This window comes from Sturnus vulgaris, chromosome 30, assembly GCF_052056855.1.
Source record: "Sturnus vulgaris isolate bStuVul1 chromosome 30, bStuVul1.hap1, whole genome shotgun sequence".
NCBI lineage: Eukaryota > Metazoa > Chordata > Aves > Passeriformes > Sturnidae > Sturnus > Sturnus vulgaris.
The window spans coordinates 130122-193462 of record NC_142272.1 but is presented as its reverse complement, the minus strand read 5'-3'; the positions used below and the strand labels follow the sequence as shown (position 1 = coordinate 193462).

The following is a 63341-nucleotide window of genomic DNA, read 5'->3' as shown; positions in this document are numbered from 1 at the left end:
AGGCCAAACGCAGCCGCTGGGGAGGGACCAGAACGCCCCCAGCCCCCCCGGCGGGATCAGACCCCCCAGGGCAGGACCAAACCCCTCCTGTCCTGCCCCAAAATCCCCCCAGGGCAGGACCAAACCCCTCCTGTCCTGCCCCAAAATCCCCCCAGGGCAGGACCAAACCCCTCCGTCCTACCCCAAAATCCCCCCAGGGCAGGACCAAACCCCTCCGTCCTGCCCCAAAATTCCCCTGGGAAGGGGCAGGACCAAGCCGCTCCATCCTCCCCCATCCCCTTCTGCCCCTCCACGCCCCCGGGGCAGGCTCAAACCGCAGCCCCCGTTTCCCCCTCCCCAATTCCCCGGTCCCGGGGGTCTCACCCTGCACCAGAGCGTGGCTGCGGTTCCAGATGCCGACGCAGCATTGCCCGGGGGGGCAGCGAACGGCGGCGGCCGCCGCGCCCCCCGCGACCCCCAGCGCGCCCCGCACGCTCGGGTGCTTGTAGGACACGCAGGTCAGGTTCTGGGGGCCTGGGGGGACACACGCGCACCTGGGGGTGGCTTCTAAGCCTCCAAAAAGCCCCCCCCAGCCTCGTCCGTGCCCCCCCAGCACCCACCTGGGTGCCCCATGGGAGCCTCCGCGGGGCCGGTGGGGAGCGGAGCCGAGCAGGAGGAGGAGGAGGAGGAAGAGAAGGAGATGGAGGAGGAGAAGAAGGAGGAGGAGGAAGGTGCTGCCCCCGCATCAGGGAGGAGAGAGCCGGGGTGTCTGGGGGGCAGCCAGGCCTGGCCCCCGCCCTGAGCACCCAAATGGAGCTCAGTGTCTCCTGTCCCTGCTGGTGCCACTCTGGGACCGACTGTACCCCCAAAAACCGGCCCGTGACCCCCCAAACCCGGCCTGTGCCACCCCAAATGGAGCTCAGTGTTCCCTGTCCCCACTGGTGTCATTCAGGACTGACTGCATCCCTGCCACCCAAACCCCCCCAAAATCCAGCCGTGCCCCCCCAAAGGGACCCCCGCAGACTTCCAGACAACGCCAGCGACTCGTGTTTATTACAAAAAGAACTCGTCGTTCCCCATTTACAAAGGAGCCCCCCAAAACTAACAGTTTCATCTAAGTCTTTTTGTACAAAAAAATAGCACTTTGGGACCCAAAGAAAAAAAAAAATCATCCACCACCCCCCCCAAATAGAATCGCCTTTGGGGGAGGGGAAGGTTCATGACATCAGCCACCGGATTTGTAAAAACCAACCCCCCTCCCCTCCCCTTCCCCAAATTAAAACAGAACAGAGACGGGACGAGATCAAACAGGGAGAGAATTATTGCCAGTTTGGGGGGGCTGGACCCCCCAGGACCCCCCTGCTGCATAGAGAACCGGCCCCGGCCCCCCCGGAATGAAGGGGTGACAGTGGATTAAAGCTGGGAGATGGGGGCAGCCCCCAGAGCCCCCCCAAACCCTCTGAGGGGTGTGGGGGGCGGGAGGGGAGCAGAGGGGGCTCACCCCAGCCTGTCACCCCCTTGTCAAGGCACGTTTGTGTTTTGTGTCCCGGGAATGGCTGGGGGGGGATTTGGGGGCTGCTGGGGGGGTGGGGGGTGCCAGGAGCAGGGTGGGGACCCCGGTGCCGACAGAGCCAAAATGGGGGTGGTGGATCCAGCTGCCCCCCCCGGCACCGGGAGCAGTGCTGGTGGTGTGAACTCCCAAAAACGCTCTGATTTCACCCCAAAATTCTCTGATTTCACCCCAAAATGCTTTGATCCCCCCCCCAAAATAACCACAGGGGAGCAGCCCAGGCTCTGAGCAGAGCCCCATCCCCGGGGACCCCCTCCCCGCCGGCTGCGTTTCCATAGGAAAGCCAGGCTCCTCTGGGGACAGTCCGCGGGGAAGGGACACCGGGGACATCACCGGGGACATCCCAACACCGGATCCAGGATCGGGTTTGGCACTTGATCCCCGCTGGGAACGGAGTTGGGCTTGAGCGGGGGGCAAAAATCATCAAATTGACCATTAAATTAATAAACCTCCTGTTTTTTGTCCCAATCCTTTGTGGGTTTTGGGCTGGGGGGGCTGGGGGGGCTCATAGTGCTTCACAGGGTTATTAAAATACAAATGCTTAAAGTTTCCTATATAAAAATATACAAATGCAAAAATAGATATCGAGAGAGAGAGCCGGGGGGGGCTGGGGGGGCCGGGCCCTGCGCCCCCTCCCCGGGGAGCTTCTGCTGCCTTTCCTTTTTTTTTGTGTGTGTGTTTTTTTCTTACAAAAAAAACCAAAATCAGAACAAGATTCCTGCTTCCCGCAGGCTCCCGGCGCTCGGGGCAGCAGCTCCAGTTCCTCTCCAGAGCCCTCCCGAGGGATTCCAGCGGCTCCCCTGCTCCTGGCTCTGCTGGAGCTTCTCCCGGGAAAGGGGAGCAGGAGAGGGGTGGGAAGCACTGCGAGGTGTGGGGGGGCCGCTCCCCACCGCCCTGGCAGGGAAAATGCCCAACTTCTCTGTGGGAATGGCCCGGGGCAGGTGGGATCCCGGGGTCCTCCCCTCTGCGCCCCCCGAGAGAGGGGGGATCACGCCCTGACCCCAAAACGGGAGCAGGGAAGTTCTTGGTCAGCTCCATCCCCTCGAGCTCAGCTCCTCCTCGTCCCGGGGTTGTTCCAGGGCCCCCACCCTGCTCAGGCCCTGCTGGGCTCGCCCCAAATCCCGGATTTCCCCTGGGGGGGGATCCACACCCTGCACCCCACAGCCCCGACCTGGGATGGGACCCGGGCAGGGCGCCCGGGATGTGCGTGGGGCAGGAAGAGGAGGGTGTGGGAGGAAGAACGGAAAGGACCCGGCCCTCCCACGGCGGGAAGAGCAGGATCCTGGAAAACCCTTTTTTGGGTATTTTTTTCCAAGCTGTCCCTATTTCCAACACCCCTTTTTTTTTTTTTTTTTTTTTTTTTTTGCCGGGAGCCACCTCCAGCAGTGCCACAACAGAACCCCGAGGGTCCCTCGTGTCCCTGCGGCGCTTCCCCCTCGCTCCAGACCGGCTGAGCTCCAAAGATTCTCCTTTTTCCCCATTATTACTATTATTATTAATTCCAACGCTGGCTGTAATAATAAAAAAAATCAACTTTTCCCCCCCGAGGAGGCTGCAATCGTCCCCCAGGGCTGCGTCCCAGCCCCTCTGTCCACGACCTTCCCATGGAGCAGCTCCACTCCCACGGGACAGGGAGCCTTGCCAAGAAACAACCAAGATCCAAGGAAAAACATAAAAACAACACCTGCCGAGGCAGGGGAGGGCAGTGGGAGTCCAAGGGTGAAAACTCCAGTGGGATCTCCCCCCGAGCATGCCAAAGGAATTACAGAACCACCTCAAAGCAAAGCCAAAGACAGCCCGGGGAGGGGGGGATTCAGGGGATCTGATGGGAAATGGGGTCTGGGAAGGGGAGGAGAGCTCGGGCATCGTCCACGCGCCCCAGAGGGGCCAACCTGCTCCAGGATAAGGCATCAAAGGGACCACGCCATGGTCACAGCAACATCTCTCCTCTCTCAAACGAACACATTTTATATTTTTATATATATAATAATAATATAGAATCTTTTCTCTTCTTTTTTTTTTTTTGCTTTTTTGGTTTTTTTTTGCTTTTTTGTTTTTTTTTGTTTAGGTTTTTTTTTTTTTTTTTTGGTTTTTTTTTTGTGGTGTTGTTTTGTTGGTATTTCTGTCGTTGGGGTATTTTTTTTGTTTTTTTTTTTTTGCTAAAAGGACCAAGGCATGATGACGCCGAGGGACCTGGGGCGGGAGAGGCGGGAGGGACAGGGGGAGGAAAAAAAGGGACAAAAAAAGGGAACAAAACAAAACAAAGGAAAAAAAAAAAAAAAGAATCAAGCCGAAATTAAAAAATATATATATATATAGCTCTGGCCTTTGAGTGGAGGTGGCAGCGGGGCTGGGTTAGTGCTGCGGGTGGCCCCGGGCTCAGAAGCCGTTGCCGCTGATGTTGATGGACTGCAGGTCGGCCACCTGCATGACGTTGATGCCGCTGCTGGCCAGGCGGGCGATGCCCTCGGGGCAGATGGCCTCCATGGCCACCATGTTGGTGGCGATGAGCGCCGAGGGCGTGGCGCCGCCGTTGCCCTCGGCCGAGGCCGCCGTGTCCAAGGAGACGGCCGAGACGTTCATGGCCACGTTGGTGGCGCCTCCCTTCTTGTTCTGGTGGGTCTTGATGTGCTTGGAGAGGTGGTCGCTGCGCATGAAGCGTTTGGGGCACTCGGGGCAGGCGAATTTCTTCTCTCCTGGGGGACACGGAGAGGGGGGTGAGGGGTGGGGAGGCGGGGCGGGGCGGGGGGGAAAGGGTGGGATTTGGGGAGAGGCTGGGATTTGGGAAGAGGTTCCCGCCCTTGAGAGGGGTCAAGCCCCGGAATGAAGACAATCAAGGCTTGGAATTTTGGGAAAAGTTGGGATTTGGGAGAAGGCTCCTCCCCCTGAGAAAATTCAGGCTCTGGAGAGGCTCTGAGCCCCAAGAGCTCCAAGCCAACGCTCCAGGATGTTGGAATTTCAGGCTGGGAGATCCCTGAGGCTGCCCCGTGCAGCTCCAGGATTCAGGGCAGCCATCCCAAGGAATTCCCAGGGTGTCCTGGGAGTCAGGAGCACCAGGATTCAGGGCAGCCATCCCAAGGAATTCCCAGTTTCCTGGAGCCCCGGCCGTACCTGTGTGCGTGCGCTTGTGCCGCTGCAGCTCGTCGGAGCGGGTGAAGCGCTTCCCGCACAGCACCCAGGTGCAGATGAAGGGTCTCTCCCCCGTGTGCCACCGCAGGTGTGCCCGCAGGTGCGAGGTCTTCCCGTACACCTTCCCGCAGCCCGGCACGTGGCAGATGTGCTGCTTTTTTTTCCCTGGATCCCCAGAGCTCCTGCGAGAAGGGAAAGGGTTAAAACCCAAGGGACTCGGCCCGGGGGTGGGCATCGGGATGGGATTGGTGAGTTTGGGGTGAGGTTCAGCCAGACCCAGAGCCAGGTCCTGTCCTCGGGTCACAACAGCCCCACGGGACGCTGCGGGCACGGGGAATTGGGGCTGGAAAGCCGGGAAAGGACCTGGGGGTGCCCAGGTGGCCACGTGGACGTGGCACTCGGGGACACGGGTGGCCTTACCAGAGCTGGGGGAACCTGATGATCCCAGGGACCCTTTCCAACCCAAATAATTCCATAGAATGAGGCACCCCGGGGGAGCCGTGGGCAGCAGCCTCACCTGCCCTCTCCCTCCTTGCAGTAGGGACAGGTGCAGGCTTCCCTCCGCGTTTTCCGGCCCTGCTGGGGCTGGGGGTCGGGGCTGGTCTCCCCCTCCTCCACGGTCGCGCTCTCGTCGCCCAGCCCGTCCCCGCTGCCGCCGTGCAGCCCCAGCTGGGCCCCGTGCTCACCTGCAAGAGAACGCGGCAGGTCAGGGCAGGTTCCTCACCTGCAAGGGAGGGTCTCCTCTGCTGGATGCAGCTGGGAATTAATCCCACCCTTTCCTCCCGGCTTTCCTGGCATTCCCCATTTCCTGGGGCTTTCCCTGGTGCTGTTTCCAGCAGCTCCAGTGAGGATGAGGAAGGTCAGTGGGGGCTGCTGGTCACTCACTGCATCCCCTCTGCCCAGTGCTTTGGAAGCTGCACTTTCCAAAGCTGGCATTCCCAAACCCCAACCCACAATCCTTCTGGGAAACCCTGCTGAGTCCAGCACCTCGGCCAAGCAGGGAAATTTCCTTTACAATCCTGGTTTTCCACGTAGGAGCTCCGAGTCAGGAGCCAGGGGGGGTTGGGGAAGGATAAATTTCAAATCCCCCGTGAGGAGCAGGCTGGGTGCTCTGGAGGTGCCAGGAGGGAGTTTCACAACCCGGAGACAGCGCTGGGAATGAGGAGGAATTCCTGGCAGGAACAACTTCCCCAGTCCCTGGTGGCGCCGGTGCCAGCAGGCGTCAGTGGTGCCTGGGCAAAGCTCCATGGAGGAGCCAGGAGGGACAGGAGCCACCAGAACGGGTCCGTGGGGCCCAGGGAAGGACAAAAGCCACCAGGAAAGCGAGGAAATCTTCCCTAAAATCCAAGTTAAACTTCCCAGCAGAGCCTGTTTGCCCTGTCCTGTCAGCTGGGAGAAGAGGCAGGAGCAGCCAAGATGTCACTGGGGGCTGTCACCCCACATAAACTCCAGATATCCCGAGGACAGTCCCTTCATCCAGCCTGGGACCAACCCCTGGGAGCACAGGAATGCTGCCCCAGCCAGGCCTGCAGGAGGAAACTGTCCCCTCCAAAGGTGACACCATTTGAAGCCCGGCCCTCGGTGCCACATTCCCGAGCTCCCTGCGGAACTGAGGATTTCAGGAGCTCCCCAGTCCCTCCCTGCAGCTCCCGTGACGCGTCTGCAGCCACAGCCCCGCACTGAGGGAGCTGGGAGGGGTTTCTAAGCTCCCTAAGCCAGTGCCGACAGCTTTGTGCTCCAGCCACGGATTAGAGATTTCCCCGGATGGGAAGCGCTGCAGGACAAAAAACAAAACAAAACAAAACAAAAACCCCAAACCAGGAGAACGTTCTCTCCCCAAAAATACACCAGGGAGAGGGAGAATCCAGCCAGGATGCCTTGGAATGGCTTCAATCCTCCGAGAGGCAAAAGCCCACGCAGCGTTTTCGCGGGGGGAGCAAACCCAAATCTGCTGCTGGAGAGCTGTGGCTGCCTCTGAGTGAGGTATAAATCCAGGGCAGCAGATCCTGGACCTGCTGGGATCATCCCACCCCAAGCAGGAGCTCTGGAATCTCTGGGATATGACAGGTTCAGGGGGAAGTGGGCAGAGAGGATAATTCACGTTTATTATCCCCGCTAATACACGTCCCTGCTAAGACTAAAGCTTCCCTGGAGGCTCCACACTCGGGTCAGCAAAGCCCTGGAAAAAATATTATTAATAGAGCAAGAGAAGGTTTAATCCTTGGAAAAAGCCTGGGAAGAAAGAGGGATTTTGGGAAGGCAGGAGAGGGGAGCTGCCCCTGGCCCAGCTCCACCAGCGACCTCTGAGACCCCCCAGGAATGGGGCAGGTTCTGGTGTCCCACCAAAAAACCCCAAACCCCGGAATGTTGGCTTAGGAATTCTCTGCAGACAAGGTGCTCCTTGTGCAGGAAAAAGCTGGGGTTTGTTTGCTTTATTTAGCAAACTACCAGGAGGTGAGAAATGCCCGGCGGGGAGCAGAGAGGAGCTCTCACACCCACCCTGGCTCACCTCAGGCAGGGGAACAGACCCCGTGTTCATTTTTAGGGGAAGAGCTGGAAATAAAACCCAAAACCAACAAACCGGGGCTGATTGTGCAAACTCTGGCAGCTGTGCCTGGCAGAGGAGCAGAGGGTGAGGGGGGAGGCCTGGCACCAGGCACGACGTGGCTTCAGGCACGAGGAAGTTTTCAGGTGAAAAGAAAGAAAAGCAAAACCTGGGGACACGCAGTCCCAACCTCTGAAAAGATCTCCAAAATCCACATTTTCTAGCTCACAACTCCAGTTCTCCCCATTTCCTGCCCAGTTTTTGGGGTCACTGCTCTGCCCAGAACAAACCCAGCTGCTCCAGACACACCAAAGAGCTGCACAAAGGGACAAAGTGGCTTTGGAACGATTTTTCCCCCATCTGATTCCCTCCCTGATTTGCAAAATGAATTAATCTGCACCAGGAGCTCATCATGGCAAATGAGCCAAGCTCTGGCTCAGCAATTCCTTGGAGATCGGGGTGGTGGAGAGGGAACCAGGGGATGGGGCAGGCTGCAAGTCTGCAGCCCGGTGAATAATCGGGCTCTAATTCGGACTCTGATGACTCCAGAAGCCACTCCTTGGGCAGCTCCTGTAATTGCTGGAGGTTTCTGTGCGTCAGGATGAGCGACACTTCCTTTGGGAAGGGGATAAGCCAGGATGGAGCCGATGGAATGAGTGAGGGGGGCTGTAAAAGAGCAAGGCAGGGAATCGCCTCATCATCCACTCTGCCAGATCCCTGAACCCCCCACGATTTGCCAAATGCCTCTGTCATGCTGCAGACTGACAGACAGAGCCCCTTTGCCCTTTAAATTCCTGAATTGTCACAAAACCGGGATGAAGCCCCCGGTCCTGCCCTGCCTTTGCTGGCGTGGAAGCAGCCAGAGCGCCTCACCCTGCAGCACGGGCAGGTCCCACCAGAGCAGCCCCGAGAGCCAGGCAGAAATCCCTGGGTGAGGGCTGTGGAAGGAGGAGAATGCCTGGATGAGACAGGGAAGGGCAATTCCCGAGGTGGGGAACCCCAGCAGGCATCTCCCACCTCTGCCCAACCTGTGTGCGCCTCTCCTCACCGCAGTCAAGGGTGGATGCTTTCCTGAGCCACAAATCCCAAGTTTTCAATCCCAAGGAGGAAGCGATGCCTGTATCAATCCCAGGATCTGACCCAGGCGTCCTGGCACGGGTGGGAGGGGACGAGGAGCCGTCTGGACGCCGTGGGCCAGGCTGAGGTGGGAGTGGATGCTCTGGAGAGGAGCCACGGGAAACTCCCCCAGAGCCGGCAGCCAGGACGCATCTCCTGCATGGGCTGATAAGGACGGGGCTCCAGCAGGGCTGGGGCTGGCCCAGATAAAAGGGAGACACAGATCAGGGCCTGGCAGACGGGTCTGGAGCCGGGACCTCTCCCGGGAGGAGTCACGGGGTGGGTGCTGCACGCCCGACCCGTCCGACCGGCGCGGCCGCCAACCCTTCCCAGCTGAGCCTGGCCTGGAGCAGCAGCAGCCAGAGGAAAAGCAGGAGGAGCAGGGCTGCCCCATGGAGCCCAGGACACACAGGGTGGACCCCACGGGGGTGTGTGGGGCACAGCCTCCCCCAGACAAAGCTGTGACAACACAGGCTCTGCTGGGATCGCTGCCCTTCTTCCCCAGCGACCCCTGGGATTCGTGTGAGTCCCCGGGGAACGACACGCACCGAGGCCAGCCAGGAATCCAGAGGGGATGCAAAGTCCAGGCTGGCCAGGATTTAGAGCAGGAAGTTTCACAACACGCTGGTTTGTGCCGTGATGTCACGGGGGCGGCGAGACAAACAAGGGCTGCAGTCCCGCGGGGCTGGGGCTCCGCTCCTGTTCCCATTCCCGTTCCTGTCCCCCCTCCCCGCCACCCTCCAGGCCATGCCAGGGCCTCATCCAGCCCCTGCTACAAAGCTGCCCTTAAAAACCAGCAAACAGGACACAATCGGGGCTTTGTGCCACTGGCCCGACGCTGGGAAGGGCCCTGGAAGGGAGCAGGGAGCCGGGAGGGGTTTGCTGCACAAGGTTCCTGCACCCACCGGGGGTTTTTCCTTTCAGGACTGTCCTGATGTCCCACGGCTTGATTCCCCCATAATCTCCCCACCAAGGAGCTGCAGGGAGTTCGTGCTGCCCAGAAAATCCCAATCCCAGCCAAGAGCTCCATCCAGCCCTGGAATCAAACATCCTAAAATGAGGACTATCTATCCCTAGAGTGTCTCCAAAAGAAGGGGGTTTAATTCCAGTTAAAATTAAACGTGGTGGTCACTGTTTACCCAGCACATTCCTGAGCCAGGTAGGGCTGGGACAGGAACAGGGACATGGGGACAGAGCCACCATAAGGACACGGAGCCCAGAACAGTCCCTCTCCCCCTCCCTATGGCAAAAGAGGAAGAGAAACCCCGATGACACAAAATGCCCGCCTTCATCCCCCTCACACAGGATGTCCCCTCCCCATGGGCTGGTGGCTCTCAGACGCCACTGAGGTGTCACAGCCCCCACCTGAGCCCCAGACCCCGTCCCTCACCTCACAGGTGCCCGCCTGTGTGGGCAGTGCTGGCAGCGGCCCCGGGAAGGTTTTGGGGTGCTGCCAGCTGAGGCAATCCCCCCTCCCTGGCTCTGGGGGTGCCCTCCCCAGGGGCACAGCTGGCAGCAGGGCCTGTTTGCCCACATGCCACCCCTGGTGGTCACAGACCTGCCCCAGCCTCTGCTCCTTGCCAGCCCAGCCAGGGAGGAGGGCGAACACAGACACTGAGTCAGAGCTGCACAGAGAACTGGGCTCTGCATCACACCCGGGAAAAAAAAGAAATCTGAGTTTTAGAGACCTTTTCAGGTGTTGTTTTCTCCCTGAGGGATTTTTCCCCTGCCAAAAAAGAGGAGAAAACCTCATTGGCAACAGAGCACAGGGGCTGGGGGCCACAGCCCCCCATCCATGGGGCACAGGAGGAGACACAGAACCCCCCAGCTGAGCTCTGCAAGGGGCAGGACACGCAGTGCTGCCAGCCCAGGTGGCAGCTGGGCCACCACACCCCTGGCTGGGCACCTCCTCCTTCCCCACCAGCCCGGAACACGCAGCAGGATCCAAGGAAAACCAGCAAGGTTCATTTTCCATCTGCCTCCCCTCGGAAGCAGAGCAGCTTTTCCTGCTCCAAAAATCCCTCCCAACTCCTTGCCTGGAGCAGAAAGTTCCAGCACACGTGGAGGCTTGGAATCCACTCAGGGGTTTGGGAAGTGTTGGGAACAAACCCCTCCCTCAAATTCCCATCGGAGAGCTCGGATCCGGAGGGACGTGGGTCCGGGGGGAGCTCAGCACCCCCTGGAGAGGGGCTGGGGGGGACAAAGGGACCCTTTGCCACGTCTGAGGGACACGGCCAGAAAAAAACTCCTCCAGCCTGGAGCCAAATCCTGCACTGGATGGGTGCCAGGTGCTGTCCTGGCCACAGCTGGCCATTCATCCTGGCCATTTCATCCCAGGAGCCTCCCGGACCATCCCACCGAGCTGGGGGCTCCCCAAAAACCACTCTGAACCCTGCTCTGGCTTTTCTTGTCAAATGTCCCCGTGTCACAGCGCCAGAGCCAGCGTCACGTCCTCGGGGCTGGCGACAGGGCCAGGAGGCCCCAGCGCTGCTGCCGCCACCGCTGGCGGGGAATTCTTCACCGCCGATCAAGGACTGAAAGGGCTGAGCTAAAAAAAAGAGAGGAGGAGGAGGAGGAGAAAGAGGAGGAGGCGGCTGCGTTGGATGGGTGGTCTCTAGAACGTTCCTCCCTGTTCCACCCCCGAGGGCAGAGCCAGGCACGAATACAGGAACTGGGGCTCGCCCATGCCTTCCTCCAGCGCCTTCAAAACAAGGGACGAGCCCGGGAGCGCGCCAGGAGCGAGCCCCGGCCCCGGCAGAGCCGGCCCAGGCGCGGGGGTGGCACTGAGGGGACCCTGCACACCCCGCGGGTCACAGGGGCTACCTGTGTCCCCCCGGTGCCAGCCCCGGCCAAGGGAGCCCCCCGCGGGTCCCTGCGCTCCGGGAAATCCAAGGATCAGGCTAATCCCGAGGCTACAGTGACCCGTGGCTTGCCTGCGAGCCAAGCTGCTGTAGCAACAGCCCAAAATAATGCTGCAAAACAAGGCCGGGGCAGCAGCCGCTGCCTCTCGCGAGAGGGAAGCACGGGCTGGATTGAGCAACATTTTCTGCTGCCTCTCAACTGTGACTAAATCCAGCAACAGCCCCTTTTAGCCAGAGCCAGAACACACACACACACACAAAAAAAAACAACAAGGAAAACAGTGGAAAAGCAAGCGGAGAGCGTTCCCAGAACCGATCCCTTCCGCGGCGGAAGCTGAGCAGGCTCCAGCTCGGTTCCCACACGCACGTATCCCGCTTTTCCCAGCCTGTGGGAGACGCCGGGATGGATCCCTGGGATCTGAGCAGGGTGCCCCGTGCCCACGGGCCCGTCTGGGCCACGCTGAGGTCACGCAGCCAGCACCCAGACACTCAATGAGCCCTTGGGTCCGCCCTGTGAGGAAATTCCCCGCGGCTCCGTGACTGGGTTTGTTTTCATGGAGTTTTCACTTAATCCCTGTGTTTTAGGGCCATGACTCTTCACAGGCTCAGCCAAGGAGCCGAGCTGGACTCGAGTCCTCACCCCAGCCCTGACCCGACACTCCTGGGTGGCCACCAGGGCAGGACAGTGGCACAAAACCAGCTGTCCTCCTTCTTCTCTGCTTTCCCCCCACAGTCACCTCCTCCCTTTCCTTCCAAGCCTTCAACTCCCCGAAAAAGACCTTTAGTGTCTTCTGGTGATCAACACGCTCGGTCCCCAGGGCCAGCACAAGCCAACACCATTTGACACCAACCACGCCCAGCCCAGCCCCGCAGCGTCCCGCGTTCCTCCCTCCCCGCCGCGCCCCCAGCACTCACCGGGCGCGTTGGCGATGGCCAGGGGCAGCCCCTGCAGCTGGTGCACCTGGATCCCGGACGCTCCCAAGGCACTGAGGTTAATAGTCTGGAGGCCCGGCACGGAGGAGAGCTGGGCGGCGTTGACGGTGACGGTGCCGCTGGGCAGGGAGGCGATGGGGGTCAGCGTGGTGCTGGTGCTGCCCGTCTGGCCCAGCGACACCCCCTGCATGGGGGCCAGCGTGATTGTCTGCGCCTGGGGGTTCTGCACCTGCAGGTTCTGCAGCTGGATCGTTTGCCAGCTCACCTGCCCGTTGGGACCCACCGTGGGCGTGCGGATGATGATGGGGCCCGAGTTGGGCACGGCTTGGAGCTGCAGGTTCTGCAAGGTGTCTTGGGAGATGGCTTGAGTGGCAAAGGTCTGGCCAGACAGCGGGGTGGTCTGCAGGGCTTGGATTGTCTGCCCTCCCTGGACCAGCTGTGGCTGGATCAGGATCTGCTGCTGCTGCTGCTGGGACTGCTGACTCTGATCCCCCTCCTTCTGCTGCCCCGGCTGCAGGGCCACCCCGGACACCGGGCTCTGCAGAGAGTCCGAGCTGGGGACGCTGCTGGCCCTCTGGGGGGTGGTCTGTGCCTGCACGTTGGTGCCCACCGTGGCACTGGTGGAGAAATTCATGACGCCCACGTTACTGGTGGTGGTGGTGGTGGAGTAGCTGTTGGCGTTGGTGAAGAAGGCGCCCGAGCTGGCCTGGGACGTGGCCGTGCTGCCCGAGCTGCTGGCAGCCCCCGAGGTGGCCGGCTGGGAGCTGCTGTCCGGCGAGCCCGAGCTGCTCAGGGTGCCCGTCTGGGACGTGGGGGCCAGGCTGGCGGCCACGCTGTTGACCGGCAGCAGGGTGATGTTGCCATTCAGGGCCACGGGCACGTTGGCCACGTACTGGGTCTGCCCAGAGAGGCTGTTGTTGGCCAGCCCCACGCCCTGGATGGGCACGGCCTGCTGCAGCAGGTTGGGCATGGCGATGAGGTTGCTGCCGCCCGCACGGCTCGTGATGATCTGCTGGTTGGAGCCCGGGATGATCTGCAGCTGCCCCGAGGCATCCTGCTGCACGTTCACCTGCGCTGGGGTGGTGGCAAACTGCAGCTGCTGCCCGTCGATGGTCTGGAACTGGGGGATCACCTGGTACTGGATGTTGGGGATGACGCCCGGCAGGCCCGTGAGCACCTGCTGGTTCTGCAGGCCGGACGCCGAGGTGACCACGTAGGGCCCGGTGCTGACCGGGCGGCTCTTGGAGGCCTCGCTGCCATTGCTGCCGTTGCTGCCCGGCTCCTTGGAGCCCGTAGGGGTGCTGGAGCCCGCCGAGATGATCTGCCAGCCGTTGGCCGACTGGGTGAGCTGGGCGGCGGCCGCGTTCAGGTCCAGCTCGCCGCTCCCGCCCTGCTGGCCCTGGGAGCTGTTGGAATTCTCATTGGGAGACTCGATGCGGCTGCAGGTGGCAGCCAGCAGGGCCAGCGGGGACGGCTGGGACTCCTGGGGACGAGAGGAGGAGTTAAGGAGATGGGAAATGGCCCGAGGGGCAGGCCCGGAGTGGAAAAAAAACCCCGGGGAAACAACAACAAAAAAAACAACAAAAAACAAAACTCAAAAAACTTCAATAGAGAAAACAGGGAGGAGCATACTCAGAAAAGATAAACACTCCTTCCTGAACAAACCCACCCACAGCCGGAAAAATACAACTGCCAGGCACAGGGCTGTCAGGCCGGGACAGCCTGAACCACAGGGAAAAGCCTTTTGGGAGGGAGGAAAGGGGCGGGAGCCTGCCTAGGAAAGCCAAGAGAGAAGAGGGCTCCTCCACCGCGAAGCTGGGGAATCCCCCTCAGGCACAACAAACCCCAGGAAGGAGGGTCATAGGGTCATTCCTGGGCTCCCCGAGCTGGAGAAGAGCCAGCGGGGGCCGCGGTGTCACTGGGAGCAGGGGGACTGCGTTTTTCCAAGGAGAGCCGGCAACGAGGGGAGGCCACGGGTACTGCTTGGCAGCTCTCAGCCTCCTCTTCCTGCCCGCGCTGAAACGCTCGCCTGGGCCCAGCAAACAGCTCGGCCCGGCCCTGGACTTTGCCACGAGTTCCCGGGGCCAGCGGAGCCCAATCCTTCCCCCACTCACCTGGGCCTCCCCACCGCCGGCACTGCTCGTGCTGCTGGCATCGCCTTCGCCCTTGTCGGGCTTCACAGCCGACATCTCCTCGGTGCTCTCTTGGTCTGCGCAGGAGGGAAGCGACAGCCCCGGTTAGGGACATTTTGGGGCAGGGCAGCGGCACGAGGCTCGGCAGGGGCAGGCAGGGCCCGGAGGGGACACGGCGGGCTGGCTCTGGGGGCACCGTGAGCTCCTGGCACAGCCGGGAAGGGGCTGCGAAGAGCCGGGAGCTGCCAAAGGGGAGCTGGCAGCGGGACAGGGGGGGAGGACCCGGCCCCGCTCCAGGGCCCAGCTCCTCCCCAGCCGCCCGGGACACTCCCTGGCCCCCGCCGAGGTCCTCCCCGGGCCTCCCCCTGGCCTTACCCGCCGACCGGGGCACACACCTCCCACCCCGGGATTCCCCGGCGCGGGTCCGGCCCGCGGGATGCCCCGCCCGGGGCTGCCCCACCCGCGACCCCTCCGGCGCGGGGTCCCCGCTCCCACCGGATCCTTCCTCTCCCGGCGCTCGGGGGCCTCCTCATCCTCCGCCGGGCTCGGGGCTGCGCCCCCCGGTCCTGCCCTCACCTCCAGCACCCCTCATCGAGGTCTGCACTGGGGAGGGGACGCTGAACGCCCCCGGCCGCTCACCCCTTCCCACGGCCCCCCCCCCGCCCTCGGCTCCCGCATCCGCCCCCGCAGGGCGCCTTGCCCGAGAACGGGGGAAAGCCCCCCGGTGCCTGCGCTCGCAGCCGCACACCCCCACGGCCTCCCCCGCCATCTCCGCGCCCGATCCCCCGGGATCTCGCCCCCCCCCCCCCCCGCCCCCAGCCCCGATTCCCGGGGCGTCCCCATCACTCTCCGCCGCCCCCTCCTCCGCTACAGCCCTGCCCGGCGCGGCCGCCGGTCCCTCCCCCGAGGCCTTCCCCCCTCCCCCGGGTCCCTCCCCCGGCAGGTCCCCCCGGCGCGGCGCGGCAAGGCCCGGCCCGGCGGGGCCCGGCCCGGCGGGGCGGGGCCGCCTCTGGCCCCTCCGAGCGGGCGGGCGCCGCCGCCTCTGCGTGTGCCCGGGGCCCCGCGCGGCACTCGGCGCCGGCCCCGTCCTTACCGCTCATGGTGCCGGGGCCGGGCCGGGCGCGCGGGGCGGGGCGGGGGCGCGGGCGGGCGAGCGGCCGAACCCGCCGGTGCCGCCGAGGGGCTGCCGAGGGAGGGGCCGCGCGCCGCGGCCGCAGCCCCGCGCCCCGCCCCCGCCGCCCCCGCAGCCAATGGGGACCGCGCGGGCTGCGGAGCGACGGGCGGCGCGGCCAATGGGAAGCGAGGGCGGCGCGGCGCGGGGGGAGCGGAGGGCGGGAGGGCACCGCCCCCGCCGCCCCGCCCCGTGGGGGAGGGGGAGCGCGGCGGGGCGGCGGCCAATGGGGGCGCCGGGGGGAGGGGGCGGGCGGCGGCACAGCCAATCAGCGCCCGCGCGGGTTCGCAGGGAGACCCCGTATGGGCGCGGCCGCGGCGGCGCGAGCCGCGGCGTGATGAGCGTGCGGCGCGGCCAATGGGGAGCGGCAGGCGGGGCGCGGCCGTGCCTGGCAGCCCGAAGCCCCAACCGGCCGCGAGGGCCGCGCCGCGGGGCGGGAGAGGCGCGGATGTTGACGGGACAACCGACTAATCCGAGCGCGGAGGCGGCGGCCGCGGCGCGGCTCGGAGCCAATCAGCGCGCCGGTCGGTCTCAAACGAGCCAATGGACGCCGCGGGGAGGCGGGACCAGCGGCTGGACTGCGCCCTTGGGGGGACGGCGCGGCGAATGGCGGAGCCGGCGCCATGTTGGGTCGGGTCCTGTCAGACCCGGCCGGGTTCCCCTGGGCACTGCCAAGGCTGCCCCCGCCCTCGGTACCGCGGTTCATGTGCGGTTCTTCCCTCCCTGAGTCCCTGCTCCGTGCCCCGGGCCGGCTCGGCCCTGTCGCGACAGCCGCCGCGGCGCTGCGACACGTCCTCACGGGCCCGCGGCGCTGTGTGAACATCCCCAGACTCCTGTCACGACATCGCCCAGCCCTGTCCCGACACAGAGCGCGCCTCAGCGGGGAGCGCGGGCCGCCCTTGCCCTGGGAACGTGGCTTGGGGGGTTTTGGGACGTTGCGGGATTGGGAGGGTTTGTGGCTAAGATCCTTTATTTTCTAGAAAAACGAGCGGTTTGGTGGCGGGAGGGGCGGGCGGGAGGGGATCGCGGCCAGCGACACACCGGGAAGGGGACAAGGGACACGGAATGGCTTTGGTTCCGCTTTCCAGCATCAAAACTTCCCCTCCCGTCCGTGACCTTCTCATTTCCCGGTGTTTTCGGCCCAATTCCCGCCCCGCGGCCCGGGAAGGCCCCGCGGCCTCGCCCCCGCAGCCGGTGGCGCTTGGGGACAGCCTGTCCCTGCCCTGTCCCCGCCCTGTCCTTGTCCTGCTGCCCCCAGACCATGGGGGTCGCTCGGTGTCCCTTCTCGACCTGCAGTGGTGGCACCTGGGAGCAAAAGGGCCCAACAGGCCCTGTCCCAGTGCCGGGGGGGACACCGGGACTGTCCCCATCCTGTCACGGGGGGCTGGGATGGGCTGGGGGGTCGAGGCAGGCACGGCAGGACCTGTCCCCATTAGACACCCCCCCCCCCCCCCCCCCTTTTAAACCCGTCACCGTTACTCCCAGTGGATCCTTGTCTCAGTGACCTCCCTCCAGTAACTCCCGCCACTGGGGCCCTGAAAATTCCACCCCCATCCGCAGCCCATGGCCCCCCAAAGCTTCCAGCGGGGCTCCCCCAATTAACACCCCCAATTAACCCCTCACTGTCCCCCGCGGGGACCCCTCCCCAGTGTCCCCACGCGCCCCCCGGTGGTCGCAGCCGGGCCGTGCCACCCCGGGCCTCGAGGCTTTGCTGCCGCCTGGCGGGGGCGCCACAGCGGGACCCGGGCACCGGGACTGTCCGTCACCGGCAGCGTCACCGGGACTGTCCGTCACCGGCAGTGTCACCGGCAGCGTCACCGGCAGCGTCACCGGCAGCGTCACCGGCAGTGTCACCGGGACTGTCCGTCACCGGGACTGTCAGTCACCGGCAGTGTCACCGGCAGTGTCACCGGCAGTGTCACCGGGACTGTCCGTCACCGGCAGTGTCACCGGGACTGTCCGTCACCGGGACTGGCCTGTCCCCCAAGAATGTCCCTGGCAGCGTCCACAAACTTGTTCCGGTCCCAAACAGTGTCCCCAAAGTTGCCGTGTCTTGTCCCAAATAATGCCCCCAACCCTGTCCTCAAGCGTGTCCCTTCCCCGGGGTTCTCACCCCAGAGGGCTGTCCTGTCCCGTGTCCCCAAAAGTGTCCTGACACTGCTCCTGTCCTGTCCCTAACCCTGTCCTGTCCCTGCGCTCCCTCTGCTGCTGTCCCCACGCTTGTCCTGTCCCCATCCATGTCCCCGTGCCCACCTCCCGCTGGCCCCGTGAGCTCAGGGGACACGGGACGGGGACACAGGAACCCTCAGCCTTGGACTGGGGGCAAACTGGGAGCACTGGGGCGAGCCGGGGGGGTGGGGGGTAGCTGGGCCAGCCTGGGGTGCCCCACCCCCGCTGCCACCCCCCGATCGTCCCCCCGGGTCCCCCCCCCCCGGGCAGGTCGCGGCCGCGGAGGAATCAGGGCGACGCCGGGCGACTCCCAGCAATTTTGGGTTGGGAACCACAGAAATGCAGCGCGGCGCGAGCCAGGGCGGCCCGGCCCGGGGACAGCGACAGGCGGGGGGACCGGGGGGGTCACAGGGCTTGGAGGGACCGGGGGGGACACCCCGGGCAACTCGGGGGGCTCAGGGCTGGGGAGGAGTCGATGGAAGCCTGGGGGGAGGGTCCCTGGCAGTTTCGGGGGGGTCCCAGAATATTGGCGGAGGGGGTGTCCCAGGGGCGGGGGGAGTCTCTGACAGCTTGGAGGTGGTCGCAGGGCTTGGGGTGGCACGTGAGGTAGCCCAGAATAGCATGGCGGAGTCTTTGGCAGCTTGGAGGGGACACGGGGCACGGTGGCAGCTTGGGGGGGGTCCTTCAGCAGCCGGAGGGGGGTCAGGGCCCCGGTGCCGCCCCCGCGGCTGCCGCTGCCACCGCTCTGATGTGGCTTCGGCACCGCAGCGCAATGGGAGCCACATGGCGGGGGGGGCACGGGGGAACGCGCGGCTGCGGGGTCAGCCTTGGGGTTCCGGGGGCCATCCCTGATCCCCAGCGGTCACCTCTGTCCCCCCACGGCTTCCCCTGTCCCCACAGCGGCACCGCTGTCCCCCCGGGGTCTGTCTGTCCCTGCCGGGGTCCGTCCCAGCCCGGGGCCCGTGTTCCCCTGCCCCCCCCCCCGCGGCCCCCGCAGTTATTTCCAGAGATAATTCCGGGATAATTAAAGGATGGGAGGAAACACCGGGGCCGTGGGCGCAGCTCAGCCCCGGGGCCACCCTGCTCTGGCTTCCCCGTGGGTGGGAGCCCCGCAGCCCCCCCAGCCCCGTTCCGGGTGCCCCCCTGTCTCTGCAGGTCCCTTCACATCCCCGACGGCCCCTTGGGTCCCTCCAGATCCCCCGATGTCCCGCTGGGTGCCTCATGATCCCATGGGACCCCCAATTGCCCCCATGAACCCCTGTACCCCCCATATCTCCACACGTCCCCTGGCTCCTCTTGGCCTTCCATGTTCCCCCCGCTCCCTGTCCCCTCCCTTGGGGGGGTCACCGGGGTGCCCCCGTGGGTGGTGCTGGGGAGGGAGCTCAGCCCCGTTCCCAGCCCTCGGGGCCTCGCCCGGCCCCCCCGGTCCCGCGGGGCCCGTGGGCGGCCGTGGCCGGCGCACCCAGCGCGGGGGCTGCGCTATTTCGGGGCCTCCGACCGCAAGGGAAACATCCGGGGGCCGGAGAGGGCGGGCGGGGCCGGGCCGGGCCGGGCCGGGGGGGACACGGGGGGACACCGCGCCAGGTGAGGAGTGGGGGACGCAGGAGTCACCCCGCTGTCCCTGGGCTGGGGGCAGAATGGGGGGGACGCTGCTGTGCGTGCGCATTCTCAGTGTCCCCAGTGCCCCCGCACACTCAGGGAAGGGACTCGGGGCTGGTTCCGCTTCCTCCCCCAATCCCGGGGGAGCGTTCGCCCCCGAACGACACTGCCGGGACCCCTGCACTGGGGCGGGGGGCGTCCCCTGGCCCTGGGGACCGGGATGGGGACAGGGACACCTCCAACCCTGCAACCTCTGTCGTGCTGAGACCCCCTCAAACTCATCTCAGGGGGGCTGAGATCCCCCCCAGATCTGAGACAGAGGGGCTGAGCCCCCTCAAACTCGTGTCAGTTCCTGAGCCAGGCTCAGGAAAATGGGGGCGGCTGAAGCAGAGGAGGGAAGGAGAGATGGGGTGGAGGGATGGACAAACGGACGGTGGCTGGCCAGCCGCCCGGGGACGGAGCCCCCCCGCTCCGTGTCCCCCCCCGGCCTGGCGAGGTCCCGGCGTCCGGCCGGGTATAAATACCGGGTAATTGCGGGGGCCCGGCGCGGCCGCGGGGCCGTGGGCGGCCGAGCCCGGCGCCGCCCTGTAATCAGCCCCCGCCGCCGCCCCCCCGCGCGGCCGCCGCGCTTTGAAGGGTCCCGGGGCACACGGGGGGGTCCCCACTGCCCCCGAGCCGCGGAGAGACCCCCATCCCATCCGGCACCCCCAGCCCAGCCCCGGCCCTTCGGGCAGCGCCAGAGCCCCCCCATGAACCGGACCCTGGTGGGCGATGCTGGTGGGAGTGAAACCCCTCCAAAAAAATCCATGAAGTGCCCCCCCCCCTCCCATCCCACGCCGGGCTGGCTGAGGAGGAGGAGGAGGAGGAGGAGGAGGAGGGCTGCAGTGGCCGTCCCAGTTTGCTCCCAGTTTGTGGGCAGTGGAAGCCCCAGCGAGGGGGGGGCGGTGGTTGTGGCCTTCGGCGGCGCCGGCGGCTGCGGAGCGGAAAGCCCTGACTCAGGGCTGGGAAAGGGCCCCGCTGGCTCCGAGCGGCCCGGCGGGGGGAAACAGGGAAGGGGGAAAGCGAAAAGAAAACGGGAAGGATGGGGCAGTAATGAAATAAAATAAAAAAAAAAAAAAAAAAAAAAAAAAAAAAAAAAAGAAGGGAGGGAGAGTTAAAAGAGCACTTGGAACAATTCCTTCATGGAGGGAAACTGAGGCACGGAAGGGTCCCCAGTGCCATCACCAGAGCCATGCATGTCCCTGTCCCCACTCCCTGATCCCCTTCCCTGGTCCCTCCAGCCCCATCCCTGCTCCGTTCCCAACTCCTATCCCCATCCCCAGACCTCTGACCCCATTCCTGGTACCTGAAGCTCCAGCCCAGGTTCCTCTCATCCCCATCCCTTGTTCCCTCCTGTCCCCATACCTGATTCCATTCCCATCCTTCTCCAGTTTTGTCCCCATCTCTGCTCCTTTCCCATTCCTGGTTCCTTCAAGCGCATCCTTGGTCCCCATCCCTGCTCAGTGCCCATCCCTTGTCTGTCCCAGCCCCTCATCCCCATCCTGGCACCTTCTGGGGTGATGAGTCTCTGGGTGCCCCAGCTGTCCCCTCCTCTTTTGTTCCTTTGTCCCCTTTCCCCTCCCCATCCATCTATTCCTTCTTCCCTTCCCTCCTTTCCATCACTTTTCCTATTCATCCACTTCTCCTTCCCAGCTGTCCATCTCTTTCTCCCCCTCCTTTCCCTCCCCTTATTTCCTCTCTCTTCTCCTTTCCTTTTCCCTACACCGGTCCCTTTCCCCATCTCCCCTCCTTCCTCCATCTCTCAGCCTCCTCATCTTCCTCCCTTCACAACTTTTTCTTTCTCCCCGTCTTTCATTTTTCTTCCATTTCCTTATATATTTTTTCTTTTCCCTCCCCTTTTCCATTTCCTTTTAAACTTTTCCCTTCCTTTTTCCTCTCTTTTCCTTTATTCCTCATCTCTTTTCTCTCTCTGCTTTTCTCTCCAACTTCTTTCCCTCTTCCAATTCCTTGTTCTTTTTCCCCTTTTCCTTCTTTTCCCCCCTTTCTCTTCTCGCCCCCTTTTCTTCCCCCCCCCCCTTCATCTTTTCCTTCCTCTTTTCCTTTTCCTCTTTCCCTTCCCCTGCCCCCTTCCCGCGGTCCCCCGGCCCCCCCGGCTGGGGGCGGTTCGGGGCCGGGCTCCCGCTCCCGGCCCCGGTCCCGGCCCGGCCCAGCCCCGCCGCAGCGGCACAGCGGGGCGGGCGGTGGCCACGGTGCTCCGTCCCTCCCTGTCCCTCCCTCTCCCTCCGTCCCTCCCTCCGCCCCGAGCCCCGGCATCCCGGGACACCGGCATCCCGGGACAGCGGCACACCGCGACAGCGACATCCCCGCGGGCAGGACCCACCCCGGGCATCCCCGGAGCGCGGTAAGGACCCCCGGGACCGGGACCCCTCGGGATGGGGGACACTGCCCCGGGACCGCGACCCCTCGGGATGGGGGACACTGCCCGGGCACCGGGACTTTTGGGGCTGGGGGACACTGCCCCGGGACCGCGACCCCGGGATAGAGGAACATGGGGCGGGGGAATCCCCGCTCTGGGGACAGGGACATTTCGGAGGGGAGATCCCCACTCTGGAAACAGGGACCCCAGGATTTGGGACGCGCGGGGTGAAGGACTCGCTCCAGGATGGGGGAGACCCCCGGGATATGGGATCCCCCCAAGGATGGGGACCTGTGCGGGCCCCGAGCATCCCCCCGCGGTCCCTGTGCAGGGGACACGTGTGTGACACCGCGTCCTGCCATCCCCAGAGGGGGAACAGGGACAGGGACACGGTGCCGAGTGCCACTGTCACCCCGAACTGTCCCTCTGGCTGGGGACAGCTGCACAGGAGGAGCCAGGCCCAGGTGGCTTCGGGTGCAGGGGACAGGGGGTGGCACTGGCAGGGTGGGGGAAACTGAGGCAAGGGCTTTGGGGACACTTGGGGCCAGGGACCGGGGACCAGGGACTGGGTTTTGTGACCAAGAAACCGTAGACTTAGGGGACCAGGGCACAGGGAATGGGAAAGTGGAACTGAGGACCAAGAACTGGACACTGGTGGTCAGTGACCAGAGACCGGGAATTCAGGACCGAGAATTTGGGACCAAAAACCCCCAGAGCAGGGGCTGGACCCCTCCCACGCCGGGAGGGGACATGGGAGGGGTCAAGATCCCTGACCCAGCAGGAGCCACCAAGGGACTGTCACCCCCGGCAGCGGCCACTCGTGCAGCGAGCTCACGCCGTCCTCAGCCCGCAGCTCCCGGGGCTCCTTCCCTGCTCCTTAATTTCCCGGCGCAAGCGGAGCTGATTTATGGGAGTTTGACACTATTTTAAGCGTGCGCCTCCGTTTGCCGCTCGCCCTGGTTTTAATTACCTCGGCTCTCGCGGCAGGGCAGCGTTCCCGGGGCACAGGCCTGGCCCTTGTTATCCTTGGAAAACCGGGAGCGCGCTTGCGGCCACGGCCGGGGCCGGCGTAAAAATAGGCGCAAAAACCACGGAAAAAAAAAAAAAGAAAGAAAAAGAAAGGGGGGCGAGGGGGGGACACCCTAAAAAAAACCCCAAACAAACAAAAAATACAAAATGGAAATGCCCCAAAGTGGGTGAAGAGATGAATTTTTAAAAAAGGAATTAAAATGAAGGGAACGCCGGGGGTGATGGGGACGAGGGGCAGCTCTCGACACCCCGGCCCAGCCCGAGCAGCTGAAAGCCATGACGGTATAAAAGCAGAGGAAGTCACCCGGGGAGGGGGAGGCCACAGCATAATTCGATTAAAAGGCCATAAAGGGAGAGGGAGCCGAGACTGGGGGTGAGGGGAGGCCCTGCCACCAACACAACCCCACAGCAGCCCCCGCAGAAGCCCCTTTGTGGGGGGATGCTGGGCGGGGGGGGCGATGGAGTGGCCTCAGCTCTGACGGGGAAACTGAGGCAAAGGGGATGGAGAGCATTGGGGGCAGTGGGTGGCACCCTGGGACTGGGGCGGCTACTGGGTGTCCTGATCCCCAGGTCGGGTCACCCCGTGTCCCTCGGGACCCTCAAACCCCGTCCCCCTTCCCCGCAGGCTGCCGAGTGCCATGGCCGCGAGCCCCCGCTGACATCGCCGCCGCAGCCATGGGTGACTCCTACGCCGCCGCCTTCCCCAGCGCCCCGGGGCTGCTGTCGCCGTCCGCCAGCCCCCAGGCCTCTCCCGGCCCCTACGGCCCCGACTACGGCCCCTTCGGCCACCCCTTCCCAGCCCCGTCCGGCGCCCAGGACGTGCTGGGGGCCCCCGTGGTGGTGGCGGCCAAGGGCCACCCCCCGGGCGAGTGCCTGCCGGGGGTGTACCCCTCGCTGGAGATGCCGCACCCCTACGGCTCCTGGTACAAGGGCGGCATCGGCGGGGGGCTGCCGGGGGGCTCCGGGCCCGCCGCCCCGTCCTGGTGGGATGTGCACCCCAACGGGGGCTGGCTGGGGGGCCCGGCGGGCGCCGAGGGGCTGCAGGGCTCGCTGCAGGGCCAGCCCACTCTCAGCCCCCCTCTGCCCACCTACGGCTCGGATTTCGGCGCTCTGAACCCCCCTCCTTACACCAACGCCCCCGCGGCGCCCCCCACCCCTAAACCCACGCCGGGCGAGACCCCGAAGGGTCCCCGCGGCGGCTCCTTGGGGGGACGCCCGGCCTGCGATTGTCCCAACTGCCAGGAGCTGGAGCGGCTCGGGGGCCCGGGGGGGTCGCGGCGGAAGCCGGTGCACAGCTGCCACATCCCGGGCTGCGGGAAGGTGTACGGCAAAGCCTCGCACCTGAAGGCGCACCTGCGCTGGCACACGGGGGAGAGACCCTTCGTGTGCAACTGGCTCTTCTGCGGGAAGCGCTTCACCCGCTCCGACGAGCTGGAGCGCCACGTCCGGACCCACACGCGCGAGAAGAAGTTCACCTGCCTGCTGTGCAGCAAGCGCTTCACCCGCAGCGACCACCTTAGCAAGCACCAGAAGACCCACGCCGACCCCGGCCCCCCCAAGCCGCCCCCCGGCGCCGAGCAGCCCCCCGCGTCCCCCCGGCCGCCGCCCGCCTCGCCCGGCAAGGACGGCGGCAGTCCCGAAGCCGGGAGTTTGTTGGAGATTTGAGCCTTTCAGCCTTCCTCCTCCTCCTCCTCCACCTCCGCGCCGCTGGGGATATTTATTACGGGGTGCTGCCCCCCTCCTCTCCTAATTCCCCAGCTCCTCGTTAGCCTTTCTAATTTATGTCTTAAATTATGGGGGGGCTCTCTGAGCGCTCTGGGGCTCACAGGGGGGTGTCAAGGTGAGACCCCCCCCCTTTTCTGTTTTCCCTTCCACCCCCCCCAACCTTCTTGGCCCCCAACCCTCGCCTCTCCCCCCGCACTCAGGGACAGGGTTTGCCCCCCTCCCCCGGCCTGGTTCATCAGTGCTAATGTAACGTGTCCCCTCCTCTTTTTTTAGCTGCCTGCCCCTCCTGCCCCCTAGAAAGAAAAAGCAATAAAAGGATTGAGAGTGGAGCCGCGCCTCCCTTCTGCGGCTGAGGCTTTATCACAGGGATGGGTTCACATCCCCCTCCCTGCAGGGCTCCAAGGGAAACTGAGGCACGGGGGGCGACATGGCCCTGCTCAGGGTCACTGTGTCCCCCCTCTCTGGGGGCGGCAGGAGCTGAGCGGGGTTGGGAACAAGCTGGGCTGTCCCCTTGTCCTCAACCCCTGGGCTGCCATATCCCTGTGGTCCCCTGTGCGCCTCTCCCCTTCCCCAGGACCCTGTAGGGCCCCACGTCTCCCTGTCCCCATGGCCCTGTGTCCCCAAGACCCTGTCCCCCATGTCCCTCCTCATGTCCCCAACCTCGGGGACAGCCAAAGCCTGACACGACTTGTCCCCTGCCAGTCTCACCCTGCTCGTGCAGGGTCCCACATGTCCCCAACAGCCGTGTCCCCACTCCCAGGGACATCCCAGGCACGTGTGCAGGGGAACACGCGTGAGCACAGCCCCGTGCCTCAGTTTCCCCCTGGCCACATCCCAGGGCCCACGTGGCACGGCTGGGCACGCGCTGGGGCCACGTGTCCCCGAGGACACCCCAATTTTGGGCGCTGTGGGCTGGCGGGGACCCCGCTGCGCTCCCCCCGAGCTCCCCCTCCCCCTGCCCTGGGCTCCCGCCAGCCCTTTGATGCTCTCAGCCCTGGTTTGGGGCTTTTCCTGAAAAAAAAAACCAAAAAACCACGGAAAAAGGCAAAAAGAGGCGGAAACGAGCTCCTATGCCAGCACAAAGCGGCGGGGGGGGGGGCAGCTGCTGGCACCCATGGCCCTGGGGGGACAGGGACAGGGATGGCAGCAGGTCCCCGTGTCATCCTCGAGTGAGTCACGGTGGCCACGAGCTGGCCACGACCCAGCTGTGCCCAGGGAAAGGGGGGACACAGCGTGGGGAAACTGAGGCACAGAGGCATCAGTGGAGCGGCTGGGCTCAGTGCCCCCACCCAGAGCGTGACCGAGCTGTCCCCAGAGCGGCTCCCGGGGGATTTAGAGTGGCATGCCACCTCTCCACGTAGCCCCCCCCAAGCCAGCCATACCCTCTCCGACACAAATTTGCCATTTTGGGGGTTCCCCCCCGAAGAACGCCAGCACTGCTGCCGCTCACCGTGGGTGGGCCAGTGCCAAGCAGGGCAACGAGCCACGTCCCCGAGCCAAACCCCGGCCCGGCGGCCACCGAGGGCTCGACCGCCCGGAGCCTCCCAAACCACAGAACCCAACCCCATCCAGCGACCCCCCCAAACCCCAGCAGGGACCCCCCCGTCCGCCACCACCGGCTTTTTTCCTGTCTCGCTGCCCCATCAGGGCCGGGTTTGGGGGGGTCCGAGGGACGCCACGAGGCCACGCCAGCCCTGCGGTGGCTCTGATGTCGGCGCCATCCCAAATCGTCGTCTCCTATCGAACCCCGCTCGCTCCGTAACGGGCGAGGAATGTGGGGCCCCCCGCCGCAGCTCCCCCCGCCGCCTTTATTTAATATCCTGAGAAAATTAAAATAACTCTTGCGGCCGCTAAGGAAAACACGGAGATAAACACAAGAGAAGCGGGAGCCCCGGGAGAGGGGCTGGGAGCGAGCCAGCGGGGGCACACGGCGGGAGCGGCACCCAGGGGACACGGGCACCCCACGGGCGACAGGGGACAGAGGGAGAGGTGGCACCGGGGACACGGGAGCGCGGGACACCGGGATGGCCCGGGATGGCCCGGGAGCCCACGAGGGGCTGCGGGTCCCGGGGTACCCGCAGGACACAGGGGCGCGGGACACGGGGGTGACACGGGGGTGACATGGGGGTGTCCCGGGGATATCCCGGGAGTATCCCCGGGGTCCCGGTCCCGGTCCCGGTCCCAGCGCAGCCCTGCTCGGACACCAAGTGACCCGCCCCGTGACCCGCCCCTCCGGGGAGGCTCCGCCTCTCGTAAAGGGGCAACGACTGTAAGAGTGGCCCTCATCGTAATCAGTCCCCGTTACAACCGGAGAGTCACTAAATCACCGTCAGAACGCGTCTGTGCAGGGGACGCTGATACTCTCCTACCTCCGCGGAGGAAAATCGGGGAGCGTGGCGTTGTTCCCGAGTGAGGACTCCGCGTGTTTGCCCCGCGCGCCGCGCCCCTTTTAATTCCCCCTCACGCGCGGCCCCGGCCGCGAGGGCGGCGCGCGGCGGCGATTGGCGCGAACCGGGAGCGGGAAGGGGTGAGGGGGCCAAGATGGCGGCGCCGGGGGCTGAGGGCGGGTGAGGGGGAGCCGGGGGTTGTGAGCGGGTGAGGGGCGGAGGGATCGCCGGCCTGGAGCCGGCGCGTGCCGAGGGCATCGGAGGTTTCAGCTGTCGGCCCCCACCCGCCGGGCTCGCCCCCAGGGCTCGGCGCCGCCATGTGCTCCCTGGGGCTGTTCCCGCCGCCGCCTCCCCCTGGCGATGTCACCCTGTACGAGCTCAACAACGCCCTGGTCTGTGGCCGCCTCAGCGAGCAGCTCCCGCTGGCCTTCCAAAGCCAGGTGAGACCCTGGGGCCGGGCGAGCCCCTCCTGCCCCTCCCAGAGCCAGGTGAGACTCCTGGCCAGGTGAGACCCCCTTGCTCCCGGAGCCATGCCAGCCCCCTCCAGTCTTGGAGGTGCCACATTTGTCCCCCTCAGCTGTGGCTGGAACTCTGTCCCCTGTGCTGGGGTCTCTCCTCCTCCAGCCACCCTCAGGCTGTTCCTTCGTCCCTCCTTGTGCCCCTCCTCTCTTCCCGTCGCCGTTTGCCCCCTGCCCTGGGGGTCCCTTTGCCCGCCGGGCTCAGGGGGGCTGTGGGTGCTGCAGGTGCCCGAGCTGCCCGTGCTGAGCCTGCCCAAGGAGCCGCTCAAGGCTCACGGCCGCCTGGAGCCCAGCGCCCGCCCGCCCTTCATCCACCACCGCGAGTCGCTCTGGAAGCGCTGCCTCAGCGCCTGGTGAGGCCCCGCTGTCCCCAGAGCTGCCCCAGAACGGGCGGGGGCACCGGGCTCTGACCGCGCTCTCGCCGCAGGCGCGACGCCGGCCTCTGTGGGCTGCTCAGGGAGCTCGCCAGCGCCGAGGACGAGGGTGAGTTTGGGCTGCCCGGAGCTCTCCTGGGATGCTCTGGCTGTGCCCTGCCGTCCCTGCCCGTGTCCCCTGTGGTGCCGGCAGGGACGCTGAGGGTCCTTTGCCCTTTGCCAGGGCTGCGGTGGCTGCGGACAGGCTCGAGCCACGCTCTGGCCATGTGCCGCTGGCTGTCCTCGCTGCACGGATCCCTGTTCCCGCACCTCTCCGTGAGTCATTCCTGCCTGAGCCCTGCTATGCGGGAGGCAGGGGCAAGGGGAGCAGCGATCTGGGGTGGAGGGTGGTCCCTCTCCCACTAAAATCCCCCCAAAATGCTCCTCCTGGTGATGCCCAGCTCCAGACACTGCTCCTTCCTCCACTGGCGGAAAATGGACCCTGGGTTGGGGCAGCAAAGTGCTCCAAGGGTGCCCCAAATCCAGGTGGGGGTGAGGGGAAAAGGGCCCTGGGGGTCCTGTCTGCCAGCCCAGTGTTCTCCTCCTGCAGCTGACCAGTGAGGACATGATCGCAGCCTTCTCCCAGGCCGTGGACTGGTGAGTCCTGGGTGTGCCAAAATCACCGTGCCGGGGTCTGGGACCCCCTCGGGTACAAGGACAGGATGGCCCCGTTTGGGTGGGCTCAGCCATTAAAGGCAAATATTTTCCCCACTCGCTCTGGCCAGTCTGGTTTGTGTGCCCTGGTCGGAGAGAGATCAGGGTTAAAGGAGATCAGAGCATGGAAAATTCCTTCCAATTTCGACCCCAGGCTGTGGTCACCAGCCCCTCAGCAGAGCCCTGTGAATAATTCCCAAACAGGGAATTTCTCAAAGGAAATGGTCCCATTGAGCAGCACAAAGGGAGTTTTATTTCTCTGGGGACTCTGAGAAGGGTCCTTGCCAGCCCAAGGGCTGCTGGGGGTCTTACCCTGCCCTGTCCCCCTCCAGGGCCGGCTGCACCGTCCGGGCCTTCGCCTGGCACCCCCACACCAACAAATTTGCTGTGGCTCTTCTGGACGATTCCATCCGTGTGTACAACTCCAACAGGTGGGGCTTTGTCTCGGGATTTGGGCAGCCCGGGGTGGGCACTGGTCCTGCTGCCCGTGGCATTCTTGCCCACCTGGGCTCCCATTCAGACCTCCCTGCTCCTTCCCCACTCTCCCCCAAGCCTGAAGGGCTTTGCCTTTCTCTTACCTGCCTGCTCCGTAGCTCTGGGGACATCCTGGGGTCACGCAGCCCTGGGGGTGGTGACGGGCGGGGGGACACGGGCTGAGTGTCCTCTGTCCCCCAGGTCTCCTTGCTCCCCCAGGGAATGCCAGTCCCTGCTCAGGAGAAGACTCTGCCGGCTGCTCCTGCAGCCCCCCCAGGTGTCCCCAAGCTGGGATTTCCGGCCAGCCCGGGCCCTGTCTGGCCTGGGGACAGCTCGGCTCAGTCACACCAGGTGTGCCCTGGCTCGCTCCGGTGTCACCTGGCTGGGAATCCCTGTCCCCTCCCCGGGAAGCGCAGGGCAGGGCACACCCCCCTTGCCACCCTGCTGTCCCTCCTCACTGTGGTCAGGGCTGGCAGGGGACACTGTGGCTGCCCCAGGGCTCTCAGCCCCACACCTGCCCCGTGTGTCCCCTGTCCCCTCCCGCCAGTGCCACCGTGCCCTCGCTGAAGCACCGCCTGCAGAGGAACGTGGCTGCCATGGCCTGGAAGCCGCTCTGTGCCTCCATCCTGGCCGTGGCCTGCCAGAGCTGTGTCCTCGTGTGGCACCTGGACCCCACCTCCCTTTCCACAAGGTGACAGCTCCCACCTTCCCTTCCCAGCTGTTGACACCCCGGTGGGGCTGGCTTTGGGGCAGCACCCGCATCCTGCCAGCAAATCCCAAATCCTGGTGGCTTCTCCCTGTTCTTTGGCAGGCCCTCGTCGGGCTGTGCCCAGGTGCTGTCCTACCCCGGGCACAGCCCTGTCACCAGCCTGGCCTGGGCGCCCAGCGGGGAGCGGCTGCTCTCAGCGTCACCGGTGGACACGGCCATGCTGGTGAGGCCCCTCCTGGGGACACCCCCGGGGTCACCAAGGGACGCTCGGGCTGGGCACAGGCAGTGTTCCTACAGAGGCAGCTCTGGGATTGCACCCGGACCTGAAATCTTCTCTCTCTGCTCCCTAACTCTGGTGCCACCATCGCTCTTGTCCCCTCCTCCAGGTGTGGGACGTGTCCACCGAGACCTGTGTGCAGCTGCAGTGGTTTGGGGGTGGCGGTGTCACCTACTTGGCCTGGTCCCCTGATGGCAGCAAGGTGCTGGCAGCCACCCCCTCGGCCGTGTTCCGGTGAGCTCCTCATCTCCATCCTCATCCTCACTCCAGAGAATCTGGGTCTGGATCCCAGATACCCTCCCTACTCCCGTTCCTGTTGTGGGGACACAGTGGGGAATGGGTGGGCGATGGAGTGGGACACTGAGGATTCCCAGAGCAGCGGGACTGGGGCAAATTCCCAGGAATTCTGCTCCCTAAATCCTGTCTTGCAGAGTGTGGGAGGCCCAGATGTGGACCTGTGAGCGCTGGCCCACAATCAGGGGACGCTGCCAGGTAGGAGGGGATATTCCTCACCCAGGGAATCATTTAGGCTGGAAAAGCCCTCTGGGACTACCCAGGCCAAGCCCTGGCACTGCCAAGGCCACCAGTGAGCCGTGTCCCCAAGTGCCACGTTCACAGAGCTTTTCAATCCCTCCAGGATCCGGGACTCTACCCCTGCCTTGCCGACTGTGTGGCACTGTCCCACAGACAGGGTGACAGGGGTGGGTGACCTGCCCCACAGACAGGGTGATGGGTGGCACTGCCCCACAGACAGGGTGACAGGGGTGGGTGACCTGCCCCACAGACAGGCTGATGGGTGGCACTGCCCCACAGACAGGGTGACAGGGGTGGGTGACTTGTCTCACAGACAGGGTGCTGGAGCCCCGATGGCAGCCGGCTGCTCTTCACCGTGCTGGGCGAGTCTGTCATCTACTCCTTGTCCTTCTCCGAGTACCGGGGTGAGTTTGTCCCACCTGGTGCTTCCCAGGGGCTGGGAGAGGGTTTCCAAATGGTCCCACAGCTTTGGGGTGAGGAGCTGGGACACACGGGGTGTTTTGGGGTCTCTAAGCATGGAACCTCTGGAATTCAGGTTTTTCCGTCCCTCACGTTTCTCCTCACTCTCAGTCACAGTTGTGGGGTCTTGAAGGAACTTCAGGGAGACTCCAGTGGGTCCAGGGCCAGCTCGGAGGTCCTGGTGTTTGCTGTCCCTTGTCCTCCATCCCAGCCACACCAGCACAGCTGCTCTGAGAAAGAAATAAATTAGTGATCACCTGGGAAATCCAATGGGATTTATGGAGTGTGGATTTTTCCCTTTCAGGGGAGATGCAGGGGCAGGTGGGAGGCTCCAAAACGGCCTCGATCGTGGCAGACCTGTCCGAGACCACCTTTGAGACCCTCTATGGGGAGGAGAGGTGGGTCTGGCACAGGGGGGTCCCTGCTCCTCCTGGCAGCTCCCCCTGGCTGCTGGGGGCACCCACGGGGGTCTCTGCCCCCCGATTTTGAGGGATTTTGTTCCATTCCAGGATTGGAGGAGAGGTTCATTCCATGGTGTGGGACCCCACTGGAGAGAGGCTGGCGGTGATCATCAGAGGTCAGTCCTGCCCCATTCCCGGGCTTGGCCTGGGAACTCTGCTGCTGGCAGGGAAAAGGAACAGGGGGACACGGGAGAGCCTTGGTGTGCTGTCCCCTGCAGGACAGCCCGAGGCTCCGGGCAGCCAGGTGGCCGTGGCCGTGTTCCGCACCCGCAACAGCCCCGTCTTCGAGCTCCTGCCCTGGTGAGGGGGGCTCGGGGCAGCTTTGGGTTCGCTGGGGTGGCTTTGGGTTCCTTGGGGTGGCTTCGGTTTGGGATAGGTTTGGGTTCACTGGATCCCATTAACCCCCAGGATGTGATGGGGAAGCGCTGACCCCCGTGCTCCTCCCCCAGTCCCTGTCCCTGCTTCACCCCCAAATGTGCCTTGGCCACATCATCCTCTCCCCAGCTCACCCCCTTCGCTTTGGGTTGTCCTTTCCCAGTGCATCCCTTAGACCCCAGACACCCCAGTTCCCTGGGAATGCGGTGTTTCCCTGTGAGATCCCAGACATCCCAGTTCCCTGGGAATGCGGTGTTTCCCTGTGAGATCCCAGACACCCCAGTTCCCTGGGAATGCGGTGTTTCCCTGTGAGATCCCAGACACCCCAGTTCCCTGGGAATGCGGTGTTTCCCTGTGAGATCCCAGACACCCCAGTTCCCTGGGAATGCGGTGTTTCCCTGTGAGATCCCAGACACCCCAGTTCCCTAGGAATGCGGTGTTTCCCTGTGAGATCCCAGACACCCCAGTTCCCTGGGAATGCGGTGTTTCCCTGTGAGATCCCAGACATCCCAGTTCCCTGGGAATGCGGTGTTTCCCTGTGAGATCCCAGACACCCCAGTTCCCTGGGAATGCGGTGTTTCCCTGTGAGATCCCAGACACCCCAGTTCCCTGGGAATGCGGTGTTTCCCTGTGAGATCCCAGACACCCCAGTTCCCTGGGAATGCGGTGTTTCCCTGTGAGATCCCAGACACCCCAGTTCCCTGGCATAATCCCGGCTGTTCCCTCGCCCCACAGCGGATTCGTGCGGGGCGAGCGCGGTGCCCGGCCCCAGCTCATCTCCTTCCACCCCTGCTTCCCTCAGGGCGCCCTCCTGACCGTGGTGAGTCCCTCCCCTGGGCATTCCCAGCCCAGGGGACACTGGTGGCACTGGGAAGGATCTGGAGCTCTGGGGGAGCTGGGGAAGGGGCTCAGGCTGGAGAGAAGGGGGATCAGGGGGGACCTCATCCCTTCCTGTGACTCCCTGACAGGAGGGGGCAGCCAGGTGAGGTCTCTGCTCCCCGTGACAGGACAAGGGGAGGTTTGGGGTGCATTTTAGAAAGAATTTCTTCCCAGAAAGGGTGACTGAACATGGGAATGGGCTGGCAGGGGAGGCCCTATCCCTGAGTGATGGGGTGGTGTCAGGTCACGGGCGGGACTCCATCCCAAAGGATTTTTCCCATTTCTGAGCTGTTTGGACACTCTCCCCTGCAGTGCTGGTCCTCGGGGAGGATCTCCCACATCCCTTTCTTCTTCGTCAGTGCCCTGGAGCCCCGCGCCAGCCCCCGCCGCAGCCCCGTGCCCGTGCTGGGCAGCGTCAGGGAGCAGCCGCTCTTCTCCGAGCTCTGACCCTGCCCTGGCACCTCGGGGCCTCCTCTCTCTGCAGGAGCCCCCACACCTGCTCAGGGTGTGCCACTGCTCCTCCTACCCCGATTAAAGCTGGATTTTCCTTCCCTCTCCTCTGCTTTCTTCTAACTGATGGGAGCGGAAGATTTTTGGGGGTGAATTTTTGGGAAGTCCTGTGGGTCTGGAGGGGCTCTGGAGGCTCCAGAGTTGGTTTTTGGGGTCAGAAAGAACTTGGAGTGAACTCACAGAACCTGTTGGTATGATCCCACTGCAGCCCTTGGGCCAGGGCTGCTCTTTTGGAGTCAAAGAGCCGCATTTTGGGGAAAGGTGATGGCTGAAGGGGTTTGGGAGGGTGGGAGTTGGCTACACACAAAACCCCCAGGTTTTGTCTTGAGGGTGAGCAAAAAGTGAATCAACCCCTCTGTGGGTCCCTAAACCCACACCCCACCCTGGGGGCCCCAGGGTGCTCGTGCTGCCCCACGTGAGCCCCCCCAGCCCTGCAGGGTGGGGGCAGCAGCTGGACCCCCCCGAGAGGGGGGCAGCACAGTGAAATCCGGGGATTACACTCCCTTAATCCCAGGATTACGCCGCGCTGGCAGGGAGGCCTGGGAGGGTGCAGGGTCCCTGCTCCCCCCACCCCAACAGCTCCAGCACCCCCAAAATCCTCCCCAGAGCAAGGGGGAGACCCCCACCCCCTACAGCATCCAGGCCCTTCCTGGGGCCGGGCAGGAGGATCCAAGGGGGGTTCAGGAGTGATCCAGGAGTGATCCAGGGGGTATCCAGGGGTGACCCAGGAAGGATCCAGGAGTGATCCAGGGGGAATCTAGGGGTGACCCGGGCTCCAAACCCACCGCATCTGCTGGGGCAAGCCTGAGGGGGTTTCACCCGCCGGGCCCGCCCAGTTGGCTCCCGGCGTCACCTCCGGGGCCGCTGCTGAGCGGCTCCAGCTCCTCCAGGTGTGGCCGTGCCCGTGTCCCGCAGGGCAGAGCCCGCAGGTACTGCAGGTGCAGCCGCGTCTCTTCCCGGCTCCGCCGCACGAACCGGCCCACGCAGACCAGGACAGCCCCCAGCCACCCCCCCACGGCCACCAGCGCGGCCACGTCGGGGGCCCGCGCTGTCCCCACGGCGCTGCCCAGCGTCTCGTTGTGGCCGCCGGCCGGGGCCGGGGGAGCCTCCCCGGGGCAGCGGGACCGTCCCCGGCAGGGCTGGGGCAGCCCCAGCAGCAGCAGGAGCAGCCCGGCCGCCCGCATGACCCCGGGAACGCGCGGCTGGGAGGGGACGCGCCGTGACCCCCCCGCGCTGCTGGTGACACGCGGGTGGTGGCAGCGGGGGGGTGGCACCGGGTCTGTCCCTGTGCTCTGCAGGGGGGGGGTCACGGCTGTCCCTGAGTCACAGCAACCACTCAGTGTCACACGCAGCTCCCCCCGGGACCCCCTGAGCCCCCTCAACTGCGAATCCACTGGGCACACATTGGTTTTTACTGCTGCTGGCAGCACCAGGGACGTGACAGGAACAGGGACAAACTCCCAGGAAATGGAACCAAAAAGTCTCTGGCTGGGCTGGCAGCTGTGGCGCAGAGCACCTGGGAGGGGCTGCTCCCCCTCCTCAGCACAGCAAATCCCTCGGAGAATCCAGGATCCGAGCAGGAACGGTCCCTACAGCATCCCTGGGACCCCACACCGGGGTGACCCTGCTGGGGAAGGGGCTCACGTGCTCTCTGTGTTTCCCCCGAGCTCCAGCGTCCTCCGAGCCATCTCCAAGGCCCCCTCCCGGGTCCGGTTCCCCCCGATGAAGCCGCTGGCGTGGACGAAGACGCAGCCAGGAATTCCGGCCAGCTCGGACAGGGCCTCATCCCGCAGCCCCCGCCAGGCCTCGGGCAGGGGGAGCCTGTGGAGGACAGAGGGGTTGAGAGTGGTCCCAGCACCACACAGGGGGGCGTGGCAGGGCCAGGGGAGGGGTCTCACCGGCTCTGGAAGCTGTGGGGGGCTGTGGGGACGCTCTGTACCCGCCACTGCCCACCCCGGTCCGGGAACAGCACGAGCTGCAGGGGCCGGGGCAGGGCCAGCTCCCGCTCCAGCTGGAACAGGTGCTCCTTCCAGGGACAGCCCCCCTGCGACAGCTCCAGGACCTGCCCGCTGCCGTCCACCTGCGGGGGAGACACGCTGGGGACACGGGGGTGACCCCGAAACCACCCTGGGCTCGGCGTCCCCAAGACCTCGCAGTGCCCTCCTGCAGGGACGCAGATGCCATGCAGGATATGGGGTGCAAAGCTCCCCCCTGGAGGTTCCTACCGAAGGGATTTGGCCTCCCCACATCCCAATTCTCCTCCAGAATTCCAGGTTGCCCCTGGGCTGGCTCGGCATTACCTCGAAGCGGTGCCGGATGGCCTCTTCCACCAGCGCCCGCGCCGGCAGCCAGGCCCGGTGGTAGAAGTCCAGGCGCTCCAGGAACTCGCTGCCCACCAGCTCCATGGCCCTCCTGAAGCCCGCCTGGGGACAGGGGGTCAGCAGTGTCCCCGAGCAGGGTGCTCCTCACAGGGGGGTCCCCGGGGGCTGTCCTCACCTCGGTGTCCTGGTCGGGCTCGTTCCAGCGGGGGTTCAGGTGCCCCACGCGGGCGCTCAGGGTGGTGCTCAGGGCGTAGCGCGGCTCCCCCGCCGCCGGCGCGATCCCATTGTCCATGGCATCGATCTCCTCCACGAAGTTCTCGTAGAGCTGCGGACAGCGAGAGGGAAAGGGGACAGAGGAGGGGGAACAAGGAACAGTGGAAGGGGAACAGCGGGAGCAGTGAGGGGACAGCAGAGCTCAGCTTGGCTAGAAGAAGCCCAACTGCCCCAGCAGCCGCCACAAACTGGTCCCTGGCAGAGCCCCTGTCACCTTGTCATAGAGCGCTGTGACCACGGGCCCGTCCTCGGGCTGCCCCAGGAGCCCCGCGATGATCTGCGACCCGAAGTGACAATAGACGAGCCCGGCGCTGCTCAGCTTCGTGCTCCAGGGCTTGTCCGGCCGCAGGCTCCGCATTGACTCCGTGAAGGACCTGCGGGGCCACACGGTCACCCCAGGGACCCCTGGGGAGGCCGCTGTCCCCAGCGGGGGTCTCACCTCTGGTGGTGGTCGTAGCGGTGCCGCTCCGGGTCGTACTCGCCCCCCACGTCCACCACCACGTCACAGCCGGCCAGGCGCTGCGGGTCCCGCGTCCGCACGATCTCCGCGTCCTGCAGGGGACACGCGGTGAGGGTCCCCAGGGCTACCGGGGACCCCCCGGGAGCGGCTCCCAGTGAGGAGGGGGTGGGGGAGATAAAGGTGACACGCAGGTGGGACCGGGGACAGAAGGGCGGTCGCTGGGTGGGCTCAAGTGTCCCCACATGAGACTGAGAGAGGAGCGACCTGGAGGAAGACGCAGGGACCGGGCACCGCACGGTGCCCCGGTCCCGTACATGCCCCGGGCGGGACCATACCCGGTAGCGGGGCAGGAGGCGCAGCAGGAAACATGCCAGCGCCTCGTCGCAATGGAAGGTGCCGTCGTGGGTGCCGATGCGGGCGGCGGGCTCGGGGTGCGGCCGCTTGTGCCCGGCGCCGGTTCCTGTCCCGGTTCCAGCCCCGGTGGCGGCCATGAGCACGGACCGGGCGGCGCGCGCGGCAACGCGCATGGCGCGAGAGGCCACGCCCCCATGAGGCCACGCCCATATAACGTCAGCTCTTCCCGCCGGGTTTTTCCCGCGCTTGCCCGGGGCGGGACCAAGGCGCTGGTTGGGTGTGGCGGGCGCCCCCTGGCGGCCGGGACCGGGGACACAGGGACAGAAGGACAGAGGGACACACGGACACCTCCCCCAGCTCTGGGACAGACACACACGGTCCTGCACAGCCCCCGGGGGACCCAGGGACGGACACACAGGAAGGGACGGACACACGAGCCTAGGGCTGAGTTGATTTGCCCAAGCAGGAGTTTATTGGCCAGAGCCGGGGACCCTCTGGCCATTGGTCATAGCCTGAGGGGGCTGTGATGGCTCTTCCCAGGGGTCTGAAGCACCCCACCTCCCACATCCCCTTCCCAGGGTTTCCTCGGGGTGGGAACAAGGGCCTGGAGCCGGCTCCAGAACATGGCAGGGGGAGGAAGCCAAGCTGGATTTGGGATCCCAGGGGTCCCTGTCCCATCCCAGGGGCCATCACCACATTCCCCAGAGGGGTCCAGCTCCGAAGTGGGAGTGTCTCCTGGAGACCCCCCCTGCTCCGCCATTCCCAGGGAGTGCAAACAAAGCTCATCCTGCTCTTCCCTTTGAGGGTCGAGGACAAAATTTCCCCTCACGGGGCTTTCTCCGCTGCCTCTGGCTCATCCCAGTCCGGCGGCAGCAGCACACGGGGAATGTTGGAGCTGCGGGGCCATCGCCCATGGCAGCTCCTGGCCGGGATTTGGGGTGTCCGAGCCCAAGGGTGCTGTGGGATTTTGGGGGGAGCAGAGCAGGGCACGCACAGCGGCGCCCTGAGTTCATCTCCTCGCACTTCCCCTTCCCAGCGTTCGGAAAAAGAAGGGATTCGAGCAGCCCCAAAACCATCCACGGAGAGATCCACCAGCTCGCGGGGACGCTGCTCCTGGGACGGGGAAAAAACCCGAGCAGCGCTGCCAAACCCCAACCCCTGCTCGGGTTCACGGCCCCACTCCTCCCGGCACAGCCAGGGCTGGCTCTTCCCGGAACCATCCTGGGACATCTCCCGGCGCTCAGGAGATCTCGTTGCCGAACACCTCGAGCACGAGCGGCGTGAGCTGCATGCTGTGCTCGGGCTGGAAGGACAGACAGCGGTACTGCCGCGAGTGCTCCTCGTTCAGGCTGCGCAGGTCCGCCAGCTTCTGGATCATCTTGGCGTAGAGCAGGCGGCTGCCGGGCGGCGGGTGCCGGGCGCGGATGTAGCTCTGCAGCACCTCCGAGAGCCGCTCCTGCAGCGCCTCCACCCGCAGCGGCTCCTGCACGCCCGGCCGGTCTGGGGAGAGGGCAGCGCTCAGGGCAGTCCTTCCCTTCCGTGGGGCTTGGGGTCATTCCCTCCCTTTTCTGGGGTTTGAGAGTCTGGGGTGATTCCCTCCCTTCCGTGGGGTTTGGGGTCATTCCCTCTCTTTCGTCCCTTTTTAGGGTTTGGGGTTATAGGCCCCCTTTCGTGGCTTTTTAGGGTTTTGGGTGATTCCCTCCTTTTTGTCCCTTTTCAGGGCCAGCCTTACTTGGGGGTTTTTCCATCCCTTCTGTAGGTTTTTAGGATTTGGGGTGGGTTTGTCCCTACCTGGGGACAGGATGCAGATGGCCATGAGCAGCACATGCTCCTCCTCATGCAGGTTCAGCTTCTTCAGCCCCACCTGGAATTTCACCAGCGGCTCCAGCAGGTCCATGCTATGCCCGGCTGTGGAGAGAACAGAGCCTCAGAGGGACTCTGGAAAAGGCTCTTGTCCTCCAGAAGGGGATTTGTCCCTTTGGAAGAGGATTGTTCCCTCTGGAAGGGGATTTTTTTCAAGACATATTGGGGTAGCACTGGTGACATTGAGGTGGCACTAGAGAGATTGAGGAGCTGCCACTTGTCACCCCTCAAACCCCCAAAATTTGGGGTAGGAGCCGTCTCCTTTCTCAGCACAAAACCAGCCACAGAGGGAAGGCCCCACGGGGAGAAAAGCAGGGAATTTCAGGATTTGGGGCGGGGATTCCCTTACCCTGGGTGACATCGCTGACCCTGTACTTGAAGTCGTTGCTGCCGCAGGTCCAGGACATGTCCTCGAGGGTGAAGGACTGGTTGGAGCGCAGCATGATCACCTCGATGGCGCTGCACTTGAGCAGCACGATCTGGTCCTCTGCAGACAGATCCCTGCGAGAGGATTTGTCCTCTGGGTGGGGGTCAGGGTGCTCGGGGACAGAGGGGACACAGGACAGGCCCAGGAGGAGCTGCCACCCCCAGGGTGCTCACCAGGCCCTCAGTTGGGGCTCCCTCCCCAGAAATTGCCATCCCAGGTTTTTTTTCAGGTTTTTGCCCCAAATCTTGGAACGAACAGAACCTGAGGCCCTTCACAAACCCCTCGAGTGCTGCAGGAGATCTGGGTGTCTCCCTGATGGAATTTGGGTGCGTTTTCCAGGGTATTGGGAAAAGAGGAGAACCCCAGGGAGGGGGAGAGACAGAAAACAGATCTGGGAAGGGAACGGAGCTGAGGAATGGCTGGGAAGGAGAAACAGGGAAGGGCAGCACAGGATTCCCAGGAGTGGGAATCACCAGATCTGGGATCCAAGCCTCACCTGAATCCCGGGATCATCTTGGCAAAGCCGATCACCTTCTGGATGCTGTAGCTGACCAGGTCAGCCAGGTGTGGAAGCATGGAGAGCTGTGAGAATTCCAGGTTCATGGAGGAGCTCTCGTCCTGCTCCTCCGGCAGTGCCAGGTTGGGAAACGGCGCTGGCTCCGCAGAATCTGCCCAGAGGGAAACGCTCTGAGGGGGGTTTGCACTTCAGTGAGCCCCCACAGGAGGTGAAAAAGGCTCTGGAAAGCCAAATTCGGGTGCAACTGCTGCCCCTCTGGCCTCCAGAGGGCAGAGAGACGGGAACGTGGGTGGCTTTGAAGCCAGGTTTTCCTCAGGGTCAGGGCCAGTTTGGGATCCCATTCTGGGAATGTGGGATGAGGATGAAGAGGAGGAAGAGGAGCAGGGCAGACCTTCGTGGCGAGGTTAATTTGGGCTCTGGCACAACCCTTCCTCACCCCTGGAATTCGGGGTTTGGGGTGTCACCCCCAGCCCAAAGCGAGTCCTGGGGTCCCTCCCTGGCTCCCAACCCCAGTTTGGGGCCAGGAGGAACTGGGGCACACCTGGGAATGTGCCAAAGCTGAAGAGATCCGAGGAATCCTCCGAGGACAGGTCCTGGGTGAGGAGGGACGAGGATTTCGTGGCCCCTCTGCTGCTGGGGTTGCTCCTCACAGGGGGCTGGGGGAGAAAACAGAGAAAAATCCCTGAGGAGCGGGGCTGGCAGAGGGATTTGTGGATTTTGCAGGGGGAATTTGAGGGACAAAGGAGATTTTCGGGGTCAGTACCCGAAATTTGGTGAAGTCAGCATAGGTGGGGTCGTAGGTTTTGCGATGGGCCTCGAGCAGGATGTCGATGACTTTCTGCTGCTCCTCCGAGACTTTGGGCTTGAGGCTTTCCTTCAGTGCTTCCTCCTCCTTCCTCTTCAGGATCATCTCCCGCTTCCTCTGCACCTCTTCGTCCGTCAGGATGACTGGGAAAGGACGAGGGGCAGAATTAGGGATTGGAACAACCCCTGCATGCCACACCCACCCCCTGTAAAATCGCTTTTTCCACCTGGAAAATCCCTATTCCCCCTACAGCCCCTTAGCCCTGCCGTGCCCAGGAGGTTTCTGGTGCTTTCAGGCAAGGCTTTGGGGGCACCGAGGCCGTGCCAGCCCTGCCCCGTGCCTGCTCTGCTCCCTCCCTGTTTGCTCTCAAATCCCGATCCCGAAAGCCTTGGGGCCGCTGGGTTCACCGGGCTCCAGCTCCTCTCGGCTCCCAGCTGCCACCAGGGGTGTCCAACGCTGCTTCAGGGCAGTTTTAATCTGATTTTTAAGGTCAAGGCACAGCCAAACCTCCCCCGCCCTCAGGGTTGGGGCTTTATGGCTTTTATTGGGGTGGCGGCGCTCGGCAGCGGCCAAAGGTTGGGCACCACGCAAGGCTGGGCCTGTTTGTTTATGCAGAAGAAGCAGCCAGGGGCAATTTGGGCTCAAATCTTCACTTTTTTATCAACAGCTCCGAGCCCTGAGCGGTCTCAGAGGATAAAAAAGCACCAGGGAGCTGCACAAACCTCTGGGGTCCCAAATCCCGAGAGCCCCGGGGGGACAGAGCCCCCAAAAGCAGGAGCTGCCTTTCCTCAGCCCTTCCTCCAGGGACTGAGGCTTCCCAAAGGTTGGTTTGGAATTCCCTGGGTGCAGGGATCCACTACTGGAGAGTCAAGGTGGAGTGGAGGGCGAGAGGTCAGCAAAGGACGGGAGGAGCTCGGGGCTGGCAACCCTCAGCCTCCCCTGCTCCTTTGGCCAAGGGCGATTTTCCATTCTCCACTTTCCAGCCTTGCACAACCTCAGAGGGGCCTGGGACACCTCGGGAGGGGCTGGAAGGTCACTCCCACCTCTGCCATTGCCAGCTCCGTGGCTGCCTGGGGAGGAAAATCAGGATTTTGCCATTCCCCCATCCCAGTTTTTATCCCAAAAAGCACCAGATTCATGTGGGCACTGCCTGCTTGGGGTCACCCATCCCTGGCCATGCACAAGACCAGGAGCTATTAAAAATCCGTGAAGGAGGATTTTTAGGGATTATCAGGGAAGGATCCAAGGGAGCCTCAACATCCCTGAGGGACAGATGCCCCTCCCTCAGCTCCAAGCAGCTGCAAAAAGGCAGGGAAGGGGCAATTCCACATTTTCTGGCTCCCCGGCAGGTGGGAAAGGCCAGATTTCCCAGCCCGTTATCCAAGGGGAGAGAGCAGTGAGGAGGGGACAGGCCCTGGCTGAGAGCCGAGAGGGACAGCAGGAGAATTCCCAAATCCCAGGGGGGATTTTCCCTGCCTGCCGCCCCTGGCCTGCCCTGCTTGTCCCCAGACAGGCAGGAAGCCACGAACGTTTGGCCAGGCCGGTGTCCCGGGGCTGGCCGTGCCCTCGCTGCTCCGAGCCCCCGGCCCCTCGAGGGTTTGGGGTCACAGAATCCTCCAGGGGGACAAACCCCGACCCCAAACCGGGACTGGGAGCCAGGGGGGACCCCAGGCCCAAATTCCAGGCGTGGGGAAGGGTCTGCCTGGGTCAGAGCCCCACATGAGAGTCCGCCCTGCTCCTCTTCCTCCCTGTCCCACATTCCCTGAATCCCAACACCCTGTGGAAAACAGGGCCTTGAAACCTTCCCGATTCCCTTCTGCCGCCTAAAAATAACCCCAACCTTTCGTCCTCCCTCCTTTTTCCAGCAGCAAAGTCCATTTTTAGCTATTTTTAGCCTCTCTGGGCCAGTTTTGGTTAATCCAGGCAGGATTTGCTAACAGGGCTGTTTACACGTTAACTCCTGTGAGGAAAACATGGAGAAAACCACTGGAATTGGTGCCCAGGAACTTTCCAGCCCTTCCTAGGGAATTAACTGGCTGCTGGTGCAAATTAAAGCACTTCCCTCCTTAGGGGCTTCTCAAAAAGCAGGGACAGATCCCCAAAATTTGGAGACAGCCAGTGTGGGCTGTGGCCTTTTCCTCCCTCATCAACCTGCCAATCTCAAAGAATAAAAAAAATATCCAGGGATTTTTATCCGGATCATTGAATATGTAAGCATTTTTTTCCCCACAAACACCTCCAAATTCTGATTTTCTGAAGGCCCTGGGGTGACATCAGGCTCTGTTTGCTCCCTGTTTAGCACATCTGGGAAAGGGCCCTGCTTCCATATCCCGAATTTACAGCTCCATGGACACCCTGGCCACAGTCTCCCAGCAGAAAAGGTTTGGTTGGAGCTCTCCAGGAGCACCCAGCTCCTCCCCAGCACCTCAAACACGTTTTATTTTTAAAAGCCACTTATCTCTAAATACACCCGGAGAAAACAAACATTTGGGCCACATTTGTATGTTTGGACTGGGCTTAAAAACTGCTTTAATTCCCTCTGCTGTTGACTTAAGTCCCTGCTTTATTCCACATGGAAAAAAGGCTCAGAAAAAAAAAAAATCCCAGAGGGAGAAGAGGACAACTCAACCCGGCTCCAGGGGCATGGGGAAATTCATCCAGCTCTCCCCGTGGAGCAGGGAAAATGCTGGAAAAGAGGATTTTCAGAGACACTGGGAGCCAGGGAGCCGATTTTCCTCAAAAAACCAGGAAAATCCACGAGAAAACAACTCCTGGGTGGGAAGGAATCATTAAACCAGCTGCACTCAATCATTACCCGCTGCTTCCTCTGCCCTTTGCATCCCCCTGGGACGTTCCCAGTGCCACCCCTGGCCCCAGGGACAGGGACAGGCTCGGCCCCTGGGCTCATTCCCAGCTGGACACTCACATTCCTTCATCATGCCGATGTCCAGGCAGCGCTTGAGCCGGCAGGCCTGGCAGTGCCGCCGGTTGTCCTTGGTGATGTGGCAGTCCCCGCTGAAGGGACAGGTGAACATGGCCTTCCTCTTCATGCTCCTCCTGGAAAAGAGCAGGAAAAGGCAAAGACCCTCCTGGGGATGGATTCCCACTGTTCTGGCTGATGCTCCAAACGCTGGGAGCTTCAGGCACTGCTGGAAGAGGGAAATTTCCCACAGGGAAACATCCAAGTGTTCAGGCACAGGTTTAACCCAGAATGGTTTGGGGGGAAATGACCTTGAACCCAGCCTGAGCCCCTTCCACCAAACCAGGCTGCTCTAAGCCCAGCCCAGCCCAGCCCGATGGGTTTAAGAAGGTTTTTGGGTCCAAACAGGGTGGAAGGATTGCACAGAAACCCCCCTGGCAGCAAAACAAACCTGAGCTGGGGTTTAAGGCGAGCCTCCCTAAGCCCGGCTTTGCTGGCAGAACTGGCCTGAGCACATTTTGGGTATGCAGGGAGAGGAATTCTCGCTGCAGGACACAGAGAAAGGAGCCCGAAAATGACAACCTTGAGCTGCAGCAAAACCACAGCACGGCCCGGGCGGAGCGGGAACGTGGAGCAAAGGGACAAAGGGTCAGAGCCAAAATAATCCAGGGAAAAAGGGCCAGAGCCTTCCAGGAAAAAGGGTCAGAGCCAGAACCTTCCTGGGATAAAGGGTCAGAGCCAAAATACTCCACAAAAAGCTCCTTTTTTTCCATGAAAACTCAGGGAAAAGCAGGGAATGCAAAAACAATGAGGCCATGGAGCAGGGAAAAACATTCCCAGGGCTCAGGACAGCCCAAAATTCCAGGTTTGGAAAGAAAATTGCAGCTTGGGTGGCTCCGGAGGCTCCCAGGGTGACACTGGAGCCAGGCTGGGATTCCATGGAAACCATTCCCAGGCGGATTTGGGATCCTAGGGGCTAAAAGCAGAGAATTCCAGGCCTGATTCCTGGCCTGGAATGGGGGAATTGCTTTGGGGATGGGGGCAGAATTCCCAGGGTGACACAGAATTCCGAAAGGGGACAACAAACTTCCCTGGAAATGCTGGATTTTGGGAAGAGCTGCTCCAGAGGATCTCCCGTCCTTCCTCATCCCCCAATCCCAGAGGTTTTTGAGGAGATTTTAGGGCTTTCTGGCTCAGGAAAAATCCCAATTTGTGACCCCAGAGGAGTCCTGGAGCACTGCAAGGCTCCAAGATCCATGAAAAATCGTAGAAAGACAGGGAAAAAGCCATCCCAAGGTACCAAACTAACAAAAAAAAAAAAAAAATTATTTCCCCCCCTTAAACCATGGGAACGTGGCACCACCCGGAATTCCGGGGCCCGCGCCAGGATCCGATGGGATTCCCTCTGGGACTCCCGAGGTTTTTTCGGGATGGGGGCGTTCCCAGGGGTGGGGGCCCACCTGAAGAAGCCCTTGCAGCCCTCGCAGGTCATGGCGTTGAAGTGGAAGCCGGTGGCTTTGTCCCCGCAGACGCCGCAGATCCGGGACACGTTCCGCTCGGGATCCCCGCCGGGATCGGCCAGGGACGTGCTGGAAGCGCCCGGCTCCATGGCTGGGAGGGGAAAAACTGGGATTTGTCACCAAAGTTCAGGGCTTTTCTTTGAATTCCTCCTGATTCGGGGCAAAGTTGGGGTTTTAGTCCTAAAATTATCCCTAAAATTCAGGATTTTTCCTTGGTTTTCCCCTGATTTGGGCAAGGAATTTTTATTCCTGTTGCTTCTGGGAATTAAAACCACCCCACAAATCCAATTTTCGGGATTCTGGAATGCTGGGAAAGCTCTGGGATTGGGAGAGGCTCAATTAGTGCCTCACTAATGAGGGAAAACAACCCCAAGGCTCCTTAAAAATTCCCAGTGTCTCTGGACAGATTTTCCTTTTAAAAAGGGGAAAAAAGTGTTTTTTTTCCTATTCCAAACCTGCCCATTCCCAAATTCCAGTGGCGCCTTTAAATCCACTAAACTCCATTAAATCCCAATTAAAGAATTCCCTCTGCTCTGAGGCTGTTTTCCAGGGATTCCCGAATGGGATTTTGGGGCTTTCCATGGAATTCCCTGGGACAGCATTCTCCTCTCCCTCACCATTCCCACCCAAAGCCTGGATTTTCACCTTCATTCCTTTAATTCCTTTGGAATTTTGCTTTCCTTTGGATTTTTCCAGACAGGCCTCGGGGTTGGGCTGGAGGATCCCTTCCCATGGAATCGTGTCCCCAAACCACCAATCCCAAACTGAGAATTCCCGAAGCCCCAAAGGAGCTGCTCCACTGGGACATTCCAGATAAATAAAAATCCAAGGAAAATCAGGAGAGGGAAGGGGTGAAAGTTTCCCAACGGAATCGGAGCAAAGAGCAGGGACAGATCCAACGCCCTGGGAATTCTGGCTGGGAAAAACGAGCCCAGCAACTCCAGAACTCCCAGCCCTGGCACAGGAGGGAACTCTGGGATGAGGAACTTGAGATCCACAGGTCCCAGTTTTCTCTCCATCCCATATAAAATTGGGAATATTCCAGGTCAAACCCTTGGATTGCCATTCCCTGTGTTCCAAACACATCCTACTGCTCATTTTAAATGGGAAAAATACAACGAAGCTAAGCTTTTCCTGGGACTTTCCCAGAAAAAGATCCCTCCATGGAAAAGCTTTCTCCCTTTTCCAAGGAAAAACCCTGAAAAATGCAAGAACAGGAATACTCCCCACAGAATCTTCCCTGGTGCTCCCTGAACCCTTCCTGGGTTTCCTCCTCCTGCCCCAAATTCTTCTCTTTGCTCCTTTAGTTCCCCAATCCTTAATTCCAGGCAATCCAAGGAATCCTTCCTCTCATATACCAAGAAAACCCCAGGGAAGGCCGACAGGCAGAAGCTGCCCCTGCTTGTGGCAAATTCCAGAACTCCTCTGGAGCTTCTCCCTGGATTTCGAAATATTCCCAAACAGGTTCTGGCTCCGTCACCCTCTGGGGAGGGAAAACCACCCCAGGAAAATGCAACTCCCAGGAATTTTCAACTTTTTTTTTTTTTTTTTAAACTATCTTCAGCCTCTCTTGGGCTTTTTTTGCTCCAAAAGGAGGAAAATTCCAGCAAAATGGTCCTGAAATGTACCCAGAAAACAGGGATTAGGGAGAGGAGCTGGAATTTGGGGAATTTCAACCTTAATTCCCTGGGTTGGAGCAAGGATTATTGGAAGTCACTGGGACAGGCCCCCTGGGAAAGTTTAGGGTGGATTTTATGGAAAATTCCTCATCCAGAGGGTGGTCAAGCACTGGAAAAGCTTCCCAGGGACTGGGCAGGACCCTGGGGCCTCCAGAGCCCAAGGAAGTTTTGGAAAACACTCTTGGATATTTGGGGTTTTTGTGCCCAGTGGGGGGCCAAGAGCTGGGCAGGGTGATCCCAGTTTGGGATTTTCCAGGACTCTGAGGCAGGGTGATCCCAGTTTGGGATTTTCCAGGACTCTGAGGCAGGGTCCAGGATCCGAGGCCTTGGGATCCCCCTGGGATCGGGGCCCTTCCAGGCCACGGCCCTGCCCCACAATAAACTCATTTCCCAACATTCCTGCTGGCCAAAGGCCGATTTCCAAAGCCATTCCCAGCAGGAGAAACCCCTTGGATTTGGCTGAGGGGGATTTTTGGTGTGGAATGTCCAAAATCCACCCAAAATTCCCTCCCAATATCGAGCATGACAGGAGTGAAAGGCCCATCCCTGTGTGGGAGTGGAGAGACAAAATATGAGCCTGGAAATGCCAATTTTTGGGCAAAAAGGGCCAAAAACGCAGTGTATCCTGGATTTCCCTCCAGTGGGAGCCTTTCAGTGGGATATTTCCAATTTTAGATGGTAAAAAACCCCCAGATTTAAGTCCTGTAATCTCTGATATTATCCTCAAAGCAGGAATATTTGCTGCTACAAGGCCTTCCCAAAAAACTCCAGTGTCCCTAAAAGCCTCCAGAGACACAAACCCAACCCAGTCCCTGCTAAACCTTCCCAGAAATTATGACTTTTCCTTGGAAAAGGAATTTTGGGTGGGCTCACAGCCCCCCATGCTGTTCAGAGACCCCAAACCAGGTTTTGGGGAGGGTCACAAGGGCGAGCTGGATCCCAAATCCCGACTTTTCCCACCTGTCTGGACAAGCCAGGAGGAAAATTCCAACTGATCTCAGCACGTGACGGGGCCTGGCCCTGCCCTGTTCCTTCCATGGCAATTCTCCTGCTGCTGGAACTGATCAGAAATTGGGGGAAATTCTGATTTTCCCCTTCCCCAGAGGAGCTGCAGCATTCCCAGCCCAACTGGAGCAGGAATTGCTCCTCCTGGGGTTTAGAAAGACCCAAAATTGACATTTTTTTTGTCCTGTGAGCAAAGCCCTGCCCTGAACCTGCTCCCCCTCCTTCCAGGATCCCAAATCCCCCTTGGATTCAGGAATCACATCCTACCTCACCCTTCTCCCTGACAGCTTTGGGACACAACCATTCCCAGACATTTTGTCCCCAAGTTTTCTGGCTGGAATTGCCACCCCTGGGAGTAGGGAAGAGAATCTCTAAGGAATGAAAGAGCCCCAAAATCCCAATTTTGAGGCCCTGTCCCAGGCAGTGTCCTCAGGGGAGACAGGGACCACCCTGGGCAGCAGCAGGACACAAATCCAGGTTTTTCCCATGCAATTCTTGGAGTGCCCCAGCCCCTCAGGAAGGGATTGTGGAGCCCAGGACTCCCCCAGGCCCACGAATGGCACCAGAACGCCAGGAGTAAATGGGAAAAGACCACAGAATTCCAAAAAAACTGCTGGGAAGGGCTCTCCCTATTTGAGAAAAAAGCCCAAAGCAGAGGTGGAAGGGCGGCAGCAGCAGCAGCCCCACACTGTGGAATAAAATCCTCTTTTTATGCTGGAAGCAGCCCCAGAATAGCCCCGGGAAGGTGTGGAGCCTCACAAGCGATTCCCAGGAAATCTGGGATTTGCTGTCCCCTCCCAGGGCCATGTCCTGGGCTAACAGCAGAGCTGGGCCTTGTCAGGCTCCTGAGCAGGGGATTTCTGGAGATGGGAGGGATTTTTTGGGAGCTCTCTGGGGCAGCAGGGACAGGAGAGCCCAAGTCCCTGTCCATTCCCTGGGATGCGCCTGGAGGAAAAGGGAATTTTCACAGAAGGTCCTGCCTTGGAGCTGGAAAAGGAGCCTTTAGAGGCCCCAAATCCCTGTCCACTCCCTACCCCGGGATGTGCCAGGTGGAAAAGGGAATTCTCATTCCCCAGAATATCGAATTGCCCAAGGAAGGAGGAGGAGTGAGAATGATGCAGCAGCCAGAGCTGTTGCAGTCTGGAATTGGGAAACTGGAGCAGCAGCCACGCCTGGGGCATGGAGAAGGTGGGAAAAGCCTCAGGAAACGGCTCCAGCTTTTCCAGAGAAAAACTGGGAAGGCTTCATGTGCCAAAAATCCCCTTTTCCACCCAATTTGCCTCTGGAAGCAGGGGCACTCAGGAAAGGAGAATCCAGAAGAACCTGGAGCAGCTCCCGGGATTCTTGGCAATGAGGAAATGCCATAGGATGCCCGGATCGAAATTCCAGGTGCTGTTTTCCAGCGTTTTTCCGCCCCTTTTCCGTTTATTGGTGGCGGGAAAGGGTGAGGGTTGAGCTGATAAGGGCCGAGATAAGAGCGATGGGCCCGGGGAGGAGCTGAGTCAGCACCGGCTGGAGGTGAAGTGGCAGCACCGGGGGTGGCACCGGGGACATCCTGGCACTGCCACCTCCGGCAGATTTTTGTTCCATTCACGCCTCAATTTAATCTTAATTTCCCTGCATTTTTGCTCCCTTTGTTTTCGCCCTATTTTCCCTGGATTTTTCTTATCCCTCCTCACTTTCCCCATCATGCCCCTGAATTTATTTATTTATTTACTTTCAATTTTAATTCCCAGAACCATTCCCATTCTTCTCCTCTTCAGGCTCCTATTTCCATCTCAGCCCACCTCTAGCCAAGACTTTTCCTCTCCCAATCCCTGGCAATTCCAGAATTTCCCCTCAGGGAGCTCGGGCTAGCCCGGCTCTGCTTTGGCTCAGCCACAGGAGGTTAAATATTATTCCCTAGAGAAGGATTAGCCATTAAATGGGAAAAAAACCTCCTGGATTTTCCATTTATTCCTCACTAAACACAGTGGGATTCAGGGAAACAACCCCCAGCCATGAGCCCAGGTACGTTGTTACCTGGGAAAAATCAGATTTTTGGGATTTTTGTTATTGCTGGGACATCTCAGTCCTGATCTAGTCACGCCCTGGAGATCTGGGGCAGACATCTCCCATCATCCTCATCATCATCCACATCATCATATCCCAGATCTTCCTCGCTCTGGGATTCCAGAAGGAAGCCAACCTCACCCTGGCACTTTTCCCTCCTTTATTTCACCTTATTTCTGCCAGTCCAGCCCAACCCGAGGCTTTTTAAACTTAATTTCACTTTATTTATGCCATTTTTGCTCGCCTTGGTTTCCCCATATTTCTCTGGATTTTTGCTCTCCTCAGACTTGGGGGTTTCACCATTTCCCTGGATTTCTCTCCATTTACCCTCGGGTTTAATCTTCATTTCCCTGGATTTTTCTCCCCTCACTGCCCAATTTCCCAGGATTTAATCTGAATGTCCTTAGATTCTTGCTCCCCTTGATTTCCCCATAATTTCCCTGGATTTTTCCCTCTCTCTTCCCCGGGTTTAACTCGGATTTCCCGGGATTTTTGCCCCGCTCACACCTTGCTTTCCCCATCACCTTCCTGGATTTTTGCTCCCCTTGGCTCCCCGGGTTTCCCCCCTCTTCCCTGAGTTTAACCGCAATTTCCCGGGATGTTCGTGTCCCGCCGCGGCCGCGGCTCCTGCCCCGAGCCGGAGGAAGATGAGTCACGGGCGGCTCCGGGGGAGGAGGAGGCGCCGCAAAAACGTCGCTTCTCCCGAAAACCTCTTTTCCGAGAAAAAAACCCCAACTCTTCTCAAAACTCCAGCCTTGAAAAGGAGAGGAAGGAGCGGCTCAGCCGTCCCAAAAACTCTTTCGTGGAGGATCCCCCAATGCCTGGTGCATAAAAATCCCCCCGTACCTTGATTTTCCTGGGGCTGGCACGGCTCGGGGTCGCTCCAAAATACGGGAAGGCGCTGGGGAATTAAAAAGGAGGGCTATTAATGTCGTGCCGGAGGGGCTCAGCTCCCCAAAATACCCGAATTGGGACCTTGAACGTGGGTTTAAACGGGGCGCTTAACTACGAGAGCAGCCAGAAACCCTAAAAATCGCATGACAGAAACCCTAAAGCCACATAAACACCCCCACGGCCCCCCAGAAATTTCCCGGTTTCGAAGGCCCCAAAAAGGGGGGAGCCCCAGAGCGGGGGAGAACAGCGGTGCCTTTCCGGGATGTGGGGACGCCCCGAAGCGCCCCAAAACTCCCAGGTGAACTCAGACGCCTGCAGGTGGTCAGGGCTGAGGCTGGACAGTCCCGGACCCCCCAAAACCAGGAGCCACCCCCACAACGGGACGGGGACACCCCTAACCCCCATGGGATGCGAATTTTGGGAAGGAAAAGCCCCCAGAGCCCCCAGCCGAGGGCGAACACGGGGGACCGGGGGGATCTCACAGGGGACCCCCGACCCCTCCCAGGGCACCGAGGGGGGTCCGGCACACTCGGGACCCCCAAGCCAGCACGGAAATAGCGCGAACCAAACCAGGAAGCACCGGGCAGCCTCAACGCCCGCCCCGTGTCCCGCCTGCCGGCAGGGACACCCGGGAAGCGCCCCGTGCCTGCGTCCCGTCACCCCCAAGGTACCCCCACAGCCCCCCGCATCCCGGTTCCCGTGGAACAGCCACCCGCGCTCGCCCGCAGCGAGCACCTCCGGTGTGCCGGGGAGCGCCGGAGTCACGGCGGGCGCTGAGCAGGACAGGACAGAGCAGAGCAGAGCAGAGCAGGATAGGACAGAACTTGTACCCGGTGTCCCCCCAAGGTTCCCCCCCGGTATCCCCAGCCCAGTACCTGAGCCCTGGCCCCGCTGCCACCCGCGCCCCGCCCGCTGCCGCCTTTTGACGGGAACCGGCGCCGCGGCCCCGCCCCCTCCGTGCCCCAATGCCAGAGCGGCACCGCCTTGGCCACGCCCACACAGCCATATAAGGTCCGTTATGGGCGTGGTCTCCGTGAGGGGGCGTGGCGAGGATTTGCACGTGGCCCCCCGGTAGCGCGGGGGCTTCCCCGGAGGAGCCGCTCGGGGTCCCGGGGCCGCTGCCCCCCGGACCCTCTGTGCCCTCCGGACTCCCCCTGACCCCCGAACCCCCGCCGCCCCCCCCCGCCTCCCTGCTGCCCGCCCGCCCCCTCTGCCCAGCCTGTCCTTGCTGCCCACTCTACCCCTTCTCCCGCACCCAGGACCGCCCGGCTGGGCAGGGGACTCTTGGCGTGCCAGCGCCCGGCGCTTTGGGAGCTGCCACTCCTCCAGAAAGTCCAGTGGGCCCGGGCAGCTGATCCAGCTCCCAGTGAGTGCCCAGCGCTGTACTGGGACAGGACAAACGCCACCAGCACCAGAGTGCCACCCCCAGCACTCCTGGCTCTTTGCAGGCTCAGCTGCTCCCGTTGTCCCCACAGAACCCCGAGGGTGATCCGAGCCTGGGGACCCGCAGGATACATGGATTTAGCTGCTCCTGAAGCACCTGAGAGTGTTTGGGACAGAGTAAGAACCGACCTTGACCATCGAAAATCTCGTTACTGGTGACTCGGAATGTGGGATTTTGGGCAGAGCCAGCTCAACACAACACAACCCAAAGATGCTCTGTTGCCTGGGCACGCTACATCCCTAGTCAAAAAAAATCGGGATATTCGGCAATTTCCCCCTTCCCATCCTCAAACACCCACCCAGGATGCAGCCACCTGCAACACCGAATAAAGCAGCGAGAAGCGCTCCCAAAAAAACCCTGCTGGTGCTCTCAGAGTTTATCGGTGTCCCCTAAACCCAAAATCCCGGGAGCAAGCGAGCCCCCGGCGCCGCGGAACCCCCGCAGCCGCGGGCACCGGGTTCAGCAGCCGCGGTTTGCGTGGGGAAAACGTTTCGAAATCGCCTTTAAATTGATTTAATGACGGCGAGGAAGGGAAAACAACGTCTGGGAATAAATGGGAGCTCATCAGAGGCAATTTCGTGGCGCGAAAGGATTTCAGGAAGGTGGGGAGTGGTGAAAGTTGCTCATCGCCGGTGTTTTTGGGATCGGAGATCTTTCCATGCCGAAACAAAATGTCCCAAAATCTCCCAAGGCTTTTCCCCACTGGCACGGCCATGTACCAGACCAGCGTGACACATTTTCCATACAAATTTGCCGTCGATGCCACCTTTTTCCCACCGGGAATTTGTTCCCTTCGAGCTCTGGGGGAAGTCCGTGGCCGGGGAGAGTTTGAATTCCCTCCCTCTCTCCCGATTTCCTACTGCTTTCCCCCCCTCGATCCACCTGGCACCAGGGGTTTGGGGATAAATCCCGGCTCCGCTCCGCATCCCTGGGACAGCAGGGATGTGCAGGGATTCGGGAGGATTGAATTTCTACATGGAATTTAATTCCTACCTGGAAATTTCAAGAACTGTGAGCGGGACCTGCAGTTTTGTGCTGCTCCAGGAAAAAAGGATCGGCGGGGCTGGGAGGAGAGGAAGATGGCTCGGGGATGTGGAGCGGCAGGAACTGGGATCCCCAGGTCATCGTGGAGTGGTTTGGGGTTGGGAGGGACCTTAAGGATCATCGTTCCCATCCCTGAAATTGTCCCTGGACGGGGCTTGGAGCCACCTGGGAGGGCGGCAGGTGTGGGATAAACGGGGCTGGATGAGCTAGAAGATCCCTCCCAAAAAATCCCGCGATTTCACGATCCCGTTCCAGGGCTCAGAAGTCCTGATATTTCCCTGACCTTGGAAGAGCGATTCCTCATCCCGGAGGTCCTCCCGGGATGGATCCGGGCTCGCCCCATCCCGGGAGACCGTAGATTTCCCGGCAAGCGCTTCCACAATCCCACTGGTGGCTGGAAAAGGGAAAAAAGGCTTTCCCTCCTTTCCACCCATTCCCGCTGGGTTTGGGGGCAGAGAAAACTGGCTGAAAAAATGGAATCAAACCCAGGAGCCGAGGGGAGGCTGCGGAGGGAATTTTCGGCTCTCTCCCTACTCTGGGAATTCTCAGCCGCTCATCCCAAGGGATTAGTAGGGATTTCCCGTCTCCCAGTCCCTCTCCCTGCTCCTTTTCCAGCCCTTCCCCGGGATGCCACAACCCCGGAGAAGGCGCAGGAAGGAGACCGGGAATTTTTCCCCTGCCTGGAATTTCGCTCCTGGAAGGAGGGAATAAATGATCCACGAAATTTCCAAGGGATACGGAGTCAGGAGATGCCTCTGGAGCTCGCAAAATATTTGAAGTTTGCCGTGAATTTTATTTTGATAGTTTGGGTGAGTGGGAGAGGTTTCGGGGTTTTTTTGGGAAGAAAATCACACGGTAGGGAATTTATTGAAGGAAAACGGACCCGGGAGCTATCGGGTCTGGGGAGGGGGAGGGAATGGCCTGGGGGGGATTTTCCCCCAAAAGTTGAGAGGTGCTGGAGGTGATGCTGGGCTGAACTGGCAGGTGGGCTCGGAATGGTGTGGGACCGCTCCGTGCTGGGAGCAGGGCTCTCACACTGGTGCGGCACGAACCTGTACGGGTGTGATGGGGGCTCCTACTGCGACAGGGATCCCCAACCGGCGGTCTGTGAGCGCCACACCAGCCCCAGCCCGCCCAGCCTCCGCTCTGCGCACGCGCGTGATTACGTCACGACCCGCCCTGCCCCGCCCAACCGGAACTACACGTCCCTTCTGCGTGTGCGCGACTCTGACCATGCCCATCACATGAAGGGTGTGGTCACTGGCCCCACCCCCGATAATTGGCGCGTACGCTTTGGGTGAAACATCGGGGCGTGGCTCGCTAAACCCCGCCAACCTCTTGACGCAATGCCCACCCGATGGGCGTGGTCAGTGTAATCCCGCCCATCCCACCTGCCCGTGAATGGGCGGGGCCATGGTGAGCCCGCGCCGTTGCCATTAGCGACGGCGGCTGCGCGCGAGAACCGGGGTGGGGCTGCGGCCGCGCGTGTCCGGGGCGCGCGCTCGTGGCGGGAGAGGGGCGCCCCCTGCCGGAGAGCGCTGAGGGACGGGGTCTGTGAGGGGGCGCGTCTGAAAGGGGGGGGTGGTCTCTGAGGGAGGGGGGCTCCCGAGGGTGGGAATCTGTGAAGGGGAGTTCCTGAGGGAGGGGGTCTCTGAGGGAGGGGTTCCTGAGCAGAGGGGCTTCTCCAAAGCGGGGTTCTTGAGGGAGGCGGTCCGTGAGGATGAGGGAGTCTCTGAGGTGGGGGTCTCGGGGGTCCATAGCGGGGCCCCTTCCTCTCGTGGCGTCTCGGGGGCTCTGAGGGTGTCCTGAGCCCCGGCCCTGTTTCTTGGGGGCTGCTCTCAGTGGAGGAGGGGGTCCCTGGGGAGCGCTGGGTTTTGGGGGGCTGCTAATGAAGCCCATCAAGGTATGCCTTTCTCCAGGGAAGCCCCCTGCGGACGGGGATACTTTGTGGTGGCTTTGAGCTTAGAAATGGCTTAAAAAACCCTTTTACCAGCCCTGAGCTGCTCCTGCCGCCTGTCCCAGGTGACAGAGCCGTCCCCGTCAGCCGCCATGGGCTCTGTGCGCTCCCTGTCCGCCCTCAGCGCTGCCCCGAGCCGGAGGAAAGCCGAAGATGAGGAGCCTGAGGATTTATTGGCCAGCCAGGAGCCCGCGGAGGACGTGGCCAGGATTCCCTACATGGAATTCACAGGCCAGGACAGCATCACCTGTCCCACCTGCCAAGGCACCGGCTGCATCCCCACAGGTGGCTGCTCCTCTGGGGCCTAAGCACCCCAAAAAACAGCTGTAAATAGCAAAAAAAGGTCACTTTTTAATGTGTTATTCCCATTTTTGTTTCCCAGAGCAGGTGAATGAGTTGGTGGCTCTGATCCCCTACAGCGACCAGCGGCTTCGTCCTCAGAGAACGTAAGGGAGTAATTATTTTATCACTTATTGCTGCATTTAGGGGTTGTTTTCACCCCAAAAAATAGGATTTAAAGCATGTTTTAAAATATTTCTACTGTGGGCCCCATGATTGCACTCCCAACTTCCATCCCGTCAGTAGAGTGCAACTGCAAAAAAATCCCAAAATGCTGCTTTGATTGCTCATTACCCAACCCCAAATGTGTAAAGGGAGGATTCTGAGCCATTTCAATATTAAAAATGTGACAGCAGCTCTTGAGTGCCTTTTGCAAGGGAGCCAAACAGGGGGTGGGCTCTTTAGGGTCTGGATTTCGCAGAGGAGGTGAAGGATTTAATTTTTTTGTTTTTCTTTTTTTCCCAGGAAACTCTATGTGTTGCTCTCAGTGCTGCTCTGCCTGCTGCTGTCTGGCCTGGGGGTTTTCTTCCTGTTCCCCCACTCCGTGCTGGTGGATGATGATGGCATCAAAGTGGTCCAGGTGTGGTTTGACAGGAAAAACTCTGCTGTCCTCCTGGCCATCACGGTAAATTTTCTGTGGATTTGGGAAGATAAATCACCAGGGGAATGAGCCAGCAGGGTCAGGGCTGTTTTTGTCTCCCCCAGGCCACCCTGAGGATCAGGAATTCCAACTTCTACTCGGTGACAGTGAGCAGCCTGAGCAGCCAGGTGCAGTACATGAACACCGTGGTGGGCAGCCAGCAGCTCACCAACGTCTCCAGCATCCAGCCCCTGAGGGACAAACTGGTACTGACTGGGAGTTCTGGGGGCTGCAGCTCGGGGTTTCAGTGTCCACTGGCCACAGCAGCTTTTGCTCTGTCCACTCCCCCCAAAAATGGGGCTGAAGGGTGATTAAACTGCACTGAAATCTGATTTTTCGCTCTGTTGCAGGTGAATTTCACCGTGAAGGCAGAGCTGAGTGGATCTCTGTCCTATGTGTAGTAAGGATTTACTGCTCCTTGGAGGTACCTGGGGGAGGAAGAGGGTTGGAGCCGCTTTGATTAAAGCGTGGAGAAATAATCTAGAAATCACTCACTTTTCCTGCTCAGTTCCTTTGCCAAGAATTTTCTCAAGGTGCTGTGAGATGGTTTTGTTAACACCAAAGTGAAAAATGCCGTCGGGAGCTGCCAAAAACCCCAGATTCCTCAGGTTTTTCACTTGCTGACCAATTTCCTTGATCTTTTCCAGTTTTTTCTGCACTTTGCCCAAAGTGAAGGTCCACAACATCGTGATCCTCATGAGGTGGGTCCTGCTCCTGCTTTGGGTTCTTGGAGCTCTTTTCTTCTTAAAGATTCTGTTGTTCTGTGGTTCCTGAATCCCAAGGGAATTCTAGCCACAGATTTGGGCTCCAGGGAGAAAATCCTGCTTGGATTTTCCCCACATTCCCCCCAAATCCGTCTCAGGGTCAGGTTTTAATCCAGCCCAAGGGGTGGTCGATGTGGGGTGGAGCACACAGCTCACTCCAGAGGCTGCAGTTCCCACTTTTTCACCAAAACTCGCAGGAATTCGGGGTGTTTTTTTGAGGAAAAGAGTTGTGTGATGTCTGGGCTGTCCCTTTGCCCTGCCAGGACCTCGGTGAAGCTCTCCTACATCGGGCACAGCACCCAGAGCGCCCTGGAGACCTTCCACTACCTGGACTGCAGCTCCAACTCCACGGCGCCGGGGGCACCCTGAGGGGCACCAGGGGGACCTGAAGCCACCCCAGAGTGGCAGCCAAGGGACGTGAGTGGCTCTGCAGGGACAAACCTGGCAGCCCTGGGGCCCTTCGGAGCCCTGCTGGGGGTTGCTCCTTCCCTTCCTCTTTGGGAAGGAAGCTGGAACTTTCCCTCCTGAATTAAGGGCTGAAATCCCGAAGATTTACGGGGTTTGCACCCGTTCTGGAAGCTTAGCACTGTCAGGGTGTTTTGGGGTAAATGGATTCGATTTTTGAGAGTAAATGAGTTTATTTTTTCAGGGCAAGTGAATTTATTTTCCTGCTCAGTGGTGGCAGCCCCTCAAGACCCCAAAAATGGGACAGTTCCCACCAGGAATGTGCCTCTGTTACACCCTGGAAGTAGGCAAAGGAGCCCAAATCTTTGGAATTAATTTTTCCTCATTTTTCCCCTGTGGCTCCGACCCCTTTGGCATCCAGAGGCTCTTCCCTGGGGTTTGAAATCCGGGAATTTGCTGCTTTTTGTGCTCCACTTCCCAAAGCAGCAGGGATTGGAGGAGGGGGTTCTGTGGGAGGCTGGGATTCCAAGGCCTCCCTGCCGGGAGCTGGACATTCCTGTCGGCCACTATCCCGAGGAAAATCCAGCTGCCAGCTCGGCCCCCGCAGCCCTTTGGCATTATGCCCCTTTTTGGGAGTTTTTTTCTGGAAGTTCAGCCCTCGTTTCCCGTGGGATTTGGCAGCCAGGCACAGATACAGGTGAGGAAGTCCTTCCTCGGTAGAAAAATTACTAGATAGTTGGGTGACAGTGGCACAAAATCCACACTTTGCTCTCTTTTCCAACAGGAGATTCCTGTCCCTTCAGCGTTTTTAGGGCTGAATCCTCCATTAAACCTGATTTGGATCTTTCCATGTGCTGTCCTTTATTTTTTTTAAGGAAAAGGTCCAGGTTTGTCCTAAATCCAGTGCTCTGCTGGGATTGTTCCTGTGGTGTTTTTTGCCAAAAAATCCCTGTTTTGCTGATGGATTTCCACAGAATCCCAGAATGGATTGGGAGGGATGCTAAAGCTCATCCCATTCCACCTCCCACCATCCCAAGGATGGGGAGTCCTCTGGGAATGCCCTCACAAGGAGGGATTCCTTCCCAAAGTCCCACCCAAACCTCCAGATCCCAGTGGGAAGCCACTCCCTGGGTCCTGTCCCTCTTTCCTTTGTCCCAAATCCATTCCCAGCTCTCCTGAAAGGACACCCTGAAGCCTTCTCCAGGCTGGAAAATCCCATTTCCCCCAGCCCTTCCTAGGAGTTTTTTGGGGGAAAATGAGGAGGAAAAAACTGAAGCAAATGCCCATTCCTAGCTGGGACCAGTGCCCAGAATCCCAGCCTCCTTCCCTGGTGACCCAAAACTTGTCTCACAGAGCCCCCAGTTCCCACTGAGTTTTATTTATTTATTTATTTATTTATTTATTTATTTTTTAAGGAGAAGGGAGAAATCCCAAACTTTGCTTTTCCTCCATTTTCTTCCCCTCCTGGCTGGGTACAATCCTGATTTTCTGAGGGTCTCCCCACATTCCCTTTCCCCCTCTTTCCCCCAGCCCCATCCCACTTTTCCAAGGATCCTGGAGGGGTTTCTTGGAGGGGGTGCCCCCAGCAGGGACCCTCGAATTTTCTGCTTGGCTGCACCAGGAGGGGAAGGGTTTGACCCCAAATCCTTTGTGCAGAGCTCCCATTAGGAGAGCCTCTTAAAGGACATTTTTGGGTGGAAAATCCTCTTTAATCCCCCAATCCTCCTTAATGAATTTACCCTGCCAATGTTTTGGTACTTGGCCACAACTGCTGTGCTTGAAGCTGGGAGGGTTTAAAATTCAAATTCTGCCCCGAAATGTCTTTCTTAAAAGCTGTTTTTGAAAACCCTTTCAAGTTATAATTTCTCCAAGAGAAGTTTTGCCATGCACAGAGGCAAAAAGGGGAGTTTTGACCCCAAAGAATTGGGATGAAACTCAGGAATTCCTCACCCAGGTGCTGCCTGGGGCCTCCTGCACAAGGAAGTCTGAGCTGGTTTGGGCTCTTCTGGGTCACTGGGCTGATTTTCGTCAAGATCATTTTAAAAAAATCCCATTTCTGATCTTTTTGCCTGTAATGAACAGCCTGGTGAGGAGCAGAATTTTCATCCGGGATTTTTTATGGCACAGCAAGACGGGAGGACCACGGAGTCTCCTACTTCCAGTGCTGCAAAACAGCCCAAAATGGAGTTTTTGCAGGTAAAAACCAGGATAAAATCCATGGGGAGGAGGAGACAGCCACCCCTTGCCCTGGTGACACCAAGATTGTGCCAGTCCTAATTATGGGACAAGAATTCCACAATTAAACCTCCTGCTTTTCCAAGATTTTTCACTTCTAAGTTTTTCCCTTTTCTTTTTTTTTCCGGCTTTTTTGGGGGTTTCCCCTCTCTTTTCCCTTTTAGTTTGAAGTATCCCAACCCAAAAACTTTGCAGTTTTAACACAAAATGAGGATTTTAAAGGGATTTTTTTCCCAACATAAAGAACTTTATAGTGATTGAAAGGGGGAGGATATATTTGAATCACTGCACACACACCCCCTCCCCCCCAAAAAAAAAGACTCAATTCAAATTTACTTTCCACCAAAAGTTTTTTTTTTAGATTTTTTTTCATTTTATACCAACAGATGTTAAAAAATACAGACTTGTTTTACAAGAATAGCACCATTTTTTTGATTTTTTTGTGTGTTTTTTAACTCATATTATACATGAACACTCCTGCTGGGGGGAAGGGGCAAATGTGGGGAAAGGAGGGGATTTTTGATACCTGGATTGGTGAAATCCCATTTTTTTCGGGGAAAAAGGGATCACTGACATTCCCACCTCCACCTGACCTCAAAAACAGGTCTTCCAGGAAGAGAATAAATAAATATTAATGGGTTTTTCCTTTGATTCTGGTGTTGGGATGAGGTGGTTGCTCCCTGATTCGGGGTGAGCCCTTTCAGTGCAGAACTTCTCAGCTCCTTTTTGGGGTGGATCCCGTTTCTTGTGGTTTTTTTTTTTTTTTTTTTTTTTTCTTAAGGAATCGGGCCGGGCTTTTTAAAAAGAAAACAAAAACCAAACCAACAAACAAAAACCACGACAACCAAAAACAAACAACCACACCAAAAAAATCCTTTTTTTTTTTTTTTACAAGAAGCAGACGGGGCCGAGGTCCACCCCGAACTCCTGCTCGGGGCCCCCAATGTCCATAGGTGCAATGTCCACGATGGGCAGGCGCGAGGTCTTCTGCGAGCGGTACTCGATGACAGTCCTGCCCCACTTCCCCGTGTGTTTCTGAGGGAAAAACGGGCAAAAATGGGATTATTGAATCCTCCAGAACCTTCCCAATCTCATTTTGAGCCCCATTTCATCACTAAACCCAGAAGGGCCGCGCTTCCCAGCGCGTTTCTGAGGGAAAACGCTGGAAAATGGGGTTTGGAGTCCCCATCCCTGGAGCACCAGCTGCAGCTGTGGCTCAAAGCCTGGTGGCGCTTGGTGACAAGATGCTGTCACCTCAGGCGTCACCCTTGCTGACCTCCAGGCTTCCTCCCCACCCGTTAACCCCACGATTTCCAGAGTCTGCCCCCATTTCCCCCCTCCCTCCCTGGCACCCACCGTGCAGCCGTCCTCCAGCACGCTGTAGGTGAACCTGCTGTTGCCCTCGGCGCGGATCTCGACATCGTTGGAGCCCTGGATGAGCAGCGCCTTCCTCAGGCTGCCCGACTCCTCGTCCAGGTAGGCCACGCTGTTGCGGCAGTGGTAGGTGACGTTCTGGGAGCCCTCGGTGGACAGCAGCCTCAGGAAAGTCATTTTTGGTTAATCACTCGTCGCAGTCCGGGTCTCTCCGCCCCTTGGTTGCTTTCCGCCAGTCTCCGTCGCTGGGTGTTTCCATGCTCGCTCGGCCCGCCGCCCTCCTTAAGTGACTCCGCTCTCTCCGCCGTTCGGGTATTTCCGGCGGCAGTCGGCTCTTTTCGCGGGCTACCTGCAGAACCGGGCGTGCGCTATCCCTTGTCTCTATAACCTAATTAACTAATTAACGTAGCTAATTAACGCTCCCCTTAATTAGAGCCCTATTACAGAGCCTCCCGGGATCTGAGGGATCAGGGCAGGTGTTGCTCTGGGTGCGTGCTGAGGGGGAAGGATGGGCAGGCGGGCGGGCGGACGGGATCCCCAACCGGCGGCGCTGCCTTCTCGGCACCATCGGGGGCGGCAGCGGCATTTGATCAGAGAGCCGTGTTTGTTGCTGCCACGGTCATTATCAGCTTGTGTGCATCTGCTTGCTGGCTCTATTTTTTCACCACTAAAAGTTCCCCGACTGGGCGGGATCGTTCCCGGAGGCAATGCGACACCGGGACGGCGCGCTGAGCAGAGGGAGCGAGCTCCAGAGTGATGCGGAGCGTCAGAAACGTGGCTGACGTCGCGATAGGCTCAGGGGAGATCAACACTTCGATGGTATTACATCTGTTTTTCAGCAGTTCATGTCCTCGTGCAAAATACTGTTTGTGTCCCTTTTTTAGCAGGCAGAAGCCCACTCCCAGCCACAGGCCCATAGACACAAACGGTTGCCCATTTTCCTGTGAAAAAATACTCACCCCCCCCCCCCCCCCCAGTTTCCTGAGATCAGTACGGAGGTGATGTTTGGCATTGCAAGAGCAGCCAGGGTTACAGGTGGTGGCAGCTTGGGTCTGGCAAAAATTCTGGTGCATTCGGAATTTTAGCGGGCAGACAGCTCCCTGGGGGGCACAGGCCTCTGGACACGAATGGTGGGCCTTTTCCCTGTGAAACAAAATTCACCCCCTCCCAGTTTCCTGATGTCCGTTTGGAGGAGGCATTTGGCACTCCCAAGGCAGCCAGGGTTGTAAGTGGATCCAGGTTGGCTCTGGGAAAAATCCTGCTCTGTTTGGAATTTTAGCAGGCAGAAGCCCAGTGTCAGGGACAGGGACCCTGGACAGGAATAATGACCCTTTTCCCTGTCAAACAAAAGTCACCGTCGCAATTTCCTGTGATCAGTCAGGAGGAGGTGCTTGGCACTTCAAGAGCAGCCAGGGTTGAAGGTGGATGCAGCTTGGGTCCGGGAGCTATCCTGTTGGATTTGGAATTTAGGTGGCACACGGTTGGTTCTTGGCATCGGCCTGTGGACACAAACTGTGGGCTTTTGTGATTGCCCCTGCCTCGATCCATCACTTGGCCGTTGATCAGATCGGCGATCGATTGATCGCGCCTGCCGATCGATCAGATCGGCGCTCGATTGCTAATGCCTGCCGATCGATTAGATCGGCGCTCGATTGATCGCGCCTGCCGATCGATTAGATCGGCGATCGATTGCTCATGCCTGCCGATCGATTAGATCGGCGCTCGATTGCTCATGCCTGCCGATCGATTAGATCGGCGCTCGATTGCTAATGCCTGCCGATCGATTAGATCGGCGCTCGATTGCTAATGCCTGCCGATCGATTAGATCGGCGCTCGATTGCTAATGCCTGCCGATCGATTAGATCGGCGCTCGATTGCTAATGCCTGCCGATCGATTAGATCGGCGCTCGATTGCTAATGCCTGCCGATCGATTAGATCGGCGCTCGATTGCTAATGCCTGCCGATCGATTAGATCGGCGCTCGATTGATCGCGCCTGCCGATCGATTAGATCGGCGCTCGATTGCTAATGCCTGCCGATCGATTCGATCGGCGATCGATTGCCAATGCCTGCCGATCGATTAGATCGGCGATCGATTGCCAATGCCTGCCGATCGATTAGATCGGCGATCGATTGCCAATGCCTGCCGATCGATTAGATCGGCGCTCGATTGCTAATGCCTGCCGATCGATTCGATCGGCGATCGATTGCCAATGCCTGCCGATCGATTAGATCGGCGATCGATTGCCAATGCCTGCCGATCGATTAGATCGGCGATCGATTGCCAATGCCTGCCGATCGATTAGATCGGCGATCGATTGCTAATGCCTGCCGATCGATTAGATCGGCGATCGATTGCTAATGCCTGCCGATCGATTAGATCGGCGATCGATTGCCAATGCCTGCCGATCGATTAGATCGGCGATCGATTGCCAATGCCTGCCGATCGATTAGATCGGCGATCGATTGCCAATGCCTGCCGATCGATTAGATCGGCGATCGATTGATCGCGCCTGCCGATCGATTAGATCGGCGATCGATTGCCAATGCCTGCCGATCGATTAGATCGGCGCTCGATTGATCGCGCCTGCCGATCGATTAGATCGGCGCTCGATTGCTAATGCCTGCCGATCGATTCGATCGGCGATCGATTGCCAATGCCTGCCGATCGATTAGATCGGCGATCGATTGCCAATGCCTGCCGATCGATTAGATCGGCGATCGATTGCCAATGCCTGCCGATCGATTAGATCGGCGCTCGATTGCTAATGCCTGCCGATCGATTCGATCGGCGATCGATTGCCAATGCCTGCCGATCGATTAGATCGGCGATCGATTGCCAATGCCTGCCGATCGATTAGATCGGCGATCGATTGCCAATGCCTGCCGATCGATTAGATCGGCGATCGATTGCTAATGCCTGCCGATCGATTAGATCGGCGATCGATTGCTAATGCCTGCCGATCGATTAGATCGGCGATCGATTGCCAATGCCTGCCGATCGATTAGATCGGCGATCGATTGC

General features: G+C 60.7%; 8 protein-coding genes across 15 annotated transcripts in view; 3 read left to right on the top strand and 5 right to left on the bottom strand.

Moving 5' to 3' along the window:
* AMHR2 (anti-Mullerian hormone receptor type 2) overlaps positions 1-943 on the bottom strand; it is a 5760-nt gene extending 4817 nt beyond the window's left edge. The window contains exons 1-2 of the mRNA XM_088180613.1: positions 939-943; positions 364-713 (exon numbers count right to left, since the gene is read on the bottom strand). Coding sequence (XP_088036739.1) covers positions 364-713; positions 939-943 — 355 coding nt within the window. The remainder of the gene's footprint in view (positions 1-363; positions 714-938) is intronic.
* A 60-nt stretch (positions 944-1003) lies between these two features.
* On the bottom strand, positions 1004-15481 carry SP1 (Sp1 transcription factor). 3 transcript variants are annotated; one of them, XM_014893119.2, is made up of 6 exons: positions 15359-15481; positions 14248-14342; positions 12116-13616; positions 5196-5364; positions 4661-4860; positions 1004-4245 (listed from the first exon to the last, which is right to left on the bottom strand). In XM_014893119.2, exons 1-6 carry the CDS (start codon positions 15363-15365, stop codon positions 3929-3931), a joined length of 2289 nt encoding a protein of 762 aa, XP_014748605.1. In that variant the 5' UTR covers positions 15366-15481; the 3' UTR covers positions 1004-3928. The 3 variants fall into 3 exon arrangements, with proteins under 3 accessions (XP_014748605.1, XP_014748606.1, XP_014748607.1); XM_014893120.2 differs by lacking the exon at positions 15359-15481 and adding an exon at positions 14761-14930; XM_014893121.2 differs by lacking the exons at positions 1004-4245; positions 4661-4860; positions 5196-5364 and adding an exon at positions 8436-10887.
* A 7815-nt stretch (positions 15482-23296) lies between these two features.
* On the top strand, positions 23297-24686 carry SP7 (Sp7 transcription factor). Its single transcript, XM_014893097.2, has one exon. The coding sequence runs from the start codon at positions 23325-23327 to the stop codon at positions 24312-24314; it is 990 nt and encodes a 329-aa protein (XP_014748583.1). The 5' UTR covers positions 23297-23324; the 3' UTR covers positions 24315-24686.
* A 1929-nt stretch (positions 24687-26615) lies between these two features.
* On the top strand, positions 26616-33065 carry AAAS (aladin WD repeat nucleoporin). 3 transcript variants are annotated; one of them, XM_088180697.1, is made up of 17 exons: positions 26616-27201; positions 27505-27632; positions 27707-27762; positions 27877-27968; positions 28243-28289; positions 28679-28777; positions 29022-29171; positions 29368-29511; positions 29632-29752; positions 29916-30040; positions 30238-30298; positions 30654-30744; positions 31104-31197; positions 31309-31376; positions 31479-31560; positions 32371-32455; positions 32827-33065. In XM_088180697.1, the coding sequence occupies exons 1-17, from the start codon at positions 27079-27081 to the stop codon at positions 32959-32961; spliced, it is 1701 nt and encodes a 566-aa protein (XP_088036823.1). In that variant the 5' UTR covers positions 26616-27078; the 3' UTR covers positions 32962-33065. The 3 variants fall into 3 exon arrangements, with proteins under 3 accessions (XP_088036823.1, XP_088036822.1, XP_014748592.1); XM_088180696.1 differs by lacking the exon at positions 29022-29171 and having other exon boundaries at positions 26619-26783; positions 27065-27201; XM_014893106.2 differs by lacking the exon at positions 29022-29171 and having other exon boundaries at positions 26886-27201.
* A 1350-nt stretch (positions 33066-34415) lies between these two features.
* On the bottom strand, positions 34416-36605 carry MYG1 (MYG1 exonuclease). 2 transcript variants are annotated; one of them, XM_014893098.2, is made up of 7 exons: positions 36414-36605; positions 36058-36170; positions 35833-35992; positions 35521-35670; positions 35325-35447; positions 34923-35104; positions 34416-34845 (listed from the first exon to the last, which is right to left on the bottom strand). In XM_014893098.2, the coding sequence occupies exons 1-7, from the start codon at positions 36603-36605 to the stop codon at positions 34665-34667; spliced, it is 1101 nt and encodes a 366-aa protein (XP_014748584.1). In that variant the 3' UTR covers positions 34416-34664. The 2 variants fall into 2 exon arrangements, with proteins under 2 accessions (XP_014748584.1, XP_088036821.1); XM_088180695.1 differs by having other exon boundaries at positions 34923-35447; positions 36414-36595.
* A 105-nt stretch (positions 36606-36710) lies between these two features.
* On the bottom strand, positions 36711-51035 carry VDR (vitamin D receptor). Its single transcript, XM_014893108.2, has 10 exons — positions 50990-51035; positions 50067-50121; positions 44425-44575; positions 42971-43101; positions 40003-40187; positions 39781-39895; positions 39219-39390; positions 38645-38796; positions 38224-38340; positions 36711-37932 (listed from the first exon to the last, which is right to left on the bottom strand). The coding sequence occupies exons 3-10, from the start codon at positions 44571-44573 to the stop codon at positions 37673-37675; spliced, it is 1281 nt and encodes a 426-aa protein (XP_014748594.1). The 5' UTR covers positions 44574-44575; positions 50067-50121; positions 50990-51035; the 3' UTR covers positions 36711-37672.
* A 3028-nt stretch (positions 51036-54063) lies between these two features.
* On the top strand, positions 54064-57555 carry TMEM106C (transmembrane protein 106C). 3 transcript variants are annotated; one of them, XM_014893100.2, is made up of 8 exons: positions 54064-54152; positions 54625-54844; positions 54942-55005; positions 55364-55523; positions 55604-55744; positions 55889-55938; positions 56186-56239; positions 56566-57555. In XM_014893100.2, the coding sequence occupies exons 2-8, from the start codon at positions 54652-54654 to the stop codon at positions 56669-56671; spliced, it is 768 nt and encodes a 255-aa protein (XP_014748586.1). In that variant the 5' UTR covers positions 54064-54152; positions 54625-54651; the 3' UTR covers positions 56672-57555. The 3 variants fall into 3 exon arrangements, with proteins under 3 accessions (XP_014748586.1, XP_088036988.1, XP_088036989.1); XM_088180862.1 differs by having other exon boundaries at positions 54067-54152; positions 54947-55005; XM_088180863.1 differs by lacking the exon at positions 54064-54152 and having other exon boundaries at positions 54622-54844; positions 54947-55005.
* Positions 57556-59267: 1712 nt separating this feature from the next.
* Positions 59268-60628, bottom strand: LOC148220820 (collagen alpha-1(II) chain-like). The gene is made up of 2 exons (XM_088180864.1): positions 60299-60628; positions 59268-59977 (listed from the first exon to the last, which is right to left on the bottom strand). Exons 1-2 carry the CDS (start codon positions 60491-60493, stop codon positions 59831-59833), a joined length of 342 nt encoding a protein of 113 aa, XP_088036990.1. The 5' UTR covers positions 60494-60628; the 3' UTR covers positions 59268-59830.
* Positions 60629-63341: the final 2713 nt, after the last annotated feature.

What these genes read in the sequence shown, in the direction of transcription:
- VDR (XM_014893108.2), bottom strand. Translation starts at nt 44,573, where the DNA reads ATGGAGCCGGGCGCTTCCAGCACGTCCCTGGCCGATCCCGGCGGGGAT. An exon ending in CAGCTTTGGCACATTCCCAG is followed by an intron (nt 39,391 to 39,780) that starts GTGTGCCCCAGT and finishes CCCTCTGGGCAG; the next exon opens with ATTCTGCGGAGCCAGCGCCG. An exon ending in CATCTGCATCCTGTCCCCAG is followed by an intron (nt 37,933 to 38,223) that starts GTAGGGACAAAC and finishes CCCTCTCCCCAG; the next exon opens with ACCGGCCGGGCGTGCAGGAG.
- TMEM106C (XM_014893100.2), top strand. Translation starts at nt 54,652, where the DNA reads ATGGGCTCTGTGCGCTCCCTGTCCGCCCTCAGCGCTGCCCCGAGCCGG. An exon ending in CGGCTTCGTCCTCAGAGAAC is followed by an intron (nt 55,006 to 55,363) that starts GTAAGGGAGTAA and finishes TTTTTTTCCCAG; the next exon opens with GAAACTCTATGTGTTGCTCT. An exon ending in AACATCGTGATCCTCATGAG is followed by an intron (nt 56,240 to 56,565) that starts GTGGGTCCTGCT and finishes TTGCCCTGCCAG; the next exon opens with GACCTCGGTGAAGCTCTCCT.
- LOC148220820 (XM_088180864.1), bottom strand. Translation starts at nt 60,493, where the DNA reads ATGACTTTCCTGAGGCTGCTGTCCACCGAGGGCTCCCAGAACGTCACC. An exon ending in TGCTGGAGGACGGCTGCACG is followed by an intron (nt 59,978 to 60,298) that starts GTGGGTGCCAGG and finishes TTTTTCCCTCAG; the next exon opens with AAACACACGGGGAAGTGGGG.
- SP7 (XM_014893097.2), top strand. Translation starts at nt 23,325, where the DNA reads ATGGGTGACTCCTACGCCGCCGCCTTCCCCAGCGCCCCGGGGCTGCTG.
- MYG1 (XM_088180695.1), bottom strand. Translation starts at nt 36,569, where the DNA reads ATGGCCGCCACCGGGGCTGGAACCGGGACAGGAACCGGCGCCGGGCAC. An exon ending in CGCTACGACCACCACCAGAG is followed by an intron (nt 35,993 to 36,057) that starts GTGAGACCCCCG and finishes GTGGCCCCGCAG; the next exon opens with GTCCTTCACGGAGTCAATGC. An exon ending in CCCCACAGCTTCCAGAGCCG is followed by an intron (nt 34,846 to 34,922) that starts GTGAGACCCCTC and finishes TGTCCTCCACAG; the next exon opens with GCTCCCCCTGCCCGAGGCCT.
- AAAS (XM_088180697.1), top strand. Translation starts at nt 27,079, where the DNA reads ATGTGCTCCCTGGGGCTGTTCCCGCCGCCGCCTCCCCCTGGCGATGTC. An exon ending in CGCTGGCCTTCCAAAGCCAG is followed by an intron (nt 27,202 to 27,504) that starts GTGAGACCCTGG and finishes TGGGTGCTGCAG; the next exon opens with GTGCCCGAGCTGCCCGTGCT. An exon ending in CGTGTGTACAACTCCAACAG is followed by an intron (nt 28,778 to 29,021) that starts GTGGGGCTTTGT and finishes TCTGTCCCCCAG; the next exon opens with GTCTCCTTGCTCCCCCAGGG.
- SP1 (XM_014893119.2), bottom strand. An exon ending in TGCAAGGAGGGAGAGGGCAG is followed by an intron (nt 4,861 to 5,195) that starts GTGAGGCTGCTG and finishes CCCTTCTCGCAG; the next exon opens with GAGCTCTGGGGATCCAGGGA. An exon ending in GCACAAGCGCACGCACACAG is followed by an intron (nt 4,246 to 4,660) that starts GTACGGCCGGGG and finishes CGTGTCCCCCAG; the next exon opens with GAGAGAAGAAATTCGCCTGC.